Source organism: Leptosomus discolor, chromosome 1, assembly GCF_034619465.1.
Source record: "Leptosomus discolor isolate bLepDis1 chromosome 1, bLepDis1.hap2, whole genome shotgun sequence".
Taxonomy (NCBI): Eukaryota; Metazoa; Chordata; class Aves; order Leptosomiformes; family Leptosomidae; genus Leptosomus; species Leptosomus discolor.
In genome coordinates, this window is record NC_141391.1 from 219,201,525 (window position 1) to 219,272,562 (window position 71,038).

Here is a 71,038-nt window from a genome sequence, read left to right on the forward strand (position 1 = left end):
TGAAACAGGAAATATCAGCTAAAGTGACACATCTTTCATTAGGTCAAGCCACAAAGCTGTTAGGTCAGACTATGATTATCAAATCAGGAGTTCCTTCTGAAGTTTTATTCTATTTGTCTATATATTTGCTATAAGCTGTAACCATTCCATCTGAAAATATAACATATTTAAATGTCTCTGAAGCAGAAGATGCTTATTTCTGTCCAGGAAAACTTGCATCATGGGCTTTAAGGAAACATTCTTTGCTTATAATTCTCGCGCTTATTAAATACAGTGGAAACATCATCTACAGTCTTAAAACACCCCATTACTAGCTTTTGTTCTAATAGTGGTGAATATGAACAAAGGTACCCGTCTGGCTACAGAAAGGTGAAAGGGGACAGTATGCTTTAACTAGTCCCATCTAAGTTAGCAGCATGCTTCCAGCTTGGCGTTGCTAACTCCTGTATTTTTCCTGGGGTGGCACGACTCTGATAGGGTGCAGTGTTCAGTCACGTGTGCCTAAATGCAAAGAAAAGTAAACACAAGCAGATCTTATTTTATTTGGATTGCTTGCACTAATGAAGTGCTACTTCCTTCTTTTGTCATTGCAGCTGAAAAGATGAAAAAGCCTGAGGGAGTGAGGTGAGACAGGGGGGAAAAGGTCACCTCCATAGGTATTCAAATAATACAAACAGAGCTTCTGCCATCAACGTACAAAGAAACTACACAAAGTGCCCTACAGTCCTGTAAAAGGTATGATACAGCAGCACTATACCCTCAAGAGACCTCTGTCATTTACATGACATTACACAAATCCCATCTGAAAAATAATCTTTATTATATATACAGGAGCACGTGCCCCAGGAAGCTATAGGCAAAGTATTTGGTCACTGAATTTATATAGTGGAGGAAGTCCACACAGATAACCAAGGGTAGCACACAACTGGATACATAGTGCCAATGTCCTGAACCTGCCAGAGATCCAGTTATTTTAGCTACCATGATGAAATCAATCCATCCTCAAACAGGCTTGTTAACTGGCTAGAGCATCTTAGTTTACCAGCAATATCAGAAGAACTACCTCTTTCCCACGGGAAAAATGTGACTGTTAATATGCTACCCAGAGGCAGATACAATCCCTCTGGCAAGTACTCTGAACAGAACCACTGCTTGGTCTCTGACAGGGAACTCAACTGGAACAATCTTCTTTGCATTCAGCACGCTCCCTTTAGAAGAGGGCAATCTTCAGGAATTATCTCTCCTACAAGCAAAGTCTGAAAGACCTGGGGCTCCTTAGCCCGGAGAAGATCGAGAGGGGACCTTATCAATGCTTATAAATATCTGAAGGGCAGGTGTGAAGAGGATGGGGCCAGGCTCTTCTCAGTGGTGCCCAGTGACAGAACAAGGGGCAACAGGCACAAACTGGAGGACAGGAAGTTCCACCTCAACATGGTGAAAAACTTCTCTACATTAAGGGTGACAGAGCACTGGAACAGGCTGCCCAGGAAGGTTGTGGAGTCTCCTTCTCTGGAGATATTCAAAACCTGCCTGGATGCAGTCCTGTGTGACCTGCTCTAGGTGAACCTGCTTTGGCAGGGGGGTTGGACTAGATGATCTCCAGAGGTCCCTTCCAACCCTGACCATTCTGTGATTCTTTAGAAAACACAGATTTCCATATATCCTATAAGATCAAGTCCATTTGCATCAGTCTGCTTTAGATTCAAACAAGTCCAATGACCAGCACTAGCTTTCTACAACAGGCTTTCTGTAAAGCAGAGATGGCAGAAGGTTTCACAACTCTAGTCCCTTCCTCAGTGTAGGGGGGGAAGAGTTTATTTCTGGAGCTTCTGCCTTTGATTTGGGCCCACAAATGCCACTATGGAAACTTTCGACACAGCTGTACAGGTTTAATCTTGTGATGAAGCTTCAGTGGACGAGAATGCAGGAGCACGGCTGCTCTCATTTCAAGAGGTATGCAAGCACCTTCCATCATCAGAGGTGCACAAATGCTATAAACAGCAAGGTTATTAACTTAGAGCTAAAAAGTTTCTTGTTTCCTATTCCTTTTCGATAATTAAGTTATCCTGTTATTTTACAGGCTTGTCAGGGCAGACAGATGACTTTTTAAATGGAATGCTCAGAAGGTCAAATTTTGGCCTTTCTTCAACAGGAGAGACAACTGAGCAGGAAACATGATTTTGAAACTCAGTTCACGTTCCTTAAAGAGTCCACAACTTCCTTAGGATATGCATTTCAAACAGCACTGAGCCAGGGAGCAAATCTAAGGGATGGAAGAAAGGGAAAAACCTTCTCTTTCTTCTCTCTAGCTACAGGGTTTCCCCAACCCAACTCACTGATGCAGTCTAAGAGAGGGAAGATCCTGCAGTTCCTAGAAGTGTTGAAGTACGGCAGCAACTCAAGAATATTTTTCTAATTCCTACCACAGCACAATACATATAAAATGAGTGGTGCTGCCTCTAGGTACAGGAAGAGATGCTGTCCTTGAAGCCTGTAGCATGAGGACCCTGGCTTAGAAAATGTACTACTCGTTTAAAAACACCAAAAGAATGGCAGATGTCCTGGAAAAGGATCCCAAGCATCAGCCCTAGCTGCTGCACACAGACAGCAAGAAACTTAGGTGCAAGAAGCTGGGTACAGCTACTGCTTAAGGGCTGATTTGGAAAAAGAAGGCAGATGGGTAAAGTGCTGCCCTGTTGACAGGGAATGCAGGCCCTCATTACAGAGGGCTGTGGCTCAGGAAAAGGCTGTTACTCCTGTTCATAGGTGGCCTGTAAAGCACAGGAAGAGCAGAACATGGAGAGCAAGCAGATACACGGCAACTAGCAGAGGCAACTGGGTCCGGGAACGGAAGAGAGAGCGTAACAGGCGTCGCAGTCCAAGGAAATTCTGGGTCTGGAAGAGTAAAAGAGAGACCAGTCAGTACCAGGAATGGACATGTACCCAGCTGCCTTCTTCACCCAGAGCCTTCCAGACCATGAAGGTAAGTTTGTTTAATGACCATGAACTTTCCCAAACCCATTCCACTGTCAAATTTGACCTCTAGAACCAATCTTGAGTGAAATATTCCCCTCCCTCTGCTCTCTGCAGGTTTCTCATGAATCATCTCTCTCCCAATTCTGCTTGAGAAAGGGCATGAGAATGCAGAACCTCTCCCTGTAACATTTGGTCCCTATGAATTTCTAGCCCCTCTGAGTGAAATATAAACGAATGATTGGATCAATGGTACTTTTCTGCTAAGGCCTGAAGCTACTAGGAATCTTGATTCACTCTCTAGCCTAGAAGAAAATTAGTATTTATTTGTTGTGTTCTTTCACCCTTGCAGCTGAAAGGACTTCTGAAGCTGTTGAACAAGCTGCTGTAGAGTGATCTTACTCTACAGGGGCTTTTCCAGGAGTCCTCAGACAACGTAACATTTACGGGCAAAGAAAAGAAAGAAAAACCTGTCTATCCTAAGTAACAAACCCCAAGCATGAGCACAGAGTAGCATCCAGTTACGGCTCTTCCTGTAATTCTGCTGACACTGCTCTTGAAAGCACCACCCCTAAGTCTTGGAGAGACCAGAGGGCAAACTCTTCATCGGGGTTTCATCCTTAGCAAAGCAGGACAGGTGACTGCTAGGCTGTCATTCGGTACAGTGAAAAAGGACCTCTCCACTTTGGCTCCCAGCCTGACTGACAGGCGTTTGAAAGACAATGAGTGAGGAAAAACTGAGATAATTGCTAAAGAAAAGGGCAGGCTCTATAGGCATCGCAGATGCTAGGGCCAGCAACATATATACTTCCTATGCATTGCCTATTTGCACACCACTGAGGCCTTGAATATTCCAAAAGGATCCTGGGACCACATTTTAGGCACAGACAATGCTGGCCTACATTTCAGTGACCTCTGAAATTTAGTCAGTTTATGCAGACTGTAGCAGAGCCACAATCAGAACAATATCTGGCTTTTGGCATGGAAAACAGAGCAAGACAAGAGCAGAAACCTACACAAACGCAAACATCTTTAAGTGTGCCTACAGAAGGATTTAGCTGCTACAGGTTCACAGTTTTCAGTTCACGTTTTCTCTCGTCAGCCAGGGCTCACACCATTGACAGCGGTGAATGTAAATTCTTACTTTGCTGAAATTATTATCCATGGAGTCAGTCAGCAAGGAATGCTCATGACCTGGAGCCATATCAATGCTAGCACTTAAGGAAGGCGTCCAATCACTTGACTGCAACCTGCCACAAAAAAAATATGAAATTAAATGCAGTTTCTTACGATGCCCCAAACCAACACTATAGACAGGCTTAGGAAAGGAGCTACTTCTTAAAAAAGTAATCAACCATTGCAAGCAAGCCATGGCCTCACTTGACAAGAACCGGTTGCATTTCTAGACTGTAGTGCCTCCTGAGCTCAAGCTGAGCAGAAGGACCAGGTGATCCAACTAGCAGTAGTCCTCCTTCCTCCACCAGGAGGCTGGTGGAACTGTAACAGAGCAGGCACATTGCACTCTCTGTACAAGTTACACTTGCTCAGTGTCAGTCACTTCCCATGCCCATAGTCCTAGCCATAGTCAGAGAGAAGAAAAACCTCCATACTGCACAATGTGCAGATTACCATTCCCCTCCAGCAGAGAGGACAAATCAGCTGCTGGCAGTGGAGTCCTTTCTTACCTAATTTATATCCTGTGACTTCAAAACTCATTATTGTTTTCCTGCTGTTTTTTTCCTTTTATGTTTCAGGAATTTCAAATGCTTTAACTTAACTGAGGTCTCCATGTTCTACCTGGGGGCTTTCAAGTGAAATTTCATAATGTGTGACTTGAAAGAAACCAGGGCAGATGATTTAATTCTGTATTTTAAATTCATCTGGTTCTTGCCAATTATTTTCTAGTGACAGATATTCAAGATACTATTAAAGGATGAAATGTGAAAGCAGCACTGTCAAATCTTCAGGCTAGCATTAGTTAGGGAAATCAGTTGCAGGAGGCTTTCATAGACTTTAATGCTCAACTTGGCTACTGTTGTCTGAGTGGTGCAGCAATTGTCAGTGAACTTCATCCAGAATTCTTCCATACAGACCATTATTTTTTGGCTGAATCAGCACATGTGTCAGAAGAAAGCCACTGTTTTCATGTAAAAGACTCCAATAGCGAGGTTTATTTTAACTACCAGGCAATGCACAGCACAAGTGCCTACAATCAAGTTACATGATAAAACCCACTTTTATTGTCAAGGAGGAGAAACAGGCATTCCTAACATGTGACTCGCTGCATCCTACCCCTAACATCTAGTCTAGGTCAGCTTCCTTTTCTCTGCTGACCATAAGGGCATCTGTCAAGTAACCCAAGATACACAGTGTATTGGCTATAAATGGCAAGGATTTGGTGACAGGGAGTCACAAGGGAGAGCTGTGTAGCAGGAGGCCATGAAGTGCCCTGTACCCACCACAGCTGGTTCCAGCTGGCTTGGCAATGGATGATGCCTCACTGTGTGCCAAAACTACAACTAGAGGAGCACATGGTGCCTCTGCTCAAACGTACTTAACAAATGGTGTAGCTGCTAAAAGAAGGAGGAAATGAGAGAGAAACAAGAAGCAGCAGAGAGAAACCTCTACATACTGATCCAGTCTCCTATGCTGCCCTTTGCCTAGTTACCAAAGCGTAATGTGCAGTGCAAACAACGGGACTGGATACTAGGATGGGGGGTGTCTAGGCTGAAGTTGAGCCTGGGAAAGGCAGGGAGAAGTGTTTTCCTTAAGTGTTTAATTGTTTCTCAATACCCAAATTAATTAAAAGTTTATGTTAATTGGTAATACATTAAAATTGAGTGCCATTCTTCAAGTCAAGACTGTTTTGCCCGTGACAGACAGGTGCTTACTGAGGAAACAAATCCCCTGTGAGCATTAAAACTCCTCTTCTGCCTTTACCTAATTCCCAGTCTCCAAGTTGTATTTTCTAGCAGTTAATTTAACTCATTGAGAAAGCTGGCATCTCATTTCTAGTCAGAATTTGTCTTAATGTCTAGTCAGTTGTCTCGGTCTGTCTTTGTCTACAATTGAAAGAGCTTGAACATCAGGAAACACTTTTTTACCGTGAGGGTGACTGAACACTGGCACAGGTTGCCCAGGGAGGTTGTGAAGTCTCCTTCATCCTTGGAGATAGTTAAAAGCCACCTGGACATGGTCCTGGACAACTCTAGGTAGCCTTGCTTGAGTAGGCGTGTTGGACCCGATGACCTCCAGAGGTCCCTGCCAGCCTCAACCATTCTGTGACTGTGGTAGACATGGTATAGTCGTTTCTGTGCCCCCAGTGACATTCAACAGAAGGACGTAATGAAGTGCAGATGAACATAGAGCTAGGATCACCATACTCTTATGGCAATATTGCCTGCTCGCTCAAGTTCCCTCACCTCCTGATCTGATCCTGTGCTGCAGAAAGTGCCTCCTCTACAGCAAGACGACGGTCCCGTTCTTCCTCCAGCTGCTCCTCTAAATACCTCAGATCCTGCTTTGTGCTGCTATGTAAGTGTTCTGTTTCAGACAACCTGTCAGAAAATAACCAAGCACATGACAAAAAAGGGCTAATTGTGGACTATTCTGTTTCTGTTGTATTCACTGGTGCAGTATGTGAACAGACTCCAATTCCCTTCCACTTCACATAGAAAACTTAGTTATCTTTTATTAATATATTTAAATTATTTGGAAAGCAAGAGAGAAGATACATCTCTTGAAGCTTCTGTGTCACATCAGGAAGGAGTTCCTCAGCTCTCATTTGTGGCCTCACCTTCTGAAAACTATTTTGAAAGGGTATGAGCAATCACGTGCTAGATCTTAGTTCCAGAAGGTTACAAGGAATCATGTGCTAGCCACAATTCCAGACACTCTCAGGCTAACAGCCTTGAGATCAGGACCACTGATAGACTTAAGCAGTTACTGAGGACCCAGCCCATCAAATCAAAGATGATAGTTTGGCTGGTGATGGTCAACTGGAATTGCTGCTGCATGTTGTCTCTTCATCTTTTGAGGTTCTACCCAAAGAGATAACTAATGACAGCTGTCAAGTGCATGTAACGGTTCCTCCACTTCCACGAGGTCCTAGTGTGGAACAGAGTTTTTCCAACACTGTGACAGAGAGTAACAGAAGTAGGCTCATCACTAGCCCAAAGACCTCCATCAGGACTAACATCCCCACCCCTGTCTCCCCAATCTTTCTTTACCTCAGCTGCAACTCCTGCAGTTCTGGTGTGTAACTGCCTCTCTGAGGCTCGTTCTTTTCTTGGGGTGCTCCTGGAGCAGCATCTGTTGCAAACAACTCCTGAAAGAAAGCATCAATGTATGGCAGACAGCACTGAACGAAGAGGACAGGAAGTGGCTACGTTACTGCACAGTTAGTGGACCCAGCTGCAATAAGCTTTTCCCTCCCTTGCACCAAGACCACCACTCTTACCACGCCCTTGTCTGCAGACTGCAGCTCCTGGAGCTGCCTCTCAAGCACCAAGCAGCGGTTCAGAACCTCATTGTAGTGCTGATGGCTCTCACAGATGTTCCGACCACTACCGCGCAGCTGGAGGGAGAGGGCATTTTTCTCCTCAAAGACCTGAGATAGCTGAGAAGAGAACACAAGTGCTAAGTAAAGAGCTCCTATTTTTGTGAAAGCAAAATTGTTCTCTGTGTAACTGAGGGTAAGAATTCTGTTGAGAACACGGGAACTGCCACGCTGCATGTTACTAAGGTCCAAAGACTAGTGAATCTCCAACAGTAGCTTGTGGCTAAGGTTTCCAGAACAGGAGTCCCAAAACATCGACACAACGTACAGAATAACATGCTTGCAAAACAAGATTTTTAAAGTGCTGAGACTGACCTAAGCCTTTCAGAAATATAATCAATAAATCATGACTGTTATATTCTTGATTTCTCCTTTAATGCAACTCTCTTTACGAAGATAGCTAAATTTTGAGTCTTCCATTTCAATGTGGGAATTGGACTGCTTGTGATCCTGCACTGAAATACAGAAACTTTTTCAAGATTGCAGGCAGCACTGATGATCACAGGTATGCCTTCAGAAGGCTAGAAAGAACTCCTGACAATAGACGTGGAACTTGGAAACAACTTTCTCTCTCCCTCTCCCTCTCCCCCTCCTCTCTTTCTGTCCTCCCCTCTCCTCCTCTGTCCTCTTCCTTTCTCCCTCTGGTCACTTTAGAGGAAGGGCACTAAAATTCAGTGGCAGAAGAGCTGCTGATTCACCCATTACTGTCACTGACCCTCCTGAATGTGATCTATATATGGCCTGGAATATTCCTCTGGTCCATTCAGGTCAGCTGTCCCAGTTGTGACCTCTCCCAAGCTCTTGCCCACCCCCAGCCTACTCACTGCAGGGAGAGCAGAGTGAGAAATGGAGAAGGCCTTATACTGTGCAATGTTCAGCAACAGCTGATACATGGGTGCGTTGTCAACACTGCTTTGGTCACAGCTCTGTAACACAGCACCCTACGGGCTGCTATGAAGAAAATTAACTCCATCCCAGCCAGCTCCAGTACACAGAGCTTTTAACATCATCACCCAGAGTATTCACATTTGGAAACTAAGGAGCTATGAACTAGACAAAGGAAATACTACACAGTTAAAAATTGGCTGGAGCACTGGACTCAAAGGCAATGATCAATGGCTTGACAGCCAGCAGTGAGCAGAACACTCCTGGGGCCTACCTGGGGCACATACTGCTCAACGTTGATAGCAATGTAAGTTACAACAGAGGAGTATAGCATCAGTAAATTTGCAGACAATATTGAATTTTGGGGAGTGGCTGATGTGACAAGTCCAAAACTTCAATCTGGAGGGACCTTGAGAAACTTGATGATTGGGCCAACAGAAATCTCAAGTTCAATAAGTGTAAACTTCTGCACCTGAAGCTAAACCCATGCATCAGTACAGGATGGGAAAAGACTGCTGAGGCCATAGCTCTGCTGTAAAGGACCAGGAAGTTACAGCAGCTGCCCAGCTGAATACAAGCCAAGAGTACATCCTCACTGTGAACAAGGCAAACTGTCTACTGGGCTGCACAAGGAGAAGCAAGGCCAGCGAACTGAGGGAAGTTACTACCTGCTCTGCTTGTTATCAGTAAGACTGTACCTGGAACACTGGGACTGGTTTTAGGTCACTCATTTTCAGATGGGGAGGTCCCAGTTGACTGGAGGTTAGCAAATGTGACACCCATCTACAAGAAGAGCCAGAAGGAGGATTTGGAGAACTACAGGCCTGTCAGCCTGACCTCGGTGCTGGGGAAGGTTATGGAGCAGATCACCCTGAATGCCATCACGCAGCATGTACAGGACAACCAGGTGATCAGGCCCAGCCAGCACAGGTTTACGAAAGGCAGGTCCTGCTTGACTAATCTGATCTCCCTTCTATGACAAGGTGATCCGCTCAGTGGTCAGACTAGATATTAAGAAAAACATTTGAATTAAAAGCGTAGAGCAGCATTGGACAAAGGCCGAGAGAGGTTCTGGAATCTCTATTCTTCCACCATTCAGCTAGGCCAAGTCATGGCTGATCTGATCTAATGTTGGTGACAGTGCTGCTTTGGGCAGCAGAAGGATGCACGAGATCATGTCAGAAGACTCTTCTAACTAATATTTCTGATTTTGTGTTACTTCACTAAATGCCCACAAGAGCAGAAAGATTCATTTCTGTTCCCTGAGCCCTACTCAAACCTATCCTCTTCCCCACATTCCTCATCCCAGACTCTGCAAGCAAGTGTAAGCTATAATCGGTACCTTGCTGTTTAACTGCTGAATTCTGAGCTCTTTTTGGTGCAGTTCTTTCAGGCTGTCACTTAGCTGGGCCTGAAGATGTTTTGTCTCCGTTTCTAGGCTTGAAAAGTCCCCTCTCACAGCTTCTGAAGAAATCTGCCAGGGAAAGAACAATGAAAAATACACTGCACACATGACAACCCCCTCTTATATTAGTCCTCTCTGTTCAGTATTCCAAGGTCAAAGCCCAACATTGTTCCTAGGCCTGAAACTTGATCTGCTCAAGCAAAACAGTAAATGGGGAATAAATGGAAATATTCTAAAAGCCATCTGAAAATCCAAATAATTAGGAAAGATCACTGAACTTGCACATACGATGGGTCCTTCTCAAAAGTTTCTTAAAGCTGTCTACAACACAGGAAGGAACAAAAAAGGCATATGAATGAGAACAAGAAATAAACCCAAACAAACAAAAAACCAAAGCAGTGTCCACACTGCTCTCTTTCAATACAGACTAAAAGGTTAGCACTGAAGCATTCTCCTAGAAAGCATCATATGTACATTGTTCTAGCTTTTTCTTTGCATACATGCATGTGTATGTCAGAGGGATAAGAGAAGATTTCCTCCCTCCTTCACTGACATTAAAGCTGCTCACTGGAACATTACAGATCTGGGAAGGAAGAGTTCTTTCCTTGCTCATAATGCAACAGTATTGTACCTGCAGCAGGCAAACATCCTTCCCTAGACTAAGCATAATACTCAACATATTCCACCCTACTTTTAGGACTGTGATATAGGGGAAAGAAGGCAGAAAGTAAAATGTTCAATCCACGGCCTCTCTGGGCTTGAGTCAGGATTGTAGATCCCTGTCACAGTAAAAACAGCAGTAAAAACTCAATAGAAAACTTAATTAGAACGTGACATTAAAAGGAGAACTAAACCAGAAGATCTTAGATACAAACATAGTGCAAGAGGCAATTCTAAACTAGCCAGAAAGACCTGAGAAGTTCCATACTGCTTAGAAGGACCTAAGGTGCCTAGGAAGCCCTGTCTCTCAATCTCTTTCTTGAAACATTAGGAACCATGAATTAAGGGAAGAGCACAAAAGGGTATGCTAGAGTTTTCTAAAGGTTTTCAGTGACCCAAGTTGCATTGTTGGAATAGTCCTTGGATGCCACACAACAAAATCCGACACTGCAGTCTGTATGAGCTGAATACAAGCGACATATGCTACTCTGGCTGAATTTCAAGCCTCACACTTCCATGCAATAAAGAATCTGTGTATTTCCACCCACCTTGGTTTGGTACTGCTCCTCTACAATTTGAGACTTGCTGAGGGGCAGTCTCATTTCTTGCATGATCCTTTGTAAATGGCTCAGTTGCTTGTCTTTTTCAGCTATGACCATCAGGTACTGCTCCTTTATGCTGCTGTTCTCCTTTTCCCAGATAGTTTTCTCTTGTCTGCCCAGTACGACACAAAGGAAATTACCAGGAAGTTACCAGTATCACTTATGATATCCAGGTATCTGGCTCAGAATGAGCTGAGCATGACTTTATTTCCTGTCATTACCCTGTCCCAGAAAAGCAGTTTTATAACTAAACCAAAACAAAACAACCCACTTAAGTACAGAAACCTTAAAAGCAGGTTTAAGGAACCTGTATTTGGCTCAACACTGCAGACTGTTCAATGCTCACACTTTTAGTATTCCTGGACATCATTTTGATCTTGCTGTACAGAAAGTTTTGCCAAGCAAGTCATTGGCAATGCCACTTGTCATACTAACATTATCACTGCCTCAGTCAAACATGCACCAGAACCACAAGTTTTTATATCACTTTGGACAAAGATAAGCCATGTATCTTTCCACAAAAAGACCCCACCCCTTTCACTCCAGGTTCAGACATTCTTAGATGGATCTTTGAAGTACCTGAAAGGATTTTTTCCCCATTTTTAGAACAGAGCATATTTGTCTAGTTTTAGTCCAGTTGGAGATGACAGTTTACTAGAATAAAATTACAGCCCTTTTTAAAAATAGAAGACATAAAGCAAGGGAAACAAAGGATTAGACAGTCATACAAAACGAGTATTTTCTAAACAATTATATCAGTGGGATAATAAAGGATGTTCAATCATCAGCTTGGAATGGAGAGTTCTGTCATTGTATACATACGCTCCAATACAAGAAATAGCCTAAGTTTCCTCTCAAACGGATGATATTGGCCACCACTGGATGAAGAAATAAAAATTAAAAGGTCATTGATCTCTTTCACACAGGCATTTCCTTTCAGTATGCTGGGCTGTAATCCTTCACCTTAAATCTAAGGCAAAAGATGAACAGGGGAAATGTGTGCCCACTCCCGAACAGTGCAAAGTGATTTAGTGACAGCTGACACAGGTGAGGCTGAGGTTCTCAATGCTTTCTTTGCCTTCTGACCACAATTACTCTTTGAATGAAAGAAACAGCACGTTCACATCTCTGAGGCAGTGACAAGACAGACAATTCTCACCTAAGCTGCTGGAGCTCCTGCTGGTAGAAAATACTTTCTTGCTTCAGCTGTTCCTGGAGACGGTGCTGTTTATCTGAGTCTTGCTGATATTCCTGCAGTTGTGCTTTTAAGCGAGAATTTTCAGCTGATTCTACACCAACTAGTATGTATTGCTGCTGCAGATTCTTCAGCTCTCTTACCTTTAATTAAAGGAAAATATCAGAGTGTGAGACAACTGAACAAGCAGCTAGGTTTATTACTCGTAAGTGTTTAAAAGCATTTCTCACAGTGGCATCGGGAGAAAAAAAGTCACATTCAGATGACACAGAAACTAGAAATTGAATCAGTGATTACAGCAGACTACTAAAAACCGCTCAGAAAAAAACCTCAGAGAATTCTATTGTTAATGAGAGTAGTGAGTTTTGAGACCTTCCATGAAGATTTGACATATATTAACACAAAGGCCCCAGACTACAATATTAATTCCCTTATTCAGAGGAAGACAAAGTGAGACAGAAGGAGGTGATTAAGAATAACTCCCGAAGTTGGTATTTACTGTAAAACAGGGAACTGAGGAACTAAAATCCTTTTGACAGTCTACTCAGACTGGAATTAGAAATAGGTTGTAATTACACATCCATCACTGCGATCAGTTTTTGAAGACAAGATGATGTGATTGACTGGAGACAGTGAAGTACCTAATGAGTCAGGAGATCCTTCTGCTGAGGATCTATCTTATTATTAGCAGCACTACAGATTTGCAAGTTCAACAAAACAGCAGGTGAGAAGACAAATCTATACATAACTGAGACATAAAATGGACAAGAAGGAAGACGTGTTTAAGACAGTATCACAAAGTCTGTTGTGAATTAACAGAAGGGAAAATTAAGACAGACAGAGACAGTGGAAAATGACTGTAAAAGTCTGTCATCTGACCAGCAACTAGAACTCTGAAACTTGCTGAGCCGCATTGTGCTAGAGACTATACAAACACAGACACACTAAGTATGCAAAGATGTCAAAATGAAGCTGGAATGCCTTGTACCTGTCTTGACAGTCAGCTGCCAAGAGGAGAAACAGACCCAAGTCTTTGCTCTAGTCTCTTCTACAAATCTAAGACAAATCAAATACACAAGCTTCCACAGATGTGGACTAAGCAGGTTAACAGGGACCCCCTATCTTATTTCTATGATCCCATATTTTCAATTAAGCTAACGAGAGAAACCAGCCTGCAAAGCTAACAATGAAATCACAGCTTCCATATGTCAGAGAAGATAACATAGATGACACATGCTAAATCCATGGGATCTGATGGGGCATGCCCACAAGCGCTAAGGTCATTGGGAGGCAACTCAATTACCTTTGAAAGGTCATGGTGACTGGGAGAGGTTCCTGAAGACTGAAAGAAAGCAAACGTCAATCCTACATACAAGAAGGAGGAACTGGGGAATTGGAGTCTGGTCAGCTTCATCTCCATCCCTGGGAAGGTGACAGAGCAACTAATTCTGGAAACCATTTCCAGAGAAGTTGTGGAATATCCACCAATGGAGATATTCAAAATCCAACTGGACACTATCTTGGGCAATATATTCCAGCTGACCTTGTTTGAGCAGGGGGGTTGGACTAGAAAATCTCCAGAAGTCCCTTCCAACTTGAACTATGCTGTGATTCTGTGAAGACAATGATCTATGTTTCACACTGCAAATACCAGATCTAAGCGTGCTGAATTTTAAGATGTGATAACCCAAATCTATGGGGCTTTAAGTAAGAGAACAAGGACTTACTAGTCTGTCTCTGTCATTCTGTAAGGAGGACAGTGCCTTCTTAAGACTCTGCACTTCTGAAGGAGTGGTGGAAGTGCTCCCTTCTGCCTGTTGCTTCACTTCTTCAACCTTACGTCTTTTGCCCAATTCATCCAGCAGACGGTCTCGCTCATTCTGCAGGCTTGCCATAGCCTTGGAGAAAGATTTGACTTGGTTGGAAGAGCCTTCCAGTTCTGAAGACAAACGGAGAAGCTCATCATCTTTGGCTCTGAGCTTCTGATTAATTTTCTCAATCTGGGTCAAGAGACCTCTTTCATCAGTGGCTCTCTGCAGTTCTGTCAGCTCAGACCTCACTGTATCACGGTCCCTGGCAGTGGCATGTTGCTCCTCTTGTAGCTGAACCATCTGTTTCTGAAGATTCTGCACTAGACTCTTTTGTTCCTCTAAGTCTGCACAGTATTTCTCTTTCAAAACACGAAGCTCTTCATTGGCCTGGTCCCGACTATCCTGAAGAGAGCTCATGGACTTCCCAAAAGACTGAATTTGAGCTCTGAGACCTTTGTTTTCATCTGTGACCTCAAGAAATTTCTGTTCCATTTCCATCAAGTCCCGTGCCAACTCTGCTACTCTCTCTTCTGCTGTTTCCGTCTCATTCCTCATTATCCCTGCATCATGATGTAGGTGCTTCAATTCCTTTCGAAGCCTGTCCTCAGCCTCTTCCACTCTCTTGGCTGCATCCCTTTGAACACATACTAGTTCCCCCTCAAGTTCTGTTATCCTTTTCTGTGAGAGGGAAAGCTTACGACTCAGTTCTTGTGCTTCTCCCTCTTGGGCCTTCAGTCGTGCTTGACACTCCATGATAGGACCCCCCTCATGTAATACTGTCATCTCACTCTGCACCTGAGAGAGAGTGGACGTAAGGGTTTCAATCTCTTGAGACATACTGTCTTTATCTCCTCTCAAGGCTTCCATGCACTTCCTGAGATCATCCTGAGCATGCTTGGACTCCTTCAGCTGTGTTTCTATGATTGCATTCTCCTTTTCCAGAGTTTGGATCCGCTGAAGCTGCGTTTTGAGAAGTTGTTTCTGCTGAGAGTCCTTTACTGAAATCACTTGGTTCAGGTCTTCTCTATACCGCACCAACTCTGCATTCAGCTTGGCATTCTCAGAGTTGAGGTCATCCATCCGGCTATGAAAACTTCTCATTTCTTCCTTAAGCTTATTGTTTTCAGCAGCAGCCTCTTGAATTAGCTGGTCTTTTTCCAAAATTATAACAAGATGACGTTCCTCAAGCTGCTTGTAGTCTCTCAGTATGCGATCTCTGTCATCTTGCAAAGATGACATGGACTTAGTGAAGGAGTCCAGTTGTGCCTTCTGCTGCTTACTTTCTTCTCTGTTTATCTTCATCTTTTCAGTGAGACGATCGAGTTGGTCAAGAAACTTGTTCTTCTCATTTTCCAAAGCTTTTCTATCTTCTTCCCCCTTACTTAGCCTATGCTCCAACACTTTAATCTCTTCAGAATGTTGCTGCTGTAATTCAGATAGAGCAGCCATAACTGCTTCTTCCTTGGCAGACAGCAAACTAATAATCTTTTGATCCTTGGCACTAGTTTCTTCATGCAGCTTATTTGTTAGGTCCTTGGAAGCTTGCAGATCAGCCTCAAGCTGCTCACAGCTGAATTTAAAATTCTGGATACTGACCTCTTGTTGCTTGACTGTACTCCCCAGCTCTTCTCTGACCAATTCACATTTGGTGAAGGAATTCTGTAAGTCAGCAAGCTGGTCTCTCAGGGTGCAGATTTCCGACTCCAGTTTCTGCTGTTCGTTCTGAGACTTGCTGTACAGTTTCTGAGACCCTTCAAGCTGAGTCAAAAGCTCCTTTTTTTCTTCCTGCAACATTTCACATGTCTTTTGATGATGCTGAATCTCCTTCCTGGATTCAGACTCCCAGTCCTTCTTGTTGCATTCCAGCCTGAAAACAGAGAAGAGAAAGCCATTCACAAATCAATGAAGTATCTCGGTATCTAAAACCACAGTAATAGTTTTAATCGTTTATACTAATTTAGAAAAGCCACAAAATTAGTTTTACTTTAAGAAAGCAAGCTGGAACTATCCAGATGATTAGTTTTCCCTCAATTTAAAATTCAAGGCATCTTGTAAAATTCTGACTGCTCTACTGTCTGAAGAGGGTGGTGCTCAGGGAGTATTTTTGAAAAGTTATCCAGTGAGATGAATCTTTATGTCAATATTGAAAAAATGGAGGAGGTTAAATGTTGAACGTTATCACCTCCTTTTCATCAAAATAGCTCTTTCTCTCATCCACTGTAGCTAATGAAAATGAAAAAAAAAAAAAAAAAAAAAAGAAATGGTTGTTCTCATATGCTCGACGTTCATTTCACGTTCCAGCATGCAAAGATACAGAATTTTGATCACAAACTTCACAGAACATTTTTACTCATGTAAGAACAGTTTGGTTTTGAATATTAGAAATTCCCGGATGTACATTTTGGTATGTTTCCATAGCTCCATTTCCCCCTCAAAATTTATTTTGGGATTAAACTAGAATTATTTATCCCAATGCCCTCTTGATCTGCCAAGTTTAATGTCTGAACGCAACAACTCTATGCAAAAGAATCTATTTCAAATTCCAGATTAATAAAGACTCTAGATAGTACTCAGATGGCTACTGCTTGTCATAGAGACTAGATTTAATATGGGTACCCTAATGATGGGAAGAATGAATATTTTACAGTGTTACTCTCCCTGTATCCTTGTGCAGACAATGAATACATAGTAACTCCCTACAACAGAACTCCAAACCTCTTTTCTATCCAAACATAAGTGATCCAGTAGATGAGCCTTACATTTATGGCTTTATTAGGAAGACTAATTCTGTTCTCCACCTTAGGCGTTCTTTCATTTTGCAAATCACATGCCACATTTAGCATATGTACATACTCAAAATTCTTTCTTTCTGGTATACTGCAAAAGGAAAGGGGAATCCTACCTCAACCCTGGCTGCTGCCTTGTCAAAAGAAAATGTAAGAATACCAGCTGAGTCATTATCACCTTCTTTACCTGGATATACGAGTCTGAAGTTCTTCCACATGTATGGTCATCTGCTTCATCTGGTCCTTTAGCACAACACAAGTTTCCTCTTTTGAACGTATTTCCTCCTCCTTCTTTTGAATAGTTTCAGTGAATTTCTTCTCCCATGTTTTTGATTCATCTATCACTCTATCCCTGTCATCCTGAAGGGAAGACATGCTCCTGGTGAAGGCTGCAAGCTGGGCTAGTGTTTTGTTTAGGCTGCCTTCCAACTGCTTGGCTTCTCGATCCTTTGTCTTCAAGGAGTCTTGAAGATCAGCAACAGTTGTTTCCATATAGTCTTTCTCCCTCTGCAAAGTTGCCAGCTTTTCTTCCATGTTTTTTATTTCCTTTGAGTGCTTGTCTTTTTCCTGTTCCAGTCTTTTCTCAAAGTCCTCATCTTTTTTCTTCATTTTAATTTTAATGTTCTCTTTGCTTGCCTGAAACTCTTCTTTCACTTTGACACTCTCTGCTAGAACCCTTGCTGCCTCACTCTGGGTGTCATCCAATACTACTCTGCAGAGAGCAAGCTCTGCTTGGGCTTTCTTGGTGTCTTCAACTGCTTTAGCTAAAGTCTCTTTGGCTGCTTCTACCTCTTTCTGAGACTCACTCTGCAGAAATTCCAGAGCTTTAACAGTTCTTTCTAAACTACTAGTTTTTTCTTGGCTTTTAATACAGTCCTTCTGCAGCTGCTTAATCTCCTGCTGTTTCTGTTTCAGCAGTTCCTGAAGCTCCTTTACATGCGTGCTGCTGTCTCCCCTCCAACTGCATTTTAGCTTTTCTACCAATTCCTTTTGCTTTTCTGAACTTGCTTTACTTTTCTCCTTTGCCATCTGACATTTCTCCTCCTCCAGTTCATGCACCATTCTCTGCAAACTCTGAAGCTCATGTTTCAGTCGCTCATTTTCAATCTGGAAGTCTGTTGCATCTTGCTGATAGTTTCCAATACTCCCATTAAGTTCCGCCAGCTGATTCATGAGCCTTTCTTCCAAGTCATCCTTCTCAGCCTCTAGCGTGTCTTTCAGTTCTGTCATCCTGATGAGGTCGTCTTTGGTTTTTTGGACCATTTGTTCCATCTTTGCTACTGTGTCCTGAAGAGCATTTAATTCATTGACTTTCTCTTCCATTTGGGACTCTAAAACCCTTTTCTCACCTGCTAAAGTCTCAACACACTTGCGAATGTCACCCAGCTGTTGCTCTGAAGCCCTCCTATTATCTTCTAGTTCTGTGATTCGCTCTGTGAGCTCAGCTATCTGCTGTATGTAGGTACCAAGATCTTCACAAGGGATACTGCCTTCAAATGCTTTTTGTTCCAGCTCTGCAGGAGGAGATTCTGATCTAAAACTTCTGTGCACTTGATTTTCAGTCCTCTCCATTGGTGGTGGTGTGGCAACTGCCTGATTTGTTGTCTTCTGTGCAACATACTTGTCTACCAGTTCTCTGCTTTCCTTCAACTTAGATTCTGTTAACTGCAAATGACACTTTAAGTCTGTGATTTCTTGATTAAGAGACTCCTTTTCAGCCATTACTGTCTCAAGCTGAGTAGAAAGAGACTGGTAATCCCTCCTAGAACTCTCCACATCTTCTTTCAGGCTAGTATTTGTAAAGACATCTCCAGTCCTGTGCAGCTCTCCATCTGCAAAACGCATCTCTGCTCTAAGCTTCTCATTCTCCTCCTCTAGTTCTAGGATCTTTTGTTGCTTTGATTTTGCAAATTTCCTCATTTTCTCCTTCATTCCATCAATTTCCTGACCAGCTTCCTGTAGCAGCTCATCTGCTTCCTCTTTTTTTGCTTCAACACTTTTCAGCTTAATAAAAATGTCCTGCTTTTCCTGCCTAACAGTTTCCAAAACACGCTGAATCCGTTCAGCCTCATTACTCACATTCTCATACGACTGCAAGAGAGTTTCATATTCTTTCTGAAGCTCCCCGTACTTCTCATGCCACTCAGAACTCTCAGCGGCTTGAAAGCCTTTCAAGGACTCCATCTCCTTCTCCAGCTTCTCCTTCTCTAGAACAAGACCATCTAGAGTAAATGTCAGGTTTTTACAACATCCATCAAGATTTTCATTTTCTCTAAGTACTTTATCAACTTCTGCAATAAGTTTTTCTCGCTCTTCAGTGAGGCCCGCTATCTTTTCCATTAAAGTATCTGTTTCTTTAACACGGCCACATATTTGGCTTTCCATATTTGTCATCTTGACACAAAGATTTTCAATAGTACTTTTAGCATTTGCCAGCTCCTCTTTTAGAGATTTGCTCTCCTTTAGTGCCTCTTTTCTAGAGATAAGTGCAGCTTGCAACTTTCTCTGCATTTGATTCTTCTGTTTAGCTGCTTCTGCACTGTCATCTTGCTTCTCCTGAATTTCAAGCAACTCTGTTTGCAATTGCTTGCTTTGTTCCTCATGTACCCGAGCCTGAGCTTCCAACTGACTACACAGTCTCTTGACTGAATCCTCTTTTTCCAGCAACTGTGCCTGCACATTATCGAGAGCTTCACTTTTCTCCTTTAACTGCAAGTTAAGAAATTCCATTTCCTCATCCTTTTGGTGTATAAGTGTTTTCAGGTCTTCCAGACTGCCCTCTCTAGAAAATTTTGCTTGACTCTCCTCCAATTCTGTCTGAAGACTTGCTGCCTTAGCTTCGGCTTGGTCAGAGGTTCTCTTCAGCCCTTCTATCTCCAGAAACAACTGTGCTATGTGCTCTTGCAAATGAAAGACTAATTCTGATTTGCATGCAAGTTCACTTTGCGTATGGGTAATGTTATATTCCAATTCCTCCTTCTCCATCTGCAATTTTTCAAGTTTTTTCTTAAACTCTTCCCCAGAAACATCTGTAACTTGCACAAGTTTGTTATTTGTTGTATTTTCTGCTTCCGTGCATGAAGAATCCAACCCACCTCGATTCCCAAGAACATTATCTGTTGATCCCTTCTGTTCTTGGAGCTGCCTGAGCTGAGCTTGGATGCTCTCCTTCTCTTTGCTTTGCTTATCAAATTGCTCTTGTAGGATGTTGTAATCATCTTTCTGCTGTTTCAGCTGTTCTCTGTGATGCCTGTCTTTTTCTTGAGCCTTTTTTATAGTGTCTTTGCGAGACACCAGGGCTTCCTGAAGTTTTTTTTGAAGTTGGTCTTTTTCTTGTTCAAGAGTTGAAATCCTCTCTCTCAGAGCAGACTTTTGGTTTTCTTCAAGATCTGTAGCTGCTGAACTATTTTTTTCATTTTCTTCATAATCTTTTGTGCTTTTATGGGTTTCAGTTACTTTGTCAGCAATTGTCTGACTCTCCACGATTTCATCTTTAGTTGAAATGATGTTTGTCTTACCTTGCAAGCTTCGCCTCATTTCCTCAATCACCGCCTGCAATTGTGCTTCAGTAGTTTCTTTATCCAGCAGGTCCTTCCGGATGCTCTGCAACTCAGATTCCTTTTCAGAAAGCAGTTGAATTAGATACTCCTCACTGGGCTGGCTTTCAAGATGCACTTCTCTGCTTATCACGCTTGTCATATTTTCTTCCCCTTCCGCTTCCTGAGCTACTGAGGCTTCTGATTTGTGTTCTCTTCTCAATTGTACTAATTCATTCTCCAATTTGCCAACCTTCTTCAGAAGCTCCTTCCTGTTAACAAGTGCTGCTTGCAGCTTCCGCTTTACTTGCTCGTTTTCTTTTTGCAGAAGTTCAAGTTTATTTACTAATACCTCACTTTCCTTACACGCTACCTCTGTCTCATACTGCTGCTCAGATGGCCCACATTTCAGATATGTCTCTTTTGCTTCTATGTTTTGCTCTTTTTCTTCCTGGGCTCTTAATAATAAACTTGTTTGCTCTTTAAGACTCTTCAGCTCATTTTCTAGAGAAAACTTATCTTCATTCAGCAGGACTATTTTCTCAGACATGCTGACACTGATCTCTGTCATCTGTTGGTCTTTCTCCAGCAAGGTTTGTTGCAGGCTCTCTATAGACCTGGTGAGTTCAGCAACAAGCTGTTCTAGCCTTGCTGCTTCACGTCCCTTTGAAGCTACGTTTTGGGAAAGCTCTTCTATCTCAGCTGTATTCTTCCTCAAAAGTTGTTCTAGATCAAGTCCTTCACATTCCTTCTTCTTGATCTGACTTCTCAGATCTTTTAGTTGCATGTCCCGATCAGAAAGCTGAAGTTGAGCTTCATCCAAATCTTTTTGCAAAGCTTCAATTTTTATCTCCTTGGTTTTAAATTCATTTTTAAGGCTCTGGATTTGCTCTCTCAGAAGACTGCTTTGACTGTCTGAGTGTCTCTGCTTTTCTGAAAGAGCTAGACTTTCCTCAAGTTGCTTCACTTGCTCTTGCAGTTCTGTTACGGTAGAAAGTTCCTGCATCTGATACAGGAGCTGATCTCGTTCTTCAGTCAAAACACAAAATGCAGCATCAGAATCCTCTATTTTTCTTCTGTATTCCTCAGCCAGCTGGTTTAGCCTATTTATTTCTGCACCTTTCTCTCCTAAATCTTTCTTATAGGATTCTTCTGATTTCTGCAAAATTATTTGCAGTTCTGTAATTTGGTTTTGTAACTTTACCAGTTCTTGAGATTGAGAGGTGCCAGGCTCTGGATCTGCTGTGGAGACTTCTTGTATTGCCCTCATCTCCCCTCTGCAGGGGACAGTGCTCCCCTGGGGCACCTCTTGAACCTCGATTTTCTGAAGCACATCAATGTGCTGCATTTCCGTTTCTCTCAGTAATGAGCTACTGCCCAACTCATTTTGTTTATCTGAAGCCTTTTGCTCGTCCTTCTCAAGAAACTGTATCTGGGAATTATGTTCCAGCTCGTTAGCTGCTTCTCCTGTTTGGTTACTTGTAGAAGTTTGGCCATTTGGGCTCTCGAGCTGCCTTTTCAGAAAAGTTATTTCTTCTTGGGCTTCTTTCAGTTCCAGCAGCAAAACTGACAGCTCTTTCTGTTTCTCTGCAGCAAGATACTCTAGAATTCCAGGTGGACAACTTTCCTCAGTAAACTGCTCTCTTCCATTGGGAAAGCCATCTGTTCTTGCCTAAAAGAAAACAATAGGTTTCAGTTTTCCTTTGAATCCTGTGAAAGGGTCACTTTTGGAAGCATCTGCTTTCCACACTTCTTTCGTAGTTTAAGGATACCCTTTCTTGAGCTGACTTAATGCAATAAATAGTACCCTCACTAATAACAGGACGACTCCTCAGGTCATTTCTGTTCATTTCAGCTTCCGAAGCTGCAGCATGAAAGACTCTGGCTATAGGATTAGACCACAAATGTAACTTCCTATTCCCTTATTTCCAATTCTCCCTTGATTACAAGGCAGTACGATTCTGAAGTGTTTCAGTTCTGTGTTTCTTACAAGTCCTCCAGTGTAGTTATCCAGCCACATTTTCCTGGCATGCTACCCAGTCTCCGATTGAGGAGGTTTTGTCTCCTATTCTATCTGTCCATTTAACATGGCAAAGAAACAGTGTTAGAAGTCCATATTCCAGTCTGTGTCCATCTCCAAAGTGAGAGGACCAGACAAAGCATCTGGACCAATGTGCTTGGCTTTTTCCAAATAACTATCTTAAGGCTTCCTCCCACCCCCAAGAACAGATTACAAAAGAAAACCAGTCACAAATCATTCCCAGAAAGCACGGGTCAGCAGCCCACCAGTAAGTTAACACCTTTTGTTGTAAAGGCTGTCTATTCATCAGTTTGAAGGGCAGAAACAATTTACAGGGAACCACTACAGGAGAGCTATGCGTTAAAGCCTGTTGCAGTGTTGCAACAATGACTTTATGTTATGGCACGTTAAAAAACAACTCTGAGGCTTTCAAACAATGAAAATTTTCATATCCACAGATGCACACAATACAGAGAGGAAAAAAGTTCCAAACTAAATTTGTACCTCAGGGATCACCGAAGTGTCATCAAAAGGCTTTTGCACTTCAGAATTCACCAGCTCTCCTGACACACCTAGCGATAAAAGGTACACTTGTTCACCATCAGCATAACAAGTTGCATACAAAGTCAGTAGGTAAGTGGAGAGACAATATATGGGACTGGAGCTTCTCTAGTTTCCAAGGCGAGAAAGACTAAAAAAAAAAAAGTTTCAGCCTATGCATTGCACCCAGACTGCCCCAATAGCTCCACACATGCAGAAGCCCCTGCATTTGCTGCATGCTGGCATCACCTACGTCTACACTGTATCTAACCCATAAGAAGAATGAATTGGCAAAGAGAGAAGTGAAGAAGTGAACTAGGTAACAGGTTGTTTTGAGTTTGGGTTTGGGTTTTTTTTTTATAATTTGGGGGTGGGGCTAGTAATTCCAGACACAACAAAAAATTTTCTGTCTCACAGAGAAGAACACAAGTCTTCATCTTAATTCTCTTCTGTGTCTTACACATCAGCCTTTGCATCTACAAGCACACTCTCCTTCAACCCCTTCTTTATGATCTTAGGAATCACTTCTTTCTTTTGTTCTGATATATCCCATCCATCCTACATTAGAATGTTCTCTTCTACCTCCTGTGCATCTTTTCTAGCTCCTGTACATCTTTAGATTCTGACCTCAAAGCTCCTCTTTCCAAATCACCTTAGATTTGTCCATGAAGCTTCTCAAATTTCCACAATTTTCTTGTCACATGCCTTATTCTGCGTCCTCACCTGTAGAAGAGCAGTCTGCATAAGAGGCTGGAGCTTCCAGAGTCTGTAAGTCTTGCAATTTCACCTCAGGTCCAGCATTCTTATTCTATTGGGTGAAGAAAAAATACTCAGCTTTGAGCCATGCTCTTTGCATTAGAAGACAGCTATCTTTGCGGCCTACTGCTCTGCCAAGCTGTAAGTAAAAACTATCAGTCCCAACTTTAGACACAACTCTGATGCCTAATGAAAATAATTTTTAAAAAGGCAGATTGGTTTTGATGTTAAGCAAGTGGCTAAGACAAACCTCATCAGATTAGGATATCAATGAATCAATAATTCTAATAACTTCCTTCCCAACTTGAGATGCTTCCTCTTCCACTTTACTGCTTCAAAGGGACCACCTATAGATTTGTAACCTTTCACTGAAACCACCCAAGCAGAGAGGGTGAGAGGTCATGTGTTTGTCACTGAATGCCTCACTACTCCAGCAGCCAAAGAACCTGCAGTCTTCCCAGAAAAGTTACACTAGGCTCCACCACATAGACAAACAAACCACCCCACAACAATCCATTAACTGCTACATGTCTCCTGCTTCTCTGTCAGACAGAACAGAACCTCACTGTTGAAGAAAATGGAGCACACTGGAAAGAGAGAGGAGATTTTGCAGTTTCATAGACATAAACTCTTTTTGCCCACACAAAGACGCTGAATAAAGCCCAGGAAATTGTTTAGTTTGCTGTTGACATCCATACAAGAACTAAGTCTTCATCCACTAATGTCTTCATTCTGAAAAGTCTACTTGTAAGTTAATATGCATCTAAAATGAATGTCAAAATTTCTCGCTAGTTCCCAACACATGTTGTGTTTCACCACAACAAACAATTGGCACCATTAGTACTACTTCTGTGGGAAGAGCTCTGAACTAGAGTAGAGAGACTATGAGTCAGAACTAAGTAAAGTGTCTCTCAAAAAAGCTACTCCCTCCCACCCCTAAAAAAGCAAGTAAAAAACCCTAACCCAATCCAACAACGGAATGACTGAAAACAAAATGAAGTGTTGAGAATTAACATTTGCTGTAACTACCTAGAACCTAAGTACAGGGCACTAACAGGTCACACAATCATAAAGAAACCTCCAGCTTCAAGTTTGAGAGCACCTTGCCTTTGCAGGTGCCAAGTACTGAAATGGAATGTATGGCATGCACCCAAATAACTTGTGTAAGTGACCTAAACCCCTGAACTGGGTTTGGATTCACATGTATCTTGGCCTAAAGTCATGGGTCAGAGGCAGCACAAGCGGCAGGATACAGCTGTCCAAGTGTAAATACTTACATGCATGCTATTAAGCTAGACTCTTCTTATAATTATGACACTGAAATGGACAATTCCAGGGTCGGATTCATTGACCCATTTTCAACATCCACCTTGATCCAGGTGAATCATATGCTAAAGAATCTGTCATCTCCACTAAAAGAGCTCTAGAAAATAGCTCAAAGGCTTATATCTGCCCTTGAAAAGACTCTATGTGTGTGTGTAAGTACCCATTGATCCACTAGCTTACACCTCAACTACAGGCAGTTGGAATGTAAGGGTCTGAAGTCAAGCAGGATGAGCTGACTCAAAATGCCTTCTCCAGTTTCAATATGAATCCCAAATGTCAACTTTTGCCCTGATACTTCACAGTAATATATACACTATAAACTCTCTCTGTTGGGAAAGGAATGTGTTAGATAAAACACAGCGTCATCTTCTTCCCCCTGCTGGCAGGCTGGAACAGAGTGGAGCAGTGTAGAAAAAGCCCAGACCTTGCTCCAAGCTAACAAACAATTCTACAACAAATTCTTAGTACAGATATATAGATGCAGTCATATACGACTGAGTACAAGGCTGACTTCGCACTTGCTGAGCACAAAGCAAAGCAGCAGGTATCCAATCCTGCACTCTACTCACCAACAGACTGACTGCAATTGTTCCCACAGCTGTTCACAGTGGAAGAGTACAAGGACAGCGTCTACCTGTCTCCCACTTAAAGAGAACTCAGCTTCCCCTAGTCAGTCTGCCAGATCCCCATCAGGGCAGTGGGAATAGATGGGAGTTGGGTCGAAACGCATTCTATAATGACAGCTGAGCCTTTGGAACTGTATTTCCTGATACTCGCCTCAGTTTAGCCTACAGTTTTGCTGAAGAACTAACTTGCAAGAGGCAGAAAATAGCACGAATATGGACTGGTGGATGAAGGATGTAAGAATTCCACACAGCCAGCAAAGGGAATACAGTCTGTTAAGAACACACTACAAGCAGTATTTGGAAGCTATTTCTGTCTTTCACCATTAATCCAGTTAATAATAACCTTCCAAAGAGGATTGTTAAAAAAGGCCATAAGAGCTTAGCTGTTTTAAAAGGCCAGTCCTTGACCTATTTTAGTTTTAGCTTATTTCAGCTGCTTAATCATTACCTGCTTCACGTTTTCTGCAACCATCACAGCTTCCTGCTCTGGCTCCCGGAGAACAAGTTGCAAGTGTGGTATTTCTGAAACATTCAAACACAATTTCTTTGAAAACTAAAACCTGATTTAGAGAGTAACAGGATACTCTTCCAGGACCTTTAGTGCACAGGGCACATAGCTGTTAGGAACACTTAGGTAGTGGAGATATACAACGTTTCCATTGGATAATGTATTTTGGTTTTTTTCAGAGGCAAACCACCAAAACAACATGTTGTTTTAAGCAACTTTAGAAAAAAACAATTGTTGTTATACGGACTAAAGTTAAAGGACAGCTGATAGAGTTTCAAGTTTTAAGAAACAGTTTTATAAAGGAGGGGAAAGAAAGAACTACTGTAGCAAAATGTTTCAAATTTCATTTGGACAAAAATGAAATGAGAAATTGTTACAATAAGAGACAAATAAAACACTCAAGGGCCACAGTCCAAGTCAAGATTGGTACAGAACTCAGCTGCTGTTTGACTCAGGATATTTTTACACTTGTATTTCTGTAAATTGGCATATAAACACAATTTATCATAGCTGTGTCACTGTGTATGATGAAATGACTGGCTTGGTAGATGAGGGGAGAGCAGCGGATATCACCAAGGCATTCAGTAAGGCTTTCAGCACTGTCTCCTGCAAGAGCCTCATAGAGAAGCTGTTGATACGGTCTCCCCCAACATTCTTGCCACTAAATTGCAGAGATACAGGATGGACAGAGGGACTGTTTGATGGACAAGGAACTAGCTAGATGGCTGTGTGCAAAGAGCTATAGGCAATGGCTCAATGTCCAAGTGGAAATCAGTAATGAGTGGTGTCCCTCAAGGGTCCATACTGGGACCAATACTATTTACTATCTTCATTCACGACAGACAGTGGGATTGAGTGCACCCTCAGCATGCTTGCGGACTACACCAAGCTGAGTGGTGCAGATGATTTGCTAGAGGAGTGGAATGTCATCCAGAGGCACCTTGACAGGCTTGAGGAGTGGGCCCACGTGGACCTCACGCACATGGGTTGAGGCAATCACCCATATCAATACAAACTAGGGGTGAATGGATTGAGAGCAGGCCTGCAGAGAAGGACTTGAGGATACTGGTAAACAAAAAATTGGACATGAGCTGGCAATGCGCACTTGCAGCCCAGAAAGCAAATCATACCCTGGGCTGCACCAAAAGAAGTATGACCAGCAGGTTGAGCGAGGTGATTCTCCCCCTCTACTCTGCTCTCATGAGACTCCAACTGCAGTGCTGCGTCTAGTTCTGGGGTTCCCCTGTACAAGACAGATGAATCTGTTGCAGTGAGTCCAGAGGAAAGCCAAGAAAATGGTCAGAGGGCTGGAACATCTTTACTGTGAAGAAAGGCTGACAGAATTGGGGTTGTTCAGGCTGGAGAAGAAAAGGCTCCACGGAGGCCTTATTGCAGCCCTTCAAGAGGGTGGCTTCTCTTTGGGTTGCCCAAAGAAGCTGCCAGTTGCCCCATCACTGGACATGTTCAAGGTCAGGTTGGATGGGGCTTTGAGACACCTGATACAGCGAGGGATGTCCCGGCCCAGGGCAGGGTGGGGAGGACTAGCTGATCTTTAAAAGTCCCTTCCAATGCAAACCTTTCTATGATTCTAAATGACGTCTTGAAGTCCATTAAAGACCTGCATTTCTGAGTTTATGGAATAAAAACAGAGAAGGGAGACAGTCTAGGACTGCAGGAATTTGTTTTATTGGTGATTATTCCCCCTGCAGGATTCTTACAAAGAGGGTGTATCTCTTGAATGACAGGAAGTAAAAGGAATCTATTTCTGCAAAAATCAAGACAACCTATTGCCATAACGCACCACACCCTAAAGTTAAAAACTGTGGGAACTCATCTTCTTATACTGGAATTCTAGTAGCATGGCGGTATTACTGCTACCAGTCCACATGCCTAGACACTCAAAACAAAGTAATTGTCTGGGTTTTTTTGGGGGGGGGGGTGGGTTTTTGTTTGTTGATTTATTTTTTGGGGGGTGAGTGGGGTGGGTGGTGGGTTTTTTTGTTTGTTTGTGGTTTTTTTTTTTTGGTAATGTGGCATATGTATGGACCCTTTGCTGTTTCAACAGTATTATCAAAAATACCACCCCCCAGAAGCACCACCTGCAGATTGTCAGCATTTGGTATCTGCGAGGAGATACTACTTCAGTTATATCTTACTTTGTACAATCTAAGAATGGGTGAGTGCACAGTGTCTTGGAATACAAAATTTATTCTACCATCCTTAGGCATAACTGACTTTAATGTAACAAAAACCCCAGTATACAAAAATATTCATGGAACTTAATATGTATACCCTGTCACAATGAAGCTAACCTTTTCTGGTGCCCTTCTCTGGAAAAGCCTGCGATCACTAATATGACTATCTTTGCCTTCACCCTAGCTTTCTCATGTCTTCTCCATGTTCTTTGCACCTATCACCATACACGCAGGAACACGAAGCACGTGAATCATACAGGTAAACAAATTCCACTCACCCTGTCTCATGGCCAAAACAACAACCATTGCTTCATATCACAAGACAACACCATGCAGGCAGGCCTGTGATGCATAGTCCAGTCTTTTTAATAATTCCATATGTTTTATTTATTTGTTTCTGTCAGTCTGTTCACTGAGATTTAAACAGTTCCTTTTTCCTTTAGAATTAAATTCTACTTGAACCACTGGAAAGAATTATATAGTATTTTTAAATTATCTTGCAACAAAAGCATAATGAACCAGTAACCATGGACACGTTTATCATCTAAAACCAGGCAAGAATAATTCTTAAATATTTTAAGAATATTAAATTAGGTAAGATAAACATACCACCTTCAGTCTTCTGTCTTTGCAAGTTTTCTGGGGGCAGGAGTGAAGTCCCGTTCTGATCTTCCTGATCTATTATTTTTTCATCTGAAGTTGTTTCATCCTGTTTAAACAGAGGGGAAATAAATTTCAATACAGTTTATAAATATACATTAGTCTTTGATCTTTCAGTTAACCTTTTAACAAATCAATTGGGAACTTTTAAATTATTCAAATTTTCTCCTATTTCTTCCCAGGCTTCCATAGTCCCATCAGCTGAGAGAACCCATAATAGCCTTTCTCAAGCAATACATCATTAAAAAGGAATTCCAAACATTTCATTCAGTTTCACTTCCTCAACATACAAGAAAATTTCAGGAGACTCATATGAAAAGATCATACCGGTTTCTTCAATTCAGAGACCTGCACTGCTGACTGGGATTTCAGCTCATTCTGACAGCAAACAAATTCTTCAGATTTCTGTGCAAGTTCATCTAATGGAGGGGACAAAAGGGAGTTAAGGTGCATTCTTGCCTTTTTTTGCTGAAATATACCAGTTTACACATATGCACAACAGTACGTGAGATCCATTATCTCTCAGTCACTACTTCAGTTCTGTGCCATAAAGCAGCTGAAAGAAAATCAATTTGAAACAACAGCTTGAGGCAAGATCAATATTATTGGCTCTAATACAAGCCTACAGAGAAAAGGGTACAGTTTGCTTTCCTTGGTTGTTTTACTTATTTCAGTAGAAATTCAGACTCTGAAGAACGTGGCACATCTAAAAAGAATTTACAGAACTTGATGGAAAAAATCCAGCAAGTTATTAAAATTAATTAAAAAAACTACATCTGGCATAAGAAATCCATAAGCCTCAAAATATTACAGGCTGTGACAGTACACAAGGAAAGTGCCATATATGCTGCCCTACTCTCACGCTCCTCCTCTTGCAACCGGCTTTGGTCACTGCCAAAGACAGAAACGTGGGATCGGCCTCGAGAGACCTTTAGTCTGACACAGTACAACCACTCCTATGTTCCTGTGCAATTAGGAATTGTTATATCAAGACTTTCTCATGAGCTATTATAGAAACAAAGCCAAATAGAAGGCAACCCAATGAACTTGAGAGCCTGCTTCACCAAACTGCTGTGCTCGCTCACCCTGTAGTTTCTGTATCGTAGCACTGTTTTCGACAGACAACACCAGCAGCTGGTCAACATCCTGTTTCAGCTGGCCATTTTCAGCTACAAGGGCAGCATGGCTAGATTGCAGCTCTTGCTCAGCCACCTTAAGACAACTGATCTGCAGGTTTTTCTCTTCCACTTCCAGCCTTTGTTCCTGCTCCAGGTCCTTATACTTCATCTCTAATTCAGCCTGTGCTCTTCTTGCCTCTTCCAGCTGTTCCAAGAGACACTGCACCTCCTCCTGCAAGCGATGGGAGGACAGCTTCCTCTCAGCTAGTTCCAGCTCCATCTTCTCTCTGAGATCCTGAGACTCTTGTCTCTCTGCATCTAGCACATCTCTCAGGGAGCTTAGATCCATTTCCATCTTCTGGCACTGATCTAGGAGTGTCTGTAAAAGGGTATGGAAATGAATTTAACTCTCAACTAGCTCAACACATTGCCAAAGCAAAGTACCTGAACTATGTTTTTGAATTGCCATTAAATCCTTTTCAAATATCTATGCAGCAGAAAGGAGAAAACAAACAGGCAGAAATCTCAATTTGTTAGAGAGAAACTGCCCTACTATTTGCAAACTGCAAGAAAGCAATGCTGGGAGAAACAAGAACTCTCAATTTTGGCAAAGAGAAGCTAAGTTTTAATTTAGAGCACGGGAATATAGAGGAAAGAAACAACAGAAGGAGTGGCCATGAGTGCTCTTTTAGAGGAAAGCAAGCTTCCCAAAAAAGGGAGGAAGGACTACAACAAAAGATGGGAAACTTAACAATTACAGAGCACAACTGAAAAACAGAACAAAAGTGCGTATATGAAAGGGGGTCAAAAATGCTGAAACAGGAAACTGGAAGTAGTAAACAGAGTGCTCCACACAGTGCCAACTGCTTCAAGAAAGATCCCAGAAAGCTGGTCAGCACTGACCAGAAATTCAGGACAAGCAAGGAACAGAAACAGACCCTACACTTGCCAGAACTCCCTTTGTCAAACTTCCTCCTCCTGGAGCTACGGGCAGTCAGCATAGCTAGTTTCACGAGGAGGCCGATGAGGAGCTCCCTTTACTTTATGGGTAGGCAGAGAACCTTCAGTCTCATGGCCTCGAGGTTATATGTGTACCAAGGTCTCCCTCTGACCACATAATGTGCATGAGGGGAGTTAAAGACACAGAGGAGGAGTCAGGGGATCCCAACAACCATGCCATCAAGATATCCATGCTGCCACTCCATGAAACACCCTGGTGAGCAATGTAATCAGTAGTGAGTACAAGTGAGCTCACTGAGGTTCTTCACCTCTTCCTGGTGGTAAAAGGTCCCACCACTGTGCCTGGCTGGGACACACGGGAAAAGAAAGTAAGAGTGCTGCCTAAGTGTGTAAAAGCTATCAAAGTGGGGTTCAGCACTAGATGGGTTCGAGATTGTGCAGCCTATTAACATAAGCAATACAGTATAAGTCTCTTCTAATGGGAAGGAGAATTATTTTCAGAAGTTCAGATATTGAAAAAAAAATTTAAAATACACTCATTCTATATCTGCAAACATGCCTTTTAACAGATTGTGTACTAAACCCTGTCTCACAGGCCACATGTATACAGTTTGATATACGCACAGACTTGATCTCGTTCTCTTCACACTCCAGAACGATCAAGTGAGAGCAAATACCACTCCAGAAGCTGTGTCATCATATTAGCAAGTTTTCAGCAAGACATACCAAAGAATACCTGTCTACGCTTTGATCTGGCCTGGATACTGCACTCCAGAAACAGCATAGCTATAGTAACACTGTGTTAGGCACTTTTGTCTTAGGTGAGGCACTGTGTATTTTATGGCTTTGAATGTGTCAGTCAGCAGTGTAGAGTACGGATAGATTTTGTCCTTGTCTACCTGCCTGGAATCTGGGTCACTATAGATGGCTGCTGCAGTATCCCTACGCCTGTTGTTTGGCTGGACCTGCTATAAGGTATGCACAGAATCATGGAATACCACATTGGAAGGGACATCAAGGATCATCTGGTCCAACTTTTCTTGGTGAAAAAGACCTGCAGCTCTGAAACCTGACCTGAGGGAGCCCTCCATCTGATTTCATGCTGGAAACCCGGTACCAGAAATAAGCTAATCTGCTAACTTCTGAATTACTGACAAAGGCCCCATCCACCGCTTACACATGAGTAAGGCAATAAGCAAAGCATGAAAAGGTACCTGGTTTTGTTGTTCGGCAGTACGTAATTCCTGCTGCAGCAATTCTACCACCTGAGTTCGTCCTAGCAGAGCTGCTTCCTGCTCCTCTAAATTTCTCTGAAGTGTACGCAGGTTCTGCGAGAGAGACAGTGCTTTACCAGTATCTGGGAGGCTAACCTAAGAAGGCTAGATTTCCTGGCTTCGTCCGTGCACCTAGTTTTCATAACACAGTTACTTTAATAGCCTGAATAACTTGGGTTTTTTTGACTCCTATTCTGGAGCCCTAGTGCAGTAGGAAGAACCCGCCATTGTTTCACAAACAGGGAACTGGAACACAATAATCTAATACTTCTTTTTAACTGTTCTTTCTTTTCAACTGATAGCAAATCAGCAGATTGAAGCTAGGACTCTGAAAGTCCAAACTAGCATCCCAAAAACACCCAAACAATCAAACCGTACCTCTCGTCACCCCTTCTGCGTTACTTTGATGAGAACTGCTCTCTCAGGGTGTCTTCAGACATAAAATTTCTCCTCCTTTCCCCTCCCATAACAAGACTATTATATCAAATATACCTGCTGCATCTCTGCTTCCAGATCCGACTGGGCCACTATCTTGAGCAATTCAGCTTGGTGCTGCTGAACCTGCTCTTCCAAGAGAGCTTCCTTCTCCCAAATCACTTCCTGCAGGGAGCTCAGCTGAAAACATAAGCCACAAAAAAAAACCCAAACAAACAAAAAACCAAGAAGGTTATGAGCTTGACAGGCTTGCTTTCAACATGCACCAGCATATTATGTGTGATGAGGTCTTCAGCACTTGATAATCCTATATATCACCTTGATCGAATGGTATCTTTATCCTACTAATATGTATACATTAACTGAGAATATTTCATATCCCAGAAAGCAAACCCCATCAAATTTCACCTACAAATATGCACAATGATAAAAGATATGATTCCTATTTAATTACAAGTTCATAAAACTTCTGGATTTTTACTTGTATAGGATGCAGCTCAACTCACAAATCAAAAGCTAAACCTGCAATGCAGAGTATTAACAAAAATCTTTCCATAAATAAAACCAACATCACATAACAGGTATTACATTATGTGGCAGAAAGCCACTCCGCACATTCACAGTAGAACAGAGAGAGGCAATGGCAGGTCTGGGAGCTGAAAGAATACTCTGCTATTTCAAAGCCCATCACAGAACAGCAATGGCAGGCAGGGAAGAACCCAAATTCTGACTCAGAGGAAGGGACAACCCCGACCAGGCCCTTCCAGGGGCTGTTTCCACCCTCCTCAGAGAGCCATCAGTCCCATCGTCCAAGTGTGAAACCCGTAAATTGACTTAACTTCGGAGCATTTTTTGCACCAAGGGTGTTACTGCCTGGGCGTATAGCACACATTATGAGACACAGGTGAAGAACATTTTGGGATTGTGAAAGACTTATGGAGTGTTAAGAGGATGAACAAAAGGCATGGAAATTGATGGACCTAGGTGATTTGGGGAGAAACAAAAATGAAAAAATAGAGGGTAAGGGAATTAAAAAAGGCCAGTTGTAAACAGTGACTGCTCAATATACAGGGCTGGCCATGCCCTGCACCTGATCGGCAGTCTGTCCCGTCTTCTTACTAAAGACCATTTCTAAATCTTTCGCTGCGGGAGAAGGTCTCTATTCAGTGTGCATTTGGTGTGTGTATGGAGAGGGGTCTAAGTGCTAGTAACTGAAATAAAAGTGTGGGTCAAAAGGCCTGTGTCCACAGCGCCAGCAACTGAAGAGATCACAGCAAGTGAACTTAAGTGCCAGCAACTGCAGTGGGACCACAGGTCAGGGAGCCTGTGTGTACATGGTGCCAGAACCTGGAACAAGTGCAAGTGTGCAAGTGAATGTATGTTCACTAACGAGTATCAAGCTGGACTAGCTGGTGAAGTAGCCTGGGAGCCAGGACGGAGTGGGGATGGTGCCCAATAGTGAGACCACAGGCAGACTGGGCTACTGGATGGACCCGGGGAGTTCTAGCCCACTGCCAGAGACCACAGGCTTTTGGGCGTCTCCAAGAATGAGACTCGCTTTTGAGTATGCATGAATCTCTAAGGGAGCTGGCTACTAGAAAGACCAGGGGAGTCCTGATCAGCTGTGTGCATGTGCACGCCTGTGTGTCTCCAAGAGTGAGAATGCAGGAAGGCTGGCTACCAGAGGGACCAGGAGAATCCTGGTCAGGGTGTGCATGTGTGCCTGTGTCCCTCTATGGATAAGACCACAGGGGTCGGCTACTGAAGGGGGCAGGGGAACCCTGGTCAAGTGTGGTGGGCGGGGGGGTGGTGGTGGTGTGTGTGTGCGCGTGCACCAATGCATGTGTTTTTCTAATAGCAAGCCAGCACAGGCGGGTTTGGCTACTGGAGTGACGAGAGGAGTCCTAGCCAGCTCGGGGCACATGTGTGTGAGCGATGGGTCTGCACGAGCAGCTGGAGTGGAGCTGTGGACCCTGGGGCTTTGCATGTCCACATGCCAGCAACCGGGGAGACTTGGATCCAGGGGCCAGTTACTGGGCAGACTGCTGGTGAGATCCACAAAGTACATCAGTACATATATTCCTACTATTCTCTCATCTGAGCTGCCATAGAAGGCAACAGGGCAAGGCTGTTGCTGCTGTTCGTGTTCGTGTGAGCGCTGCGTGCTTCTGTTTGTGTCATCTATGTGGCTGGCCATCTATATACAGCAGTTGTACATGCGTGCCTGCTGGGAATACATTCTCAGACGTGCCACTGGCTGGACTGGGGGGCATGGAGCTTTGGCAACCTTGTCTCTGTCAGGCTGCAGGATTTAGCCATATTCCCCAGCAACAGCATGTCCTCAGGAATAACTGTCTCTCTTAAATTATCGAGTGACAAGATGTGTGGGAATGGTCCAAAGCTGTGTCAGGGGAGGTTCAAACTTGACATTAGGAAACATACCTTTACCAAGAGGGTGGTCACACACTGGAACAGGATTCCTAGAGAAGTGGTCGATGCCCCAAGCCTGTCAGTGTTCAAGAGGCATTTGGACACTGCCCCTAATAATACGCTGTAACTTTTGGTCAGCCCTGAAGTGGTCAGGCAGTTGGACTAAATGATCATTCTAGCTCTCTTCCAGCTGAGCTATTCTATTCTGTCATGATAGTGTAAGTGTTGGGGTGGGAAACAGAATGATGAACAGAAATATTTTTATGTACCTGTGTTGCATACTTGACTTCAGCCTCTTTCAGATCCATTTTGGCTACAGCCAGCTGTTCCTTCAAATCCTGAACTGCCTCTTCTTGTTCCCTGAGCTGCTTTTTGAGTGCTTTGTCTTCCTCTCTACGCCCTTCACTTGCATTTTGGTTATTCTGACATGGCAAGAGGAAAGAAGTGAGAAGAAAAGAAACAGAAGAAAGTAAACTCATCACTATTACTGGTCAGTCAAAAAAAAAAAAAAAAAATCAGAATGCACTCTTGACTCCTAACCAGATGGTTATTTCTACCACATTTCTTAATTTCTCAACTTCACATTTTCTTTGTTTCTTTGTCTTACATTAAGTAACTATTTTCCCTATTTCTGTGTAGATATGCACAGGATGTCTTTAATTGGCAAGTGTCAAATCACTTTGGAACAGCTAATTATCCATGAATGCTTACCATACAAATGAAGGTAAACCATGTTATTAAATAAAATATAATCCATAATCTATTATATGACCACCTTGATTTGTGAGGCTTTAATCTCAGATTTCTCCAATACCAGAAATGAAACATTTTTAATTAGCAATAGAAGAATATTCTCCACATGACAAAGGAGCAGTTATTAAAAATTCTAGACTACAGAAAATGCTCATGGAAATCTCATTAGACTAACAGGATTTATAGCAATGAACCTGTTGGAAATAAGCAAAGGGAACAGGCAAACAATCATCACTTCTACTCCAGTCTGAGGCACTAAAATCCTCTGTTTATGACCATGAAATTTAAACTCAGACAACATTTCACATAAAACATATGCTTAGGCTATGCCTACTCAGACATACTAGCACACTACACCCGCACTCTTCTTTTGTCTCTCAAAGACCACCTGTATGGCAGGCAATTCTCTAATACCACAGTTGTGCACCTACTTAGCACAGAGTCAGATATTAGGTCCAGCATATCAACACTGTCACTGAGAAGCAGGAAAAACATCCTTCTATTGTTATCATCTCAGCACTCCCAACTACTTCAAGGACTTTGTGCTGGGGATTTTTGACAGAATATACACAAAAGGTATCTTCTTCCTTTTCCTTGTTACTGGTATCGGATCAAAGACCACCAACAAAATATGGAGACTACAGAGTATTTATGTCCTTTAAACCTATTCTGAAAAATTTATGAGGCTTTTAGAAGGATTTATAAGTCAGTGTAACAAGAATAAATAAGAAGCTACTGTTCCTCCAAAGATGTGTCACCTACAGAGAAAAAGAAACAATAGAAGTGCAGGAAGCCTTAAGCAGCCAGGGTTATATATACTTTATAAGGCTGGGGCAAAGCAGTTGCTAGGGGAGGAAAGATGGGTGGATTAGTTTGCTTACTTGGGATTAGCTTTCAGGATTGATGTTTACAATCAGATTTTGAAAAGCTTCTGATAAAGTCCTTGCACAACGGCCACTACAGGGAGTACCACAATTAAGGACAGTTGCACAGCCACAAAGTTCCCAGAGCTCAAGCTTTCAAATACCACGTTTTTCCAAAATGCATAAACTCTTACACCCAAACTCTTACACCCGAACACAATTTGTGTTCACCCACTTTAAAAGTTTAAGAGGAGCCTCCATTGTTCTGCACACAAATATGAACTACTTAACAGAAAGATATAAGCTGATATTTTGATTAAGGCATTCTCTTAAAAGCCCAGAAATAATATCAATGAGATATTTAAAATACAGCCTTCCCATTGGGGCCTCCGTCACGGAGAGGGATAAAAAGCCCCTTGCTATATTTATTCCTCATGATTTCCGAAAGGAACCACTAATGGTCCATACCGCAGCACAACATTCAACCACAACCTAAATTTTTTATCTTCAAATGACAGGGTATCTGTCTAGGAAATATGACTATTACTCATGACAGCACCTACTTGGGGAAATAACTATAAATAAAGGAAACTCTAGCTTCTCAGTAGGTCTAACCTTACAAGAAAGTATCTAGAAAGTGCTTTCTGGGTCAAATACATAATATTGCAGGTTACTGCCCTGACATCATTTCTTTTAAATTATGTTCTAACCCCAAACAAATAAGGCTCTGGTCCACACCATTTCCACTGGAGACCGTGTCAAGACCTCATTCCTCTAATTAGAAGGCCATTTTTCTTAATGGCTAATTTACCCCAATCCATTCACCTGCCAGTACTGTCCTTTCACTCTAACAGTTCTCCCACTTCCTCTGTGCTTACCTTCCTTGTACAACTGTAGAAAGAAATGATGTTTCCTCTCCACCTTTGGTTGACTAAATAGCCAAGCTATTTTGAGTGTCCAGTAAAAGCAGCTACTAACATGATGGAAGAACGGAAAGTCTTTTGCTGCTCCTCTCAGAATTTATTGTTCCTAATTCTAAGTGACCAGAACACGACAACACTCCGCGTGAGGCTTTGCCACACTCAGTACAATAGGTGGAAGGATAACTGTTTGTCTTGCATAAAAAAAAGATTTAAAAATCTACATCACACTGATTAACTGATGATAAACTTTCTCACATTTTGTCTTCAACTGATAAATCTGAATTTTGAAGCAAGAATATTCGTTAGTCCGTAACAGCAAGTCTACACAAAGCAATGCAGCAGCACACAGGTCTACGCTTGCTACACAGGAATAAGCTAAAAAGCCTCAGCAGCAGAACAGCAATACGAAGTGACAGAGCTAAACAGTTTCCAGGGCCTTCACTGTCCTCTGCAGCTGGGAGGTCTTTTTCATGGCCTTGGAGTATACAGTGGCAGGATGCCACAAGTGCTTGATCTTGCACTTGTTGCTTTATTTTTACGTTATGACAATACTCAATATCATCCAATTCTTCCTGTATGAAATCCAAACGCTGATTTACATTGAGACTGATTCTCAAGATTGTAAAGTGAATTACAGTAGCGCTTTTCTATGATTTCATGCCATCAATAAAAAATAGCAAGCACAAGTCATGAAACCAATCTTTACTCCATCAGTAGTCACCTCTCACCTGACAGATCTCACACTTACTCTTTAATGCCTCCTACAACCTTTTAGTCTTAGTTTTCAATGCTTCAAATAAACCTTATTTCCTCTGGTTTAATGAACATCATCTGATGTCCTGCAATCTGTCTGGAGTTACATCACATTTCCTATGCCTAATATTACTAACTTTTTAAAGAAAACTATGTGGTCAGCAGAATAATTTTCAGTTCTCAAAAATTACCAGCTCCAATGGGAGTTTCTAGCTAGTAGCTTCTTTAATGTCTTGGTACTGGACGCTTGTTGGCTTGTTAACCATAAAACTGTGGTGGCACAGGAAGCTACATGGCTGGAAAAAGAAATATTTTTTTTAAGTTACTGTCTTTCAATTTTAATGACCTCCTTGTTCCTGTATTTCAGCCAACCTTCCCTCTCCTTTGCTGTACTCACATGACATAACATTTTTGAAACTTGCAGCTCAGATAGACACGTGATTTCTGCAGGAAAGAACTTAGCAACAACAGATTCCTGAAGGTATGTGAGTGGCCCATACCCTTGAGGAGATCAAGCTGTGCACTCCAAGGGCATCTGCAGTACAAGGAAGCTGGACAGATCGGCTTCCTATAGCACAGACATCCTTGCTGGAACTACAAATGGCCTGCTAACAAGAGAGATACAACCTGCCAGCTCACTGGGACCTAAGATGTAGGGTGGCACCAGATTATCAGCAGAGGCTAACACCTTTTAAGTAGCCCTGTTCTCCCAACCTTAGGATACACTCGGTCTTCTGATAAGGTCTGTGCAGGCAACGGTGATCCTTTCTCTGTCAGCTCCTCAATGCGTTTGTTCAGAGAGGCCAGTTTGGCTTTGGCCTGAAGTTTAAGCTTCATCAGCTTAGCATCCGCAGCCTCTCGCTCTTTCTGTAAAAGAAGGATACAAACCGACTGTACTTAAAATGCCAGTGCTATCACCCTGAAAACACCACTTGGAAAAGTCACATAATTTGTCAGTCTGCTGTTCTTTGTCCAAAGCTGCTTCCCCAGTAACAGTGCAAATTAAAACACATCCAGGAAACAAATTTGCTCTGAAACACCATACACTGCAGTTAGCTTCTGCTCTAGTACTTTTTCTTCAAGAGACAGGTCACTCAAGGGACTTCTAGCAGTTAGGACAAACTCAGTTTGACTTTCTCTACTTTAGGCAGTCCCTCAAGTAACTGTACTTTCTCTCATGTCATGCCTCAGGGTACGCAATATATACCTTCGGTCATGCGCCATAAAACCACTGGACTGCTGGGTGACAGCAGCACAGCCTATTCTTTGTCTCAAACACTCTGAAGTAGAGAAAGAAAAACCTTACACCAAAGATATTAGTATTCATTAGAGCCATCAGGAATCTACATGGACCTCAAGGAGCTCAGAGACAAAATTCTACATAACTTGGATGTAACTTACTTTAGAAGGAATTACCCGAAGTAAAATGAACAGAAGCTATCCTACATTTCTTGGGTTAGGGTCCATTCTTTGGATTCCAACAGTTCTCTGGAATTGATGCATTTAGCAGTGCGGGTGTCTCAAATGTTCAAAAGAAACCAGAGACTGGCTTGCACAGAAAGCTGATGCAGCATTTTACTCTTTCTCCCACATCCCCAGTGAAAGAAATGATACCTTGAGTACAGTTTCTTTTTGCTGGAGCAGGGCATCCTTTTCTCGGATCAAATCCTTCAGCTGAACAACTAGTTTTTCTGTTTGGGCTAGGCGCTCCAATAGCTCCTCAGGTGCCTCCTCCATGCTTTCTGCTTCTGGCTCTAAAGCTTGTACCTGAAACAGTGAAACAAATGCTCTGGAGGAAAAAAGTCTAAACAGACTGAAGCACAGCACCCAAATGGTATCTTCAGCTCCACTCCTGAATTCTGCACTCTATTCCTTGCAAGAATTTCATGTAGTCTGTAGAACTATACACAATTAGGTGAAACCAGGAGGAAAGCTCAAGGTACCCAGGAGCTAATACACAAAAAAAAGAGCACCTTTGCTGAACACAACATGAGCAAATCTGAAATGAGTGGTACTGGAGAGACTCCAACACTCACATACTATCCATTGTCTGAAGCACTAAAGGGCAACATAGAGATCAAGCCTCCCACTGCCACCCAATCACGCAGAGCTCCCCTTTCTGCCACACAGAATCATTAGCACCCTTAAAAGTCTTTCTCCACCCTAATTTGTTTTCTAGGATCACCTTGAGATGTGGAAAATAAGGAGATTAGGGTCTTGCCCCACAAAAGTGCTGACTTAAGAGGTCAGGAATATAGGAGAAACAGAGGGGAATGACAGCTTAGTCTAGTGCTCAGCAGTGAAGCAGGAAACAATTCTCGCTGCAGTCAAATGATTCACGCTCCCCAAACTCTCAGTAAGATCTGAAAGCCTTTAGATAACACTACTTACAGCACTAGAGGACTCAGTAACTGCATCTCCATCATCACCTGACAGCTCTTGTAAAACAGTACTTGCTAAACCTGACAAACGGCTCAGCATCTTCAGCCTAAAACAAAACAGAGTCAGAATACAGTTACAGAGTCAAAACTGCTAAGAAGAGTAAGCATCCCTTCATGCTGATCTCTAACATTATGGAGGTGACCAGGCTTACAGGGAATAAGTCTCCTCTGCCAAGAGAGAAACGCCAAAGTAAAACCTCAGGAATAAAGAAATTATCATGTTAACAAAAGCAGCCAGACTCTCTGAACATACAAGCAGAGATGTGCTGTTAAGACACGTGAAGACACCTTCACCACTTCACATGTACGATTGAAAAAAAAAAATTTTATAGCAAATTTGAAGTCACCCTCATAGTTCATTCTTGATCTTTCTTAATAATGACATCACAGAACGACGATCTGTTCAGTTTACTCAAAAGAAGAGAAAATGAATCTTAAATGAAGTAACTTCTTTACAGGCCAAACATGGCCTGTAAACACATACATAAAGCTTTCTGTTAACAAGCAGTGGGAATGGTGAACTCTGAGCCCTGACATTTGCTAAGTAGATGCAAGTGTGCCACATCAGAGAGATGATGAAACCTCTGCATGTCACATATGTGACAGCACAGGACCTTGACACAGGGGAATAGTCTGGAGAGGGCATATAGTCCCTGGATGCTGCTTAGCATACCTTTTTTCCTTTCCTTGAAATTCAGGAGCCAGACTGATCCAGCAAGTAGAGGTGAAGAACCAGAAAAATGCAGCAGTACCAGCCAGCAATACATAATTTGCCATTCTGGGGAGACTGGCAGATTAAGTTCTCCATTATTAACCCAGACAATGAGACACAATCCACCTCACCAAGTTCAACAAATTCTAATGAGCAGCTGATAAGCCAAAGTAAAGAGCTCAACAGGCTAGAGAAACAGACGGATAGAAATATAATGAAATTCAGAAAAGGCAAATACAGAGCCCTACACCTGGGATGGAGCAAACATATGCAGTGGTACAGGCTGAGGACCAACTGGCTGTAAAACTGTGCTGCAGAAGACAACCTAGAGATGCTGGTGGATAGGCTCAACATGACTCAAGAGTGTGATCTCACAGCAGAGGTCAACTACTACTAAGACAGCAGGTTGAGGGATGCAACTATTCCTTTCTATTCAGCACTTCTAAGACTACACTTGAAATACAGCATCTACCTTCAAGCTCTCCGATACACAAAAATGACAGGGACAAGCTGAAGCAAGTACAGCAGAAAACCCCCAGGGTGACTGGGGGTTGGATTACAAGACATAGGGAGGGAGAGGCTAAGAATGCCGGGCTTGTTCAGCCTGGAGTAGAGAAGGCTCCAGGGAGACCTCATAGCAGCCTCTCAGTACCTAAAGGGGGCCTACAGGAAAGCTGGAGAAGGACTTTTTACAGGGGCATGTAGTGATAGGACAAGGGGTAATGGCTTTAAACCGAAAGAGGGCAGATTTAGGTCAGATATAAGGAAGAACTTCTTCATTGTGAGGGTGGTGAGGCCCTGGCACAGGCTGCCCAGAGAAGCTGTGGCTGCCCCCTCCCCGGCAGTGCTCAAGGCCAGGCTGGATGGGGCTGGGAGCAACCTGCTCTGGTGGAAGGTGTCCCTGCCCATGGCAGGGGGGTTGGACGAGATGGTCTTTAAGGTCCCTTCCAACCCAAACCATTCTGTGATTCTCTGTTTAGCTAGATAAAAGCTGGCTACAACAGTCCACTCATTGCTGACCTCCTTTATCTTGGTAAGCAAATCTTTGCTCTTATTTTGTCACTCAGAGTGGAAATATTGACAATGGAAAGAATAGTAGTGCATTATTTTTCTGTAGCAGTCATGCTTTCTAACCACCTGATTTTGCAGAAGTAGAACACATCACAATGCACATTAGAGTATCAATAGCAGAAAAGGGCATGTGAACACCAACCTCTTTTACGCACCAAGTAGCTCATCGGTCTGCTAGTTCAGTACTAAAGAGGTTTCCAAGGCAGAGCAGTTGTACACAGGTCCTTCACGCCATTCTTTTTTCTCTTTCGGGTACTGACAGGTTGCATGAACCTAGACTCCTGACAGAGGGAGGGAAGGAAAATAAATTATCCAAGAGTAAAGAAATAATCCCATTCTTCATCCTACACAGTACACTTTGGGATTATTACAGTCAGTCATTTGCAATAAGCATAAAAAGTGAAAAGTCTTCCCTGTTCAGGCAACTGGATTTCTCCCTTCTTGCAGAGACATGCTCTGGCTTCTTATGCTGTATGCCATGAGCTTATTAGTCTCTTTAGCCTACAGAATAAAATGCTCAAGAAGCAGTTACTGAAGTAAAGAGACTTGAGGCAAGAAGCTAGGCCTCAGTCTCTTGCAAAGAGTTCTAGAGGCTGACACTACCCAAGAAGCACACTCTCAGAAAGCCGGGACGGTCCACATTCTGTACCAATACAATAGCCAGTGAAAAGAGAACTAGTACTTTGCTTACTTTTCAGCTGGCCCCAGTTGAGACCGAGGCATGGAATTCCAGAATAATACAGTTTTACAGTTCCTACCAGATAAATTTCTTCTGTCAGCATCAACTGTCAATTATAAGAATAATAAAGCATTTATAGTTCCCTAAACCAACACCCACACAACGGCCCAATGAGGAACAGAACCTGCTGTCTCGGCAGTGGTAAAAGCACATTTCAGAAAACAGTCATCCAAATGCAAAAACGCCTCTTTCCGACTGTCACCAATATTTGAAGAGGATGGATCTGATCTTCCCATTGAGCATTAGGCCACAGCTTCTTAAAGTCATAAATGCACAAGATGTGGTTGAGATGCAACATGAGGTAATATATCACGATTTAGGACCAATAGAACCAATAGATGAATTATTAGAAATATGGAAAAAAGTAGAATCTAAGCATCTGCAGATGCCCATTGTAAACAGAAATATGTATGGGCCTCAGCACCTATCTGCATGCCACAGGCACTGCAATCTCAAGCACGTGTACGTGTTGAAAAAAAGATTCCCTGGCCTTTGTCCAGGCTGGCTACATTAAACTGACACTGAACTCAAGCTGATATGCCTTCCTGGACTTGGCTCGCAGTTGGCCTCCTCAAAATGCAAACAGAGAAACTGAGGCCTGATTGCACAGGCATAGACTTCAGTAACCTGAACTCAAGTCTTACAGATTCACGTCTTTTGAGCTCACTTTTAAGTTCCATGTTCAAGTGAGCTGAATGTGGCAAGGGATGCGAAGCAGAATGAAAAGCGATTCTACAATTGTACGAACAGCAAAAGGAAGCCCAGGGTAAACACAGGCCCACTGCTAAATGCAGCAGGGGCCCCAGTCACAGAAAAGGCCGAGGCACTCGCTGTCTTCTTTCTCTCAATTTTTAGTGGCAAGACCAGGCCTCAGGAATCCCAGTCCACCGACACCTAACGGAAAGTCTGGAGCAAAGAAGACTTACCTTATGTGGAAGAGCACGAGACTAGGAAGCACAAACTGGTCATAGACAAGGCCATGGGGCCTGAGAGGATGCACCCAGCAGTGCAGAGGCAGCTGACCGATATCACTGCAAAGCATGCTCTGGGCAGCTTTGCAGCTGACACCAAACTGGAAGGAGTGGTTGATACCCCAAGAACGTGTGTGCTGCTGTCCAGAGGAACACGGACAGGCTGGGGAAATGGGCCAACAAGAACCTCACAAGGGTCAAAGGGAAATGCAGACTCCTGCGCCTGGGGAAGTATAACCCCGTGCACCAGTACATGCTGGAGGCGGACCAGCTGGAAAGCAGCTCTGCAGAGAAGGACCTGGGGATCATGGTGGACAACAAGCTGACCATAAGCCATCAATGCACCCTCATGGCAAAGGCCAACAGCATTCTGGGCTGCATTAGGAGCGCTGCCAGGAGGAAGGTGATCCTTCCTCTCTCTTCAGCACTGGCAAGGCCACATCTGGAGTTCCGGGCTCCCCAGAATAAGAGAGGTGGGAACTTGTTGGAGCAAATTCAGTAAAGGAGAACAAAGAAAAGGCTCAGGAAGGATCTTATCACAGAATCACAGAATGGGTGAGGTTAGAAGAAACCTCTGGAGGTCATCTGGTCCAACCTCCCTGCTCAAACAGGGCCACCTAGAGCCAGTTGTCCAGGACCATGTCCAGACAGCTTTTGAGTATCTCCAAGAACGGACGGTCCACAACCTCCCTGAGCAACCTGTGCCAGTGTTCAGTAATGCATACAGTGAAATGCCATGCAGAGGGAACCTCCTGTGTTTCAGTTTGTGTTCATTGCCTCTTGCCCTGTCACTGGATGCCACTGTAAAGAGCCTGTCTCAGTCTTCTTTGAATCCTCCCCAAGAATAAATCCAGGAATGAACATAATGTAGCTTTAAATACTGCCCCAAAGCCAACAACCTGCACACAAGGTAGTAGCTGTCTTTTGCACTAGCCTCAAGGACTTGTAGCAGGAATACCCTGGTGCTTGCACTTCGTATTTACTTCTGAGCTTATAGCAGGAAAACATTATACAATGCCAGCCAATTTCCTCAAACAGAAGTAGACAAACACAAAAGGACAGAGGTTATTCTGCGTTCCTCTGCCTCACCCAAATAAAGTAAACAGTATAGCTCTCAGAGATAAGACCATTGCTCTTGAGGGTCATACTGACTTTGGTATGGATTTCCATTTTTGTAATTAACAGCAGAACACAAAGGACTTGCACTGTGTTCATGATGCAAGCCAGTACAGTTTGTGTTCTGTATATAGTATTATAGTTGAAAATAATGTTTTGCTCAGCATTCCTATGACTAATGAACTTCTGCTCGTGAGACTTTACTTTGAACACTGGGACTACTCGCAGTGTTTTCGAAGAGGCTCCTTTACTCTGAAATACTTCCCTTACTGACCCATCATCCTAAGTCCATTGCTAGCCAAAGGACAGCCTGCATACAAGTAATAAGCAGCTGCATAAATCCATGCATTTCTACCTCTAGGTATCAGCCATAGAGAAGAAACACTCAACAGTGTTTTTCCCTAATTTATTCTAAGTTCATTATACTTAAATTAATTTTTCTGTATTTCCCTTCTTTTGAAGGCTAACAGGCATTGAAGGCACTGCTGCTTGCTGCACACAAGCCCTGGACCAATCCTCTCATGTTGCACAGAGGGGCTCTGAAAGGGATCCGGATCAAAGGAAAGCAACAGGTCTCGACCACCACCGGCACCCGCGACCCCCGGCTTCAGGGGCTGCCAACACCTTCCACCGCGGGAAGGGAACGCACGGGTGCCCCACCAGTCCCGCAGGCGTGCCGGCCAGAGCTCAGCTGACCGCCGTGCCCCTGGCGGGCCTCACAGGGCAGAAACCTCCCCGGGACGGGCTCCGCCGCCGGCTGCGTCCGGACACCGCGGTCAGACCGCCGGGGAAAGGCAGCGCGGCCGCAGCGCGGGCAGCGGCGTGGCGGGGCCGGGCCGGACCAGGGAGAGAGAACGCCGCCGCCGGCCCAGCCCGCCCCGCTGCTCCTCACCGCCCCGGACCCCGAGAAGCTGCAAACTCGCACCGGTTCCTCGGGCCCCGCAGGGCCGCTCCCAGGGGGGCTGGCAGCGGTGTCCCAGCTCTGCACGGCGGAAGGAGCCCGGCCCGGGACCACTGCCGAGAGCCGGCCGCCGGCCCCACAGGCCGCACGCAGCGGAGAGGCACACCGCGGGGAGGGGTGGGACGGGGGACACACGACACTGACCTGATGACGACCCGCACCCACCGCCCCCACCGAGGGCTCCGCGCTGTAAAACCCCCCCCGCCCCCAGCCACCTCAGCACCGGAACGCGCGGCGGCGGCTTCCGCCTCCAGCGCGGCCCACTTGCCAGCAGGGGAGCAGCAAATCAGCTACAGAGGCACAAAGATAGACGCGATCGTCAACTAGTCGCGGCGAAGCAGCCGCCTGGGCACCATGGTTATCCTGCAACTTGGCACAAAATGACCAATCCCGAGGAGGGCTTGGGGACCCGCCCAATAACAAGGAAGCAGCCAATCAGCTAAGGCTTCCTGGGGCAGCCTTGGGGTGTAGCGCGGTGGTGGCGGGGCTGGCCTGCGCGTGCGCAGGGCGGGCGGCCGTGCTGCTGCTGGTGGTGGCGGGACGGTCCGTGGGGAAGGGGCCTGTGGAGGCCGTCTGGCCCGGCCCCCCGCCGCGGGCAGGACACCCTCCACAGGACCAGGCCGCCCAAAGCCCTAGCCAGCCTGGCCTTGAGCGCTGCTGCCCTCTGTCAGTTTAAAGCCTTTGCCCCTGCTACTACAGGCCCTGGTAAAAAATCTTTCTCTGTCTTTCTTCCAAGCCCCCTTTATATAGAGAGAGGCTGCTATAAGGTCTCCTGGAGCCTTCTCCAGGCTGAACAACTCCAGCTGTCTCAGCCTGTCCTCATAGAAGAGGTGTTACAGCCCTCTGACCGTTTTCCATGGCCTCCTCTGGACCAGCTCCTACAGCTCCCTGTCTTTCTTGTGCTGCGGGTCCCAGAGCCAGGCACAGTGCTGCAGGTGGGGTCTCACGAGAGTGGAGTAGACGGCAAGAATCATCTCGCTCAACCTGCTGGCCACGCTGCTCTTGATGCAGCCCAGGGTACGGTTGCTTTCTGGGCTGCAACCACCCGTTGCCAGCTGCTGTCCAGTTTTTCGTTTACCAGTATCCCTGAGTCATTCCCCTCCAGCCTCCTCTCAATCCATTCACCTCCTAGTCTGTATTGGTACAGCGGACTGCCCCAAACAGGTGTAGGGCCTTGCGCTTGGCTTTTTCGAACTTCATGAAGACTTCGTGAAGTCTAAGCAGCACAATCTCCCTTGCCTCCTGGCTGTCTTCATCTCGGGTTAGCATACACATTCGAATGCACTCGCATTCCTGCTTCTGATGTGACCATGTAGTCCTGTCATAGGTATTGCCATAGGCTCTGTACTGAGTTCACAAGGCCTCAGGTCTAAGGCTTGCCAGGCCTGTTCTGAACTTTTCATGACCTGCCTGCAGCTTTGTTTCATTTGGTTTAGCTGTGAGAGCAATTGCTCTAATTATCAGGTGGTTTTATATAGGTACTATTAGCAAGCAGTTATTTTAGGTAGAATGAGGTATTTACAACTCTTAGCACAGTGATGTAGAGTAGAGAAATAATGGCCTGCTAAACAGCTGAGGTCTTGAGAAGTGGAGACGCAGGATTTGGGATAAAGGAGAACGGACATGGGATGATAAGAGATGGGGCACAGGCTTTGTGCTGGAGACCCCATGGCTATAAACAGCTAACTAAAGACTTTGCCTCAGTCTTTAATAGTAAGACCAGTTGTTCTCTGGGTACCCAGCACCCTCAGCTGGAAGACAGGGATGGGGAGCAGAATGAAGCCCCCATAAGCCAAGGGGGAATGGTTAGCAACGTGCTGCACCACTTAAGACACACACAAGTCTATGGGGATGGATGGGATCCACCCAGGGGTGCTGAGGGAGCTGGTAGAGGTGCTCACCAAGCCACTTTCCATCATTTACCAGGAGCCCTGGCTAACCAGGGAGCTCACGGTTGACTGGAAGTTAACAAATATGACACTCATCTACAAGAAGGGCTGGAAGGGGGATCCAGGGAATTACAGGCCTGTCAGCCTGACTTCGGTGCTGGGGAAGGTTATGGAGCAGATCATCCTGAGTGCCATCATGGAGCACGTACAGGACAACCAGTTGATCAGGCCCACGGGTTTACGAAAGGCAGGTCCTGCTTGACTAATCTGATCTCCTTCTATGACAAGGTGAAGCACTTAGTGGATGGGGGAAGGGCTGTGGATGTTCTCTACCTGGACTTTGGTAAAGCCTTTGACAACGTTTCCCACAGCATTCTCCTGGAGAAACTGGCTGCTCATGGCCTGGATGGGTGTACTCCTCACGGGGTAAAAAACTGGCTGGATGGCCGAGCTCAAAGAGTGGCAGTGACTGGAGTTAAATCCAGTAGGCAGCTGGTCACAGGTGGTGTTCCCCAGGGCTCAGTACTGGGGCCAGTTTAAATTTTTATCAACTATCTGGACAAGGGGGTCGAGTGCACCCTCATTAAGTTTGCAGATGACACCAAGGTGGGCAGGAGTGTTGATCTACTCGAGGGTAGGAAGGCTCTTCGGAGGCATCTGGACAGGATGGATGGATGGGCTGAGGCCAATTGTATGAGGTTCAACAAGGCCAAATGCTGAGTCCTGCCCTTGGGTCACAACAACCCTGTGCAACGCTACAGGCTTGGCAAAGAGTGACTGGAAAGCTGCTCAGCAGAAAAGAAGCTGGGCATGTTGGTCAACAGCCAGCTGAACATGAGCCAGCAGTGTGCCCAGGTGGCCAAGGAGGCCAACAGCGTCCTGACCTGCATCAGAAATAGTGTCGCCAGCAGGAGCAGGGAGGTGATTGTGCCCCTGTACTCAGCGCTGGTGAGGCTGCATCTCAAATGCTGGGTGCAGTTTTGGGCCCCTCACTATAAGACAGACATCAAGGTGCTGGAGGGTGTCCAGAGAAGGGCAATGAAGTTGGTGAAGTATCTAGAGAACAAGTCCTATGAAGGGTGGCTGAGGGAACTGAGGTTGTTTAATTTGGAGCAGAGGAGGCTGAGGGGAGACCTCATCTCTCTCTGCAACTTCCTGAAAGAAGGTTGTAGCAAGGTGGGTGTCGAAGGGTTGTCAAGCATCAGAACAGGCTGCCCAGGGAAGTGGTGGAGTCAACATCCCTGGAGGTATCTAAAAGATGAGGCACTTAGGGACATGGCTTAATGGTGGACTTGGCAGTGCTGGGTTAACAGTTGGACTTGATGATCTTAAAGGTCTTTTCCAACCTAAACAATTCTATGATTCTATTCTATGATAAGTTAAAAAAATGTAGACCCAGAGCTGGACAAAACTGGTTTTACGAGTAGCGAAGTAAACATATCTAAGATATATACAGGGCACCTATAAAGTAAATTCAGATGTAAAAGTAAAAAGAAAGAGAAAGATATAAGTCTATGTTAGCAAGCATATATCAATGAGCCTAAGTGGAAGGAAAGAGAAGAAATGGAAAAAAAAAAAAAAAAAGAAGAAAGGATGAGGAAACCATTAAGAACATCATAGTCCTCCCAGTGAAGGACTCCAGGTGCTGACAACTTGCCATGACAGCCCCCAACTGCAATCGTCAGTGAGCCACAGATCTTAATATCCAGAGGAGCGGCAGCCAGCTGAGTGTAACACCAGAAAAGGCATAGAAACTAGTGTGCGTGCTGCGCTTTTAATTGGAATTTGCTGTTAGTGCACCTTTTTTTTTTCTGTATATAAGTACTTGACCTACATTATTTTCCTTTGCTTTTCTGTAATTAGATCTAGACTAATGATGACTCTTGAAGCAGACTGTTAAAATTTCTATTATGCTAACAAAGAATTATTGGCTTTACATATATAAGCAGTGTGGTTGATACTCTAGAGGGAAGGGAGGCCATCCAGAGGGACCTTGACAGGCTGGAGAGGTGGACCCATGCAAACCTTTTGAAGTTCAACAAGGCCAAGTGCATGGTCCTGCACCTGGGTTGGGGCAATCCCACACATGGATACAGGCTGGGTGATAAGTGGGTGAGAGAAGCTCTGTGGAGAAGGACTTGGGGGTATTGGTGGATGAAAAACTCAGTATGAGCCAGCAATGTGCACTCACAGCCCAGAACGCCAGTCGCATCCTGGGCTGCATCAAAATCAGTGTGGCCAGCAGGTCGAGGGAGGGGATTCTCCCCCACTTCCACTCTGGTGAGACCTCACCTGCAGTGCTGTGTCCAGCTCTGTGGCCCCCAGCATGACAGACATGGACCTATTGGAGCAAGTCCAGAGGAGGCCACAAAGATGACTGGGGAGCTGGAGCACCTCCGCGATGAGGACAGGCTGAGAGAGTTGGGCTCGTTCAGCCCGGAGAAGAGAAGACTCCAGGGATACCTTATAGCGGCCTGCCAGTGCTGAAAGGGGGCCTATAGGAAAGATAGGGAGAGGCTCTTTATCAGGGAATGTAGCGATAGGATGAGGGGTAATGGCTTTAAACTGAAGGATGAATAGGTAGATTTAAATTAGATGTAAAGAGGGAGTTCTTCATGGTGAGGGCGGTGAGGCACTGGCACAGGTTGCCCAGAGAAGCCGTGGCTGCCCCCTCTCTGGCAGTGCTCAAGGCCAGGCTGGATGGGGCTGGGAGCAACCTGGTCTAGTGGGAGGTGTCCCTGCCCATGGCAGGGAGGTTGGAATGGGATGATCTTAAAGGTCCCTTCCAACCCAAACCATTCTGTGATTCTATGTTCTATGATTCTATACGTAAGTTATACTTCCTCTTTGTCCACAAACAAGATTTTGAATGTAACACTGAATTCTTAGGTTAAGAATGTTTAGTAATGGTGTCTAACAGAGATAGAAAACCTCCATCTCCTTTACATACTGTCCTTCTTAAATGGATTAATGGTGATGATTTTCAAGGCTCAGTTATGCTAGTATCTCACTACGTTTTAGTAACATAATCAGTTCTTGAATGGTCTAATAATGTTTATCCGCAGCTTCAGTATAATCTGAAACATTTGTGATACATAGTCTTGTTTCATTGATTTAATGTGCTCTTGAGAAGTTGAATTTGAGGTGGTACTGCTTACATTGTTGTATGATGCTGGCCACAAAATAAAACCACATGGACTCATTAGCAATGGTCATTGTTTCAGGATCTAAAATTACTTCTTTTTGTTTTATTATAAAATGTTTATGGGTTTGGGTTTGGTTTTTTTTAAAATTTATGCTACAAAATTAAGCTATTACTGTGTTTTAGCACTGTCGTGGTTTAACCCCAGCCGGCAATGAAGCACCACACAACTGCTCGCTTACTCCCCCTGCCCTCAATGGGGTAGGGGAGAGAATTGGAAAAAAAGTAAAACTTGTGGATTGAGATAAAGACAGTTTAATAAGACAGAAAAGGAAGGAATAATACTAATAACACTACTACTATTACTACTACTACTACTAGTATATACAAAACAAGTGATGCATAATACAATTGCTTACCATGCACTGACCGATGCCCAGCCAATCCCCAAGCCGCAGTGTCCCCCAGCCAACTCCCCCAAGTTTATATATTGGGCATGACGTTATACAGTATGGAATACCCCTTCGGCTCGTTTGGATCAGCTGTCCTGGCTGTGTGGCCTCCCAGCTCCGCTGGCAGGCCAGCATGAGAAACTGAAAAGTCCTTGACTTACTATAAGCACTGCTTAGCGACAACTGAAACATCAGTGTGTTACCAACATTGTTCCCATCCTAAATCCAAAACAGGACACTACACCAGCTGCTAGGAAGAAAATTAACTTTATTCCAGTTGAAACCAGGACAAACATATACAGGTTTGTGAGGATAAAATGTTGGAATGACAACCATTCCTGAGTAAAGATGGCGATTGCCTCTGATACATCTGTGCTATTGTTAGGAGTTGCCATATCTGGTGGCCTGATAGAGGTGAGGCTGCTACAGCTCCATGCCCTCAGGTCCAACCAGTTGCAAATCTGAGTGTATTTTTAGTAGGCACAGGCACAAACGTGTGTGTACAACACATATATACACATGCACCCAGCCAGCAACACAGACAGAAGCACCCAGCACTTACACAAACACCACTGATGGCTGCAGCCTGTCCCACTCTCTGGCTGGTCAGGATGAAGATCCACCAGTGGGAAATACACATATATGTACAATGGAGATTGCTCCAGTAGCTGGGCTTAGATACTCGCCCTACCCAGTAGCTGGATCTCTCTCCACCAGCTGGATCTCTCTCCACCTGCTGGCACCTGGACGTGCCAGACTCCCAAGGCCAACAACGCCACTACAGTTGCTGGTACAGATCCCCTTGCGCACACCAACATACACACAATGCATACACTGTGGGGCCCTCCAGTAACTGTGATGAGACTCTCAGGATCTTTGCTTTCTCTGTCTCCTGCACAGAGAAACACACAAAGACAAGTGGGTCTCCCTCAACCCCACTCTTTACAGTCTCTCCAGCAGTTTGGCTGCACCTCTGGTCCTTCCAATAGTCAGCTCTTCCAGTTGTCTCACTAACAGAGACACACACACCTGGTTCCCAAACCACTTAACCTATTCGCTGGCTAGTCTGGCTTGATATTCACTAGTGATCATATACTGACATACTTGCTCCAGTTGCTAGCACCCAAGATGTGGGACCCTGTGATCCATGGTCTGACACCAGTTTCCGGCACTTAGAGCCTTGCTGATTCCTGTTGCTGGCACCAAACACACGCAGGCTCCTGTGACCCGTGGTCCTCACTCCAGTTGTGGGCACTTAAATCCCCATGTGCACACATGCACACAGAGCAGTGCTGCACAGCCAGAAAGAGTTAGAAGGGTTAGAAGACAGGAAAGACTGTGCTGATCAGGCACAGAGCATGGCTAGACACTCATACTGACCAGCAACAATTTTACAAACAGCCATCCCTCTGTATCCCCTTTCCTTCCATTTTCCAATGCTTGTTCATCCCCAAACCACCTAGACCCATTCTCTTCGCCACCTTTGGTTCCTCCCCTAAACATCTGATTATAAGCCTTGTGCAATCCCCAAATGCTCTTCCCCCGCACCCCACAACGTTTTCCATACCCCTAGGCAGTAATCCCACTCAGTCTGTCATGTTCTCTGACAACCTCTCCCGTTGACTCATCGTAATGTGTGTCACCTCCAGGCCCATGGGGCTGATGGCTCCCCTGTGACAGCCTTAGGAGGAGTCAGGTGTAAGAGTGGGTCCGGAAAACAGCATTGTTTCAACCTTGTCGTCAGGGATATGGGCAATAAGGTACCGCAAAAGTTAGGCTAACATCTTGACATGAGTCTGCAGCGGCCTGAGACGCAGTTGCTGATCCTGAGAATGGAATGCAGTACGAACACCCCAGGAGAGAGAGCTGCGTGGTACGAAGAGTGCTGTGCCGTTCTCTGGTACGGGACAAGCCCAAGCTGATAAGGTGGACCGCATAACTGCCGTCACAAAAGACTGATCAGCATCGATGGAGCCAAGAAGAGGCAGAGATACAGAGGAGGAGCAAGATGTGTTACTTGGCATAAAAGATGGCTCCTCAGCGCCTGAACTTTGGAAGCTTTCCCCACCAAGGATCACGACGATTGTTAAGACCAGCAGGACGCTGCCTGGACCTGGGACCATAGGGACACCTTGGACCCGTGCTGGTAGCTTTCAATCTCTTTCCTCTTTTCACTTTACTTTTCCCTTTCCTTTCAGCCTCTTTACCTATCGCACACCACTTTACGGGCAAACAATAAAGTTTCACTGATTGAAGCAAACCCCTTTGGTGTGGTTTGCCTTAATTTTGCGCTTCGAGATCACCGCAAACAAACCATCACGAGTCCACTGAGTGGACCATGACACCAGGACAGGTCATTTCTTTTTCAGTTTCACCAGCCTGAGGTTGTCTCTTTTTGCTCCTTCCTGTTTGTTCAGATGAGCCTTGTATGGGTTGATTGCACTTCTGTGGTCCTTCTGTGTGGTTCTGGAATTAGCCAGGTCAGGAGATTATTTGGGTTCCCCTACCTGCCGTTGTTCCTCTATGCCCGTTGTGTGTGTGGAGATATTTTTCCCCTATAGCCTAACATTTATGAAGGGCTACTTCTGTAACACTTTCTGGTCCTATGCACTAAGTTATCCAACCTTTCTATTTGAGAAAACATGAAAGACTCTCGAATCCAGTTAGAGGAGCAGATCTTTACTTCACCTCAAATCCCACATCTTGTAGCCTTTTCCTGTTGTCTTCATGTATAATTATATCAAGGTTAAAAATAGGCTAGTGTACCAAACCAGTATAGCTCCTGATGCCAGTGTCTGATTAACCTTGTCACCCTTTCTGATTTGGCTCTTGAAATAGCAGTGATTTGCTAGATTATCTTGTACCTCCTTTCCATTCTAAGAAGACTGTTTGTATCATTGAAACTTTCAGGTTTGTAAATCAGCCTCTAAGCAGATTAACATTTATAATTGGCTTGTGGAAAGTTAGATCCCTCACTCAACTGACACTAATGTTGAACGTGGACAGGCAGAGCTGGGAGAGCAACAGGAGGAAGAGGATCATTCCTGTAGCATCGTTCTTCTGACCACACACACGCATGGGGAACAATAGCAGCTCCACAGTGGATGATCTGCAGGCTGTTGAGATCCACCACTGGTACAAAAAGTTCATGATGGAGTGTCCTTCTGGACAGCTGACAGAACATGAATTTAAACAGTTCTTTGGGCTTCGAGGGCTGGATCCAGAGGCCAACGAGTACATTGAGCAGATGTTTCGCACATTTGATATGAACAAGGTGAGTTCTCTGGCAAGGGAATTAATTGCCTCGCATTGCTTCAAAGTGAACCAACTCCTGCACTTTCAGAGTCCTTTGTTTTCTCTTGCAAACATTGATGTGGCAAGTTGCTGAGGGACACTAACATAAAGTAGCTAAATGGAAGGAGCAAATTAATGTGCATAGATAATGACATAGATAACATAACCATAGGTAATAACACCTTATTATTTAACTACCTTGTGCCAGTTCATCTTGGAATTTTGAGAATTCCTTATGGTGTATCAATTGACTTGACCTTGTTTGACCAGCAAAACACTAATTCAAAACCTGCCTGGACGCTGCCCTGTGCAACCTGCTCTAGCAGGGGTGTTGGACTAGATGATCTCCAGAGGTCCCTTCCAACCCCCCAATCATTCTGTGATTCTGTGTAATGAAAGGAGATTTAATTACTGTTCTTATTCTTATATGTTCTTATGCTTATTATTCAACAGTATATCTGTATTAGATAGTAGAGACTACAGGAATCAAACACAATAGAAATTATTATAACTTTCACAGAGGAAGTAATTTCCAGGTATTTGGCAGCTGAAATTAATACTGCATGGACAGACAGTCTGTGTGGCTCTCCTCAGTGCTATGAGGAACGGCTGAGAGTTCTGGGGCTGTTTAGCCTGCAGAAGAGATGGCTGAGGGGAGACCTTATCGCTCTCTGCAACTACCTGAAAGGAGGTTGTAGCAAGGTGGGCGTTGGTCTGTTCTCCCTAGTAGCAAGTGATAGAACAAGGGGAAATGGCCTTAAGCTGCACCAGGGGAGGTTCAGGCTGGATATTAGGAAGAATTTCTTTACCAAAAGGGTTTTCAGGCATTGGAACAGGCTGCCCAGGGAGGTGCTGGAGTCACCATCCCTGGAGGTGTTTAAGAGACGGGTAGGTGTTGTACTTAGGGACATGGTTTAGTGGTGTTGATAGAGCTAGGACAAAGGTTGGACTCAATGATCTTAAAGGTCTCTTCCAACCAAAACTGTTCTATGATTCTACATAGCTAGGAGGTAGGTAGTATTCATCATTGTGACAGGGGACCACCGGCTGTCTCTAAGGTAAGAAACAGTAGCCCCCATAATTACTTTAAGCATGCAATGGTCCTCACTTTTCATTTTTTTATCCATATATACTTAACCCTATGCTTGCAGGCCTGTAATCTCAACGACAGAGAAATTTGGTTTTATGGCAGCCTGGAAAAATGCCACTTTAGTCTCTGCCTCAAGGTTCTGAAATGGCTGGAGCAAATGTCTGTGAGTTAAGGAGAAACTAGTCAGAGAGACATGTGAAACAGGTGGGAAACCACAGGGTCAGTTTTGAAGGAGGAAAGCCTAGGGACTGAAACATTCTCCGAAGAACATTGGTTTGGACAACAAGTGAGAAGGCATAAGGAGTTATGGAATGCTAAGGAGTATTACAAAATTCTTGAAGGTAAGAGAGGAACTAGTGGAGTTGGACCTACATCAGTTAATCTTAGCCTGTTAATAGTTAGCTACTTAATCTAAGCTGCTTTTATAAACAAGGGCAAGGAACAAGATCACCCAGAGGAAAAGGCACCCTGTAGTAACACAGGCATTGTCAATAGATGAAATCATCTGCCCTCCGGACCGTCAGATTCTTAGAACTTTGCTGAGGACAAAGAGGATAAATCTTCAGTAGAGTTATTTTATAAATTGCAATCATGCCCTCCTTCCCAACCTTAGAATCGGTTCTCTTTGTTTTCTGTGACTTTGCTCAATGAAGTTATGAAAAACTCACGTAAGGGGAGTACTACACTGATCCCGAATTAGTATTTTAAAATGTTGTGATCCTTGTGTAAATAAATAAATGAAGGTTTAATTTTTTTCTCTGTAATTTGTTGAAGTAGTTATTGAGAATCTTTGACAGAGATATGCACTTTATTGTTTCTTTTTAATCACTTCAAATTTTAGTCAGTGTTAAATCTAGGGATTATGAAACTTTACTGTCTGGCACTTTTCTTGCAGAGGAAACAAGAGGTTTTTGAGTTTCTTTGTAGACTCAAGAAATGGAATGTTAAAAAACCTGAATACGGAACAATTTTTCCAGCTGTCAAATCGTGTTCTATTTATTTTGAAAAATATCTGCAATCACTATTTTTCTCAGAGAATGGAAAAGAGATCTATGGCTTACTGAAAGAGCAGTAGTTTCCCACAAAGACAAAGCAGACTAGTACAGAAAACCTAAGGTGGAATTATGTTCCACTTTTCTTGCAGCGAGGGCTCTAGATCAATTTTCTCTCCCAGCAGGCCACAGGCAGTCAGCTCTGGTGGACAGAGGGGTGTTCGTTCACACTGGCTATGAGGAGTGCCAGGTTCCATCTCTGCAGGTGGTGAGCACAGAGTAGCCTAGACATGTAATAGATCATAACTTTAGGAATCCAGGTATTTAGGAGATCTTAGAGGTGGCCAGAGAAACAGCACGTGTGTGTACGTGTGTGTACACTATGGCTTTTTTCTAAGTCCAAGTTGCTGTGCCATTTGTTTGTTTTCTCTTTTAGCTGTGAATCTAAAGAGCCATAAGGTAAAACAGCTCCAGAGCCATAACTCCCTCAGTTTGTTCCTGTCACAATTTGGGTTTTGTTTTCCCACAGGATGGATATATCGACTTCATGGAATATGTGGCTGCCCTCAGCCTCGTTCTCCGTGGGAAGATGGAGCAGAAATTGCGGTGGTATTTTAAGCTGTATGATGTAGATGGCAACGGCTGCATTGATCGACATGAATTGCTCAACATCATTAAGGTGAGTCTCCAAAGGGCTGTGTTTTTTCCTCTTTCCTCAAAGACAAATTCCAGCACACAAGTAAGATTTTCGCTATTGCCCATATGGGTGCTCATGGATGAGACCCTCTTTAACAGCATTCTTTCTTTTAGCAGAATTCCCCACAATCCCATAGTCCAGTAAGCAGAGTTGACAGGCTCTTCTTTACCACCACAGCGTATGTTACAGCGTAACTAGCTCCGTAAAATTGTTTTAGCTGCCTACGTGTATTGGGTTTGTGTACCTGGGTTTTGGTAGTGGGGGAGGGGCTACAGGGGTGGCTTCTATGAGAAGCTGCTAGAAGGTTCCCCAGCTCCAAGTTGGACCCACCTCTGGCCAAGGCCAAGCCAATCAGCAACGGCAGTAGCACCTCTCTGCTAACATATTCAAGAAGGGGGAAACAAACTTCTGGGGAACCTGCAGCAGAGACGAGTGGGAGAAACAACTTCAGACGCCCAGGTCAGTGAAGAAGGAGGGGGAGGAGGTGCACCGGAGCGGAGATTCTCCTGCAGCCTGTGGTGAGGTGGCACGCTGACCTGCTGCAGCCCACAGAGGCTGATGGTGGAGCAGATAACCACCTGCAGCAGGTATCTACCACAACTCACCCATGCTGGAGCAGGTGGCTGTGCCTGACAAAGGCCCCGACTCCATAGGAAGCCTGCACTGAAGCAGTCTGTTTCTGAAGAACTGCAGCCCATGGGAAGGACTCATGTTGGAGAAGTTCATGGAGGGCTGTCTCTTGTGGGAGGGACCCCACGCTGGAGCAGGGGAAGAGTGTGAGGAGTCCTCCTCCTGAGGAGGAAGGTCAGTGATGAACTGACCACAACCCCCATTCTCCATCCCCCTGCGCTGCTCAGGGGGAGGAAGGAGAGAAAATCGGGAGCAGAATTGAGGCTGGGAAGAAGGAAGGGGTGGGGGAAAGGTGTTTTTAAGATTTAGTTTTATTTCTCGTTGTCCTACTCTGATTTGATTTGTAACAAACGAAACTGATTTTTTTTCCCCAAGCCAAGTCTGTTTTGCCCATGACCATAATTGGTGAGTGATCCCTCCCTGTTCTTGTCTCGACCCATAAGCCTTTTGTTATATTTTCTCCTCCCCATGCCACCAGGGGGGAGGAGTGAGCAAATGGCCGCATGGTGCTTTGTTGCCAGATGGCCTAAACGGCGACACTAGGATCTAAATTGCACTTTCCAAGATTTCAGACTCTGTGACTGTCAGCTGTGGTCTCTGCAATGTGTCCTTCATATGTCCTTTTCCCCATGTGAATAGTAGTCAGAGAGTTACTCCCAGTTTGCTTTTTATAACCAGCTCCTAAATGTCAAGGTAATAAAACATTTCTGACTCTGGCAAATAGTTTGAAGAGGAATGACTGCCAATGGAAAAGATTGTATGCAAATTCCTGTTGTGGAAGGTGTTGGAATTACAGGCATAAACATGATCTTGTGGATATCTCAGAATGGATTATGCTGGAAGTTCAGATTATTCAGGTCAAAAAATAGATTTGATAAAGATTTGAAGCCTTAGCTGTCCACAAATAAAACCACTAAAAGATGTTAGTAATGCATGTTATCTGGATATGAATTTTAGTGCTGGCCATTGAAGAGACCAAACAAAATCAATAACTAATGATATACAGCCTCATATTAGTAACTTGCAATAGAAATACTCAGACATCACAGTGAAGCAACAGATAGTAATTGTTTAACACAGAGCTCTTGAGAAACAAGTCCCGTGGCAATAATTGGTAGCAAGAAAGTTATTGCCCTTTGAATTTTGTGGGTGTATTTCAGTGTCTTTTTGGCTGCCTTCAGAAGTTGCTGAGGTGATACTAAGCAAAAGGAAGAAACTTACCAAATATCAGAAGGTAAAAACTAGAAAACAAATGCTCTTAGAATCAGTATGAAGGCTCTGGAATCACACATTTCATGGACATCCTTAAACAAAGGAAATAATTAGGCATGGAAAGAAAAAGAGAGCCCTGCACTGTATGGTTCTCTACTCTGATGGGCTGCAGTGGAATCAGTCTATCATTTTGGGAGCCATTAGGCAGCTTCTTATTCTTGCTTTTTTTCTTTTAGGCTATTCGAGCTATTAATGGTGGTGACCATGAAACTAGTGCGGAAGAGTTCACCAACCGAGTCTTCAACAAAATTGATGTGAATGGAGATGGTAAGATTCCCGTCTCTGTCATCCAGCACAGGTCTCTGTGATACAGAGACATCAATGTCTTCCTTTCTTGTTTGAACTTTATGCCTCTTCATTTTATATTTGCTTGTTATATGAATTCTCATCCAATAATGCATTCTTCATGAATTTTGCTAAGGCTTTTTTCTTCTTGCATCATACATTATCAGTATGACAGGATTTGTTCCATGTACTAAGTCTCAGCTGTGTTCTGTCTGCTTGAGTTTGGTAGCGGGGTTTTGGAGTGTTTTTTTTTTTTCCTTTTTGTATGTTGCTGTGTAGCTTATGCCAGGGGTTAGAAGTAGGAAATATTAACAGATGGCCCCAGCTGCTCATAAATATTCCAGCAGCAGGGAAAGGAAGAACTGGAATTTAATGTTGAAGCTCAGAGTTTCTTCACTGGGTCTGCTACAGGCAATACAGCAAGTACATGAAGTGCTATGGACCAGTCAGTCAAAAGCTGGTCAGTGCCACTGTCATCACTGTATGTCCCCAAGAGATATTTCTTTTCTTGCTACTTCATGTGCTCATTACATTCTGATGTGCTCTTCTGTTATTCCAGAATAACTCTGCCAAGATGCTTCTCTGCACAAGGGCTTTTTGGCCTAGGACAGAAAATGTGTTTCTGCCTGTCACAGCTTCCTTCTGTCCCTTCTTTTAAACATCAAAAAAAGCAAATATGGGGCAGGTTAGGACTATGACAGGTTAGGCCTAAAAAGGAGGTGGCTAATCCAGCCTTATTTATAGGAAGCTATGGTCCTACTCCTTATGCACATCCTCTGTTCTTTCTTATATATCCTTTCCCTGGTGTGGGAAAAAGAAAAGGAAGGTGGAGTTGCCTGGGTATCGGGGAAGTTTCATGTAAGCTTAAAAAGACTCTTTGAGGCCTCTTGGTGCTTTAGAACAGTGCATGTGTAGTAAGTGGTCTCTAAAGTTAGATTGCTGTGCTCCTTTTCCTGTTCAAATGTGGATTGGTATGATTCTAATGCCTTCTGTCTGTGTCTGACACAGGTGAACTTTCTCTGGATGAATTTGTGGAGGGAGCAAGAAAGGACGAGGAGTTCATGGAGGTTATGATGAAAAGTTTGGACCTGTCACACATTGTGGCCATGATCAACAACCGTCGGCATAGTGTATAAATCAAGCTGGGAGAAAACGCTGTGCCAATAGACAGAAGGGTGTGCACACACCAGAAAAGAGAGACAGCGTTTTTTAAAACTAACAAAATTGCCATAAACACGCGTATGGAAGTAGGAACAGAAGGACACTGCTATATTTGTGTATCTGAGTGCATGTTCCTGTACAAATATTGAAGCTCACCCACATACATTCAGGGCAGGTTCAGAAAAACTGGATCTGGGTGACAGTATTTGACTTGACTTCCTAAAATTTAAAGGCCAAGTTTCAGGGCACAAATTTCCTCTTTATTCTGCATCCCAGATTGTCACTTTGCAATGGACTAAAAGTAATGCTAAGTTTGTGAAGAGCACTAGCAGAGCTGGATGATGGAGTGTGGCAAATTTCTGACATGTACGAAAGAAGAGCTTCAAACTGTTATCAATGTAGAGAACTATCAAAAGAATGTAACTTCCAATGTTCTTGTCATGGTATTAGATCATAAACACCAGCATGTCTGTCCAAAACAGATGCGCTTGGATTTGGTAGTCTCTACAGAAATAGCCTCATTTGTAAGGTCTCAAGAGTTGAAAGAAAAATCAGTCTTTAAGGCTGATAAGTGACAAATCTGTTCCCAGCTGCACTGTTAGTAATGCTGCTGTTTGCATTTGAGCTCTTTACCAAACAAGTCAACAGTTTAGGAGCAGCTTCTGTAACCACAGAAAATACGCTACTCAGCTTCCTAAAGCAGAATTACCTGAGAGATCAAATCTTTTTTACACTCTTTGTCCTACTACTCTCCTCTCATACAACTGAATAAATGAAGGATGTGAAGATGATGCTAATATTGTTGCTTTACACACCCTTCATTGGTCTTTCTTTTTATTCTTGGGGAGAAAACCTAGGAAGCAAAAGAAACAACTTGTCACGGTGATTTGTGAATTCCGCTGTTCGTGTGAATACAGGAGTGACGTTGATACTCTAGATCAGTGCTACCACAAATGACTCTGTGTCTTTGTACACCATGGGAAGAGTGATGTAGCATGGATGGAAACTGAGCAATCTGTGTCTTGTTCACTAATGTTAGGTAAGGTCGGAAGCTCAGAAATTCCTTTGAATCTGGAGAGAGAACCAGAAGGTAAGAAGAATGCAGGAAAAGTTCAGCAGAGTGCTTATGCCATAGCTGGGCATGTTTTTCCTGTGCACGAGGAAGAACTGGCAGACCTGTTACAAGGAGACTTTACACAGAATCACAGAATGTCAGGGGTTGGAAGGGACCTTGAAAGATCATCTAGTCCAACGCCCCTGTCAGAGCAGGACCACCTAGAGTAGATCACACAGGAACGCATCCAGGCGGGTTTTGAATGTCTCCAGAGAAGGAATTTAATCTTGCTTATATTTAAGCTTCTGTGATGTACGTATGTATACTGAACAAAGTGTCTAGGCTTTCTTCTGAGTCAAGAGATGTTTAGTCAGTATTGTCACTGGAGTTTGAGAGAGTGAGTGATCCTGTTTAGACTAGGTGCCAACATTTTGCCAGGCAGGCTCATGCTCCAGGTCCCGCTGGCATGTTTGTGCCTGCAGTCTTAGAGCTTCTGAGAGGAATCCCAACCTGGGTATTGGCAAACATTGCTCAGTTCTCCAGAGGATTATTATGAGTGTGTGCTGTTGGACCCCGCCGTGCCTTTGGATTAAGGAAGGCGGAGGGGTTTTTTTTCCAAGACTGTTGAACCTGTCGTGTACCTGTCAGTCCTCAGTCTCCTGCAGTTATGTGGGTCAGTTACATGTAAAACTGCATTTTTATCACCATCTGACATATAGAAAAAAACCCTATTTTTAGTTCTTAGGAAAGTAAAGAATTTCTGTAACTACAGCTGATGTATTAAAGAAATCACTAAGAAGTTGTAGCTGCCAGCAGTTTTGCAGCAGGATGCTATACACACTGTACAGAATCTTCTTGATGTACATAAAGGAGAAGGGCATGTACGCAGTACATTCTCAATAATAATCCAGAGTATTTGTAAGCAGAGTTTGATTTTTTATATTTTATTAATAGACGTTATAAAAAACTGATTCTTCCTTATCTGTCATTGCTAATGATGCCGGAACGTTACCCAGCTAAGATGCAGTTACGACATTTGTAATAGACTAAAAAACCCACATCGTGCTATCACTACACTAAGTTGCAGAGGTGCGTTTTGTTCTTAATGTTTCTGTTCTTCTGTTACTGAATAATTTCACTGGGTTTTGGCTCTGCAGCCAACATGCTCTTTGAGAGACCAATCCAGCAGTATATGTGCCTTTGTCACAAGCTATGGGAAAGGAGACTGGAGAGGGGGAGAGGAAATCTCTGTAAAGGGGAGATAATTGTTTTCTGACCTCCTTGGCTTTGTTTGTACAGTTAAGATTAAAAAAATGTACAATAAACGTATCTTGGAACTGTTCGCTTTGATAGAAGAATAGAAGAATTAGGAGGAGGAGGATAGAATCTAGAGCTATGGTTTGGATTCAGCACATTATGGTTTCAAATATCTCCAAGGATGGGAACTCCACAACTTTTCTGGGTTAGGGTGAGGGTTTGGAGTTAGGGGTTTAGGATTAGGGACTATGGTTACGAAATTAAGTGTCAAAGTTATAATTTGGGATGGGGTCAAGGGTTAGGGTTCAGGCTGGGGTTGGAATTAGGGGTTTGGACTTGGGCTCAGGTTTGGGATTTGGGTTAATGTTGGTAGTTTAAGAGTTAGGAATTAAAGTTCAGATTAGGGTTTAGGGGTTTGGGTTGGGGGGGGTAGGCCTTAGATTTAGGATCAGGATTTAGAGAGGGTTAGAATTTGAAGTCTGGGGTATGGTTAAGGGCTAGGGGTCAGGTTCATCGTTCGACTTCATGGGTTAGGGCTTCATATATCTGGAAGCCTAGAGGGCTCTGGAAGCTGTTTGCAGGAGCTGTCCCAGCACTGGCCGGAACCAGAGTCACACCATGGATCTGGTGGTGCTGGAGCAGTTCCTGAACATCCTGGCCCAGGAGGTGCAGTGCTGGGTGTGGTAATGCAGCCCTGGGACCTGCACCAAGGCTGTGGCCCTGGAGAGGGGCCAAGTGCTGGCATGTAGGAGCTGCAGATTGGCAGATATTTACGTGGTAAAGGTGGGGGATGAGGTCTCCTGTGCTTGTCGTGGTTTGGGGGCTTGCCCTGTGATTGTGGGTGTGTGGCGTGAGGGTATGTCCCATGAGCCTTTGAAATCCTTTTGCCTCTGTCCCCTTCCTTGGGCCACCATGTGAAAGATGATGGAAGGACCCAGCATGGAGATGTCACATCCTCAAGGATCATTTAAAAACCCTGTCTAACACCTACCCCCAGGACAAGTGGAAATGGACTGAAAAAAATGCCTTCAAATTAAAATCTAGATGTTCAGCTCAGATTTCTCCTCCCTAACTCCGAGCATTGGACAGATTTCCTCTTGGAAATCTCATCAGTAGTCAGGAGAGTTCCTCCACTAGCAGGGATGGTCTGGGAGAAGGCACCTGGGAAACTTCCTGACTAGACAGTGTCCTGGTTTGGCTGTGGTAGAATCATAGGCCAGCCCTGCTAAGCAGGCAGGGCAGCTGACCTGAGTTAGCTACAGGTGTACTCTACTCCATACCATAAGGTCATGGTCATTATAAGGGAGAGGGAGCTATTGTAAGGTTCTTCCTGCTCCTCCTCTGGCTTCTCCTGAGGACGGCTCTCCGGTTGATTGTGGTGACTGGACATTCATTTGGCTGGGTATATCTCTTTTGGTATTGGTGATGTTTCCATTAAATCTGTGCACTTCTACCCGCAGGTCTGCTCTCCTTTTTCCCGATTCCCCTCCCTGGCTGGTGAGGGTTTGTCAAGTGACAGCGCAACTGTTACAGTTTAGCCCTGGGTACAGGCTAAACGTAGACAATGAGGGAAGACCCAGCTGAACCAAGGCTGGGAGGTGCCCTCTCTCCTTACCTTGTATTTAGAGAAGGCAGCTGAGGCAGGACCCTGCCCAACAGCAGGATACAGCCAGTGAGTTGTAAGCCAGTTGTAAGCCCACCAGTCCCACCTGGGAGTCAAACTACTCACAAGCATTTTCTCCCTGTGGGAGCAAGAGTAAGACAGTAAGGTCATAGGTGGCCCCAAAGGCCGCACCCTCTCATTGCTGTGCTGACCCTAGAGCCACGGCTCAGAGGCAGGACAGGCAGAAGTGCAGCCTTGTAAGTGCAGCAGACCAAAACCCCAGAGCACAGCATTGGGCAGAGATCCCTGCCAGGACTAAATCAGGCAGGGAAGGGAGACATGGCAGTTGCAGGAGCTTAGCTTCACCATGGACTCAAGTCAGTCCTTGTGACTGCCCAGCAGCTGTGCATGAGCCTTCAGGTTCCTCTTCCTTCCATTCTCTGGCCAAGCCAAACCATTACTCCAGGGCCTGAGGGAAAACAGATGTGTCTCACAATGGGCATCTTCCTTTTCCTGCCTTCCCTCTCCATTCTCACCTCATGGATGACACCTTCCGTAAGACCCACCATGCAGGTCCAGGTGCCCCCTGAGAATCTACATCAGTCAATGGTCTTTGATAGTTTTTGTGCAGTGGGTGGTCTCTTGCAGGAAGTGGTATCTAACATCCCAGTGTGTTTCTTCTGCCATTTTCCCAAGACTCACCTGGTGTCAAAGGCTGTGGTTCCCAAGGCACTAGAGGTGGAAGAGATGGATTGACTGTACGAGTCGGAGTATGACGTACCAATTTCTCCTGCAGTATGGGATGGGAGCCAAGGGAGGCGAGCGGAGCAGTTTGCCTGCTTGGGCAGTGAGGAAAATAGTAAATCCAGGGCATGGCAATCAGGGGTGGGGGGGGAGAAAGGGAATGGTGCATACTGTTTCTTGGGCATTAATGTTTTTCTTGTTCCTTCTCTTGCTGATGTGGCTGTGGCTCACTGCAGCGGGTCAGAGTGCAAAGCACAGATTGAGAAGGTTACCAGAGCACATAAATTGGAATGGGGACAGTTTTGGGATTGTTAGACATCAGTCAGTGTCTAGGTAATTTGCTTTGTATTGTTATTGCAGATGAAGAGCAGGGGGCTGAATGGCAAAGGCAGGTTGAGGAGGCAAGAGGAATGCTGCAAGGATATCGACTGGTGCGTGGTGACAGAGAAAATGTGCCACTGTTGGTGCCTGTATGACTAGCTTATGCTTTGTGTTTTGAAGGTGTGAAACGTATTGTGAAGCAGTATGTCCACACTGGAGCGGAGTGAGGCAAGGCGAGTGATGAATAGTGGGCTAAGTAGCCGTTATTTCTGAGGTGTGACAGGGTTGGTGTAATTATAAGCATCCCCTGTTGCTTGGCTTTTAGAGATACTGCACTGGCCTGAATGCTGCAGCAGTAAGAATCAGACTAAGGATGGGTGCGTGGCCAAGGTAACAGAGTGGGAGAGACAAATTGCTGCAGGTGGCTCATGGTTTTGGGACATATCCGGGCGTGCTTTTTCCTCACTGGGCTTTTTAAGGTTTCTTGTATTTCCTTAGTGCCCTCGCTTTTTAAGTTTTCTTTCTACATCTGTTTTAGTTCACTGTACCTATTTAATAATTTTGTCATTTCCCCAGTACCTATCTCTTTAATTCTTCTTTCTAAGCCTACTTTTATTATATCTTCTCTTTCCTTAGTGCCCTTTCATTTAATTTTTTTCTCCATTTTAGTTTACCATCACTGTTTTCAAATTTTTTTCCTTATTTTATAATCCCCAGAGCTTTTAACATTTTGTCTGCTTATATCCCCTTTGCGGTCTTAATTTTGCCACATTTTTAAAGTATTTCCTGGCTTCCTCGGTGCTCTTGCTGTTTAGATATTCTTTCTACCCCTGCATTTTATTTTGCTGTTGCTATTTGTTAGTTCTTTCCTCTCTTGCTACATTGGCTGGCTATTTTTCCATTCTTTCCTGTCTTAGTCTCTTAGCTTTAAAAATTTTGTTTGTATGTCTGCTTTTATCTAGCTTGCTGTCTCTTTTTTTAAGTTTTTTGTTTGTCCTTTGCCCAGTCACTTTTGAGATTTTCTTTCTATATCTCCTTTGACCAAGCTCGCTATCATTTTTTTAATAGCTTTTCATCTCTTGCATACCCCATCGCTTTTTACATTTACTTTGTGTGTGTCTCTCTTTGTCAGCCTTTCTTTATTTTTCAGGTTTTCTTGTCCTGCCTAATGTGGCTTTTTAGGTTTTCTGTGGGTCAAAAAAGAAGGGGCAGAAGAAGGTGGGTCGGTGTGTGCTGTGAGAGGGGAGATGTTACTGGTGGTTATCTGACTAGCTTATAGGTTTTGTGTTGCGGTTTTTTATTTTTATTTTGAAGGTGCAAAGCAATGAGCGAAGGGGGATATGTGCACCAGAGGTGCCTTGGGTGAGGAGAGTAATGACTAGTGGTCTGAAGTAGCAGTTATTTTTCAGATGTCTCGTTAGTGAAGTTATAAGCATCCCTTGTTTGTGTTTTATAGGTGGTGTGCAAGCCTCAGTGTGGCAATCAGTAAAGGGCAGAGGCAGGGCTGGTGAGTGGGCAAGGTAAAGGAGCAGGAGATGGGAATTGATGCAGCCCAACTGCGGTTTGAGCAGTATCTCAGCATGTGCTATTTGCTTTGTTTTTTTCTTTTTTTTTTTTTCAGGTGATGCACTTCCACAGCCTCAGAGGGGTGAAGGTCCATGCTGACAGCCTGTCCAAGCAGGCGAGGTGGTTGTCAGATTAGTTGGTGTCCAAGAGCAAAGTATCATGCAGAAACTCTGAAGAATTTCTCTTTTGTTTTGCATGCGTGTGCGGGCCGCTTCTGGAATTGGATGAGCATTTGAGGTAAGCTGGGGTAGCAGTGAAGAGGATTGTGAGGCTGGTGACTTCTTGCAAGTGCAACAGTAACTTTGTGTGTTTAGGTATCTCGGGTGCCACAAGCGATGATGGCTGCAGCATCCAACACTGCAATCGGAGCAGAACACCACAGTGTTTCTGAGGAGGGGGGTGTTCTGGAAGAGGCTAGTGTTGGCTGATGTGATTACTGATCACAGAGTTTGTGTTGTTTGGTGGGTGTTTTTTCAGATGACGGAGAAACCTGGTAACTGCAGCCACATCCCAGTTAGCTTATGCAGGTGGTTTTTTGGTCAAGGATGGATTTGGAGGCCTAGAGCTCTGAAAGATAAGTTGAGGGGCCAGGGCTAAGGAGAGGCTGGCTCGGTGGCTCCTCATCGAAACAGCAAGGCATGTGTGGGCGTCTGTAGGGTCGCGCTCTGGGTCTGAGAGCGCGCCGCATTTCTGCTGTTGGAAGATGGAACGGAGCGTGCGCCCTGTGAAATCCGAGGAGAGTTAAAAGCTGGGAGGGATCCTAAGCAGGTTGGGTGGCCCAGCTGCAGCTTTAAAGGTTCTTGATGACTTGGAGGAGTGGCCTGGAAAAAAAACCATTCCTTTTCTGCAAGGAGACAGTTGACGAGGGCAGGCGGGTCGCTGTACTCTTTAAGGAAAGTATTCGACTTGGGACGTCTACGGTGAGGAAACCCTGGCTCTATGTAGGCTTGAGAAAATGTGTGTATTTATCTGTGTGGATCTAGGGAAAGGAGTTCCGGTGACACTAAAGATGCCAATGAGTCAGAAGGAAAAAAGAAAGGCAAAAAGTGCCCGGTTTTCTGACAACCAAAATCTCTAGTGGCCTGTCTCAACAGCTGTAGCAAAGACAATGCAAAATGCTTTTTCTTCCACTCGCTTGTAGTCTTTGCAAACCTTTGCCGAAATAGGAAGCTTTTGATTCCTAGCCTGCTTTGTGCTAAAGGTGTTGGGTTTTGGTTTGTTTTTTTTTTCCCCTCTCTCAGCAGAATGTCAACTAGCACCCTTTCACCATGGTCACCCTTTCTTCTGTCCTGGATGTACAAGACGGGTGGAAAGGATCCTAAGTGGCCTGCAAGGACAAGGCACGTCTGCCACGTGCGTCTGCGTTTTTCCTCGGGTACTTGTAGTGCAGACTTTAAAGTGAACGTGAAGAACGTGCCAGCTCTCCTTCTCTAGTTTTGATAGGAAATACTCAACAGAAACACTCAAAATAAAATAAGGTCTGTTCTGGAGCATGTTGTGCCTGTGTGAAGCGTACTCCCCTCCGTTTATTTGCTCTTCCTGAGAGCATGCATAGCTTTCTGTTTTGTGCGCTTGCTGAGAAATGATTCTGTGAGAATCGTGTGGTACTGAAAGGGGAAAGAAACTGTGCATCAGAGTTTGGGTGTTCTGAAGAAATGGACTGTGTTCTGGATAAAAGCTTTCTGCTTTTTCAGTCCTTAAGTTTTTAAAGTATCTCATAGGGGTACGTGAAAACCTGACTGAGATACTGACATCTGTACTAAGAGCAATCAAGGTGGTGGGTTGGGGGTTTTTTTGTGGGTTTCTTTTTTCCTTTGTTTGCTTGTTTTTCCCCTGCCTCTCTCTAGCAAATCTTCCAGTGCTGTTTGGTAGCCTTAAGTACTGCAGCATTAGGGATTTGATTTCCACGCCCTTCCCCCAAAGTAAAATTATATGGGGGATCTCTTATCTTACTAATTTTTTTATAAGTTTCATTTCTGATAGGGAAAAAAAACACAGTTCATGTTGTGTAATATACAAATGGACTTGCCTTGTTTAAACTGTAACTGCCCAAGAGCTGCAGGGTACGATTGACAAAGGGTGTTTAAGCAGTTTGGTATTTGTTCTATATGTTTAAAAAGAGAGGCTGCTGAATGTTAGGGCTGGTTTTGCCTGTATTTGGAGGGAGCGCTCTGAAGTACTTTATTTCTGTCTGGCTTTTGATGGCGTGTTTCCGTGGCTGCTTGGTGGCGTCTCTCCTGAGCAGTGCAGCTGCCCAGACGTCCCTCCTAATTGTGTAATGCACAAGAAACCCCCCAGTCGGTTGGGAAAGGTGTATTTTGGAGACAGGTGATTTAATGGTATCTGCTTGCAGCTGGGTGAGTTCAGTTAACGCAAACGTCAAATCAAATACTCTTGTAGCGTAAGCATTTTTGTTGGATGTACGTGAATATCCCACGTGCCTTTTTGGTATAAAGAGAATAACTGAGATTTGTTCTTTCTTTAAAGAAAGTTTTAAACTTGACTTTATTAAATTTATTTAAAGTTTTACATTTCACTTTGCAGACTTATTGACCGAGCGAGCGAGATGTGCGGTGGCGGCGCAACGGCTGTACCTGTTGTGGTGAGTCCGATGTCGGTATGAGGTCATCCTGTGGCCTCACCTGGGGGGGGGTGGTGGTGGTGGTGGTGGTGGTGGTGGTGGTGGGTGTATCTCCCTGCAGGGGTGCCGTGAGAAAGGGACGAGACATTTTCCAGCACCAGCAAGCGTGTTTGCTTTTATGCCAAGAATGCGTTCAAAATCGTATCGATGAGTCTTAACATTGATTTTTTTTTTTTTTTTTTTTAAGTGGACGGATGGCTCTGGTTTTGAAAAGATGTGTTGCATTTTGAGCTGACCTCCTTTAGCTCAACTACTATCCTATCCCTCATTCTCACCGAATTCCTCTGCTTTCTCCTGCGTTACTTTTCTGATATGCTGAGACATAATTTGGGATTTTTGTTCTTGAGCTGCCGCGTTGTGTCTGGTGCTGCTCGGCAGCTCCCCTC

The 71,038-nt window shown here is 44.1% G+C and overlaps 2 protein-coding genes across 5 annotated transcripts; one reads left to right on the top strand and one right to left on the bottom strand.

Moving 5' to 3' along the window:
- Positions 1-798: 798 nt before the first annotated feature.
- GOLGB1 (golgin B1) lies at positions 799-41,032 on the bottom strand. 4 transcript variants are annotated; one of them, XM_086481256.1, is made up of 21 exons: positions 40,943-41,032; positions 40,166-40,318; positions 39,267-39,418; positions 35,529-35,688; positions 32,887-33,009; positions 32,335-32,448; positions 30,128-30,539; positions 29,370-29,461; positions 28,995-29,091; positions 26,128-26,201; positions 21,705-22,083; positions 17,063-21,644; positions 14,006-15,956; positions 12,243-12,421; positions 11,030-11,195; positions 9,759-9,890; positions 7,433-7,591; positions 7,203-7,300; positions 6,396-6,530; positions 4,118-4,223; positions 799-2,889 (listed from the first exon to the last, which is right to left on the bottom strand). In XM_086481256.1, the coding sequence occupies exons 1-21, from the start codon at positions 41,030-41,032 to the stop codon at positions 2,761-2,763; spliced, it is 9,483 nt and encodes a 3,160-aa protein (XP_086337382.1). In that variant the 3' UTR covers positions 799-2,760. The 4 variants fall into 4 exon arrangements, with proteins under 4 accessions (XP_086337382.1, XP_086337397.1, XP_086337375.1 ...); XM_086481271.1 differs by lacking the exon at positions 40,943-41,032 and adding exons at positions 22,936-23,003; positions 23,695-23,779 and having other exon boundaries at positions 799-2,895; positions 17,063-22,083; positions 40,166-40,327; XM_086481249.1 differs by having other exon boundaries at positions 799-2,895; positions 17,063-22,083; positions 35,529-35,681; positions 39,266-39,418.
- Positions 41,033-55,121: 14,089 nt separating this feature from the next.
- On the top strand, positions 55,122-61,441 carry LOC104352611 (guanylyl cyclase-activating protein 1-like). Its single transcript, XM_009958993.2, has 4 exons — positions 55,122-55,319; positions 57,951-58,100; positions 60,197-60,287; positions 61,314-61,441. Exons 1-4 carry the CDS (start codon positions 55,122-55,124, stop codon positions 61,439-61,441), a joined length of 567 nt encoding a protein of 188 aa, XP_009957295.1.
- The last annotated feature ends 9,597 nt before the right edge of the window (positions 61,442-71,038 follow it).

Coding starts and splice junctions, on each gene's coding strand:
- GOLGB1 (XM_086481271.1), bottom strand. CDS start 40,288: ATGGAGGAGGCACCTGAGGAGCTATTGGAGCGCCTAGCCCAAACAGAA. Junction 39,419..40,165: donor AAAAAGAAACTGTACTCAAG/GTATCATTTCTT, acceptor CTTCTTTTACAG/AAAGAGCGAGAGGCTGCGGA. Junction 29,462..30,127: donor TACGATACAGAAACTACAGG/GTGAGCGAGCAC, acceptor CCCCTCCATTAG/ATGAACTTGCACAGAAATCT.
- LOC104352611 (XM_009958993.2), top strand. CDS start 55,122: ATGGGGAACAATAGCAGCTCCACAGTGGATGATCTGCAGGCTGTTGAG. Junction 55,320..57,950: donor GCACATTTGATATGAACAAG/GTGAGTTCTCTG, acceptor GTTTTCCCACAG/GATGGATATATCGACTTCAT. Junction 58,101..60,196: donor AATTGCTCAACATCATTAAG/GTGAGTCTCCAA, acceptor TTTTTCTTTTAG/GCTATTCGAGCTATTAATGG.